At 36.5% G+C, this 60948-nt stretch overlaps 4 protein-coding genes across 14 annotated transcripts in view; all 4 read left to right on the forward strand.

The window, feature by feature from the left end:
• The window catches only part of LOC117419290 (uncharacterized), a 22522-nt gene extending 18630 nt beyond the window's left edge, over window positions 1–3892 (forward strand). For 4 of the 7 annotated variants that reach the window (XM_059009236.1, XM_059009238.1, XM_059009239.1 and 1 more), the window contains 5 exons: window positions 242–304; window positions 1676–1738; window positions 1979–2041; window positions 2461–2523; window positions 3480–3885. In XM_059009236.1, coding sequence (XP_058865219.1) covers window positions 242–304; window positions 1676–1738; window positions 1979–2041; window positions 2461–2523; window positions 3480–3490 — 263 coding nt within the window. In that variant the 3' untranslated portion in view covers window positions 3491–3885. Of the gene's footprint in view, window positions 1–241; window positions 305–1675; window positions 1739–1978; window positions 2042–2460; window positions 2524–3479 lie in introns of all 7 variants that reach the window. The other 3 variants (XM_059009234.1, XM_059009233.1, XM_059009235.1) reach the window with 3 other exon arrangements.
• A 4943-nt stretch (window positions 3893–8835) lies between these two features.
• Window positions 8836–28807, forward strand: LOC131707094 (uncharacterized). Of its 3 annotated transcripts, XM_059009229.1 has the most exons (19): window positions 8836–8970; window positions 12481–12765; window positions 13078–13368; window positions 14316–14387; window positions 14909–14965; window positions 16341–16397; window positions 18738–18794; window positions 19892–19981; window positions 20868–20924; window positions 21241–21303; window positions 22228–22290; window positions 22777–22836; window positions 23923–23985; window positions 24312–24368; window positions 24946–25008; window positions 26339–26401; window positions 26642–26704; window positions 27127–27189; window positions 28150–28802. In XM_059009229.1, exons 1-19 carry the CDS (start codon window positions 8895–8897, stop codon window positions 28158–28160), a joined length of 1611 nt encoding a protein of 536 aa, XP_058865212.1. In that variant the 5' UTR covers window positions 8836–8894; the 3' UTR covers window positions 28161–28802. The 3 variants fall into 3 exon arrangements, with proteins under 3 accessions (XP_058865212.1, XP_058865214.1, XP_058865213.1); XM_059009231.1 differs by lacking the exon at window positions 27127–27189 and having other exon boundaries at window positions 28150–28807; XM_059009230.1 differs by lacking the exon at window positions 24312–24368.
• A 4127-nt stretch (window positions 28808–32934) lies between these two features.
• Window positions 32935–46305, forward strand: LOC131707095 (uncharacterized). The gene is made up of 16 exons (XM_059009232.1): window positions 32935–33078; window positions 36684–36968; window positions 37269–37559; window positions 38177–38248; window positions 38666–38722; window positions 39738–39794; window positions 41106–41198; window positions 41999–42061; window positions 42587–42652; window positions 43916–43978; window positions 44105–44170; window positions 44926–44988; window positions 45167–45229; window positions 45366–45425; window positions 45645–45701; window positions 46005–46305. Exons 1-15 carry the CDS (start codon window positions 33003–33005, stop codon window positions 45662–45664), a joined length of 1395 nt encoding a protein of 464 aa, XP_058865215.1. The 5' UTR covers window positions 32935–33002; the 3' UTR covers window positions 45665–45701; window positions 46005–46305.
• Window positions 46306–47724: 1419 nt separating this feature from the next.
• On the forward strand, window positions 47725–60353 carry LOC117971182 (uncharacterized). Of its 3 annotated transcripts, none has more exons than XM_059009348.1 (12): window positions 47725–48123; window positions 50938–51222; window positions 52161–52442; window positions 54443–54748; window positions 54949–55204; window positions 55660–55715; window positions 56993–57046; window positions 57573–57650; window positions 58583–58684; window positions 59210–59248; window positions 59456–59487; window positions 59952–60353. In XM_059009348.1, the coding sequence occupies exons 1-12, from the start codon at window positions 48045–48047 to the stop codon at window positions 60087–60089; spliced, it is 1707 nt and encodes a 568-aa protein (XP_058865331.1). In that variant the 5' UTR covers window positions 47725–48044; the 3' UTR covers window positions 60090–60353. The 3 variants fall into 3 exon arrangements, with proteins under 3 accessions (XP_058865331.1, XP_058865332.1, XP_058865333.1); XM_059009349.1 differs by having other exon boundaries at window positions 57573–57623; XM_059009350.1 differs by lacking the exon at window positions 57573–57650 and having other exon boundaries at window positions 47726–48123.
• Window positions 60354–60948: the final 595 nt, after the last annotated feature.

Here is a 60948-nt window from a genome sequence, read left to right on the forward strand (position 1 = left end):
TACTTTTGGTGATTACTGAAGTGTGTAATCTCCCCTAATCTGACACTTGACCTGAGTCTGAGCTGGCTATTTCAAAGCAGTTACAGAGCCTTAGAGAGGCAACAGGAATTGCAGTTTAGTGCTGCACTAAACAATCCAATAACGTTATATAAATGCAGCCATGGGAGATTTCATTTGAATGTACAACACCCGAAACAGCATCTTTTCTAAGATGATCATTTTGTTTTTTTTACACTTCCAGAAACTCCGACTCCAAAGGACTCTGACTATTCCCTTATCCAGGAACTGGAAGTTTCTGAACAAAGTAAGCTGACTTAAAGACTGGCTGGCATTCCTTCACTGTTTCAATTCTTTAGACAGTGGACAGTTCTATTGACATGCATTTCAATTGGTGGCCAATATTATTAAGTATTATTGAAACATGTATATGGGCCATGTTCACAAAGCCCTTTCCACAGCCATATAAAAAAAAATGCTGATAAAGAACTTGCAAGAAACAACTAAGGCACGTGTGCAAGCTCTTAAATTAACTCCTGAGTAATTACATTTATAACATCTTTGTAACATCTGTTTTTATTATTTTGGAAAACAAATGGCATTAACTTTGCATGGTGGTAAATGCTTTGTGATATGGCACATTCACTATGCCCACATAACATCTAAGTATGTACAGTATGGCATACAATAATGTTAACATATTGTGAATGCATCATACAATTCTTATCAGATATATTTCTGTGTCTGTGTGATAATTATGTGTCGGTTGTAAACCGCGGTGCAGTCCTAAATCTGAAGGTACTGGAATTCCACTAAATTTTCTTAAACAAGAATTATTATACAAATAGGTGATTGTGAACGTGTGCGTGGCAGTGCGTTGGTGTAGGGGTGATGCAGGTGCTCCAAACAGGGACAAACAGAGTTCAAAGTTCAAGCTCTTTTATTTTTACTTGTTCTGGTCAGCTTGACCGGTTTAAATAATAATGCTGGCTCTACCCAACTGTGGGTATTGCCAGCGTCAAAACCAAGGGGTTGCAGTCCTGAAATAATAATAACGAACACAGACACAAGACACAAACACAGATACGTCTCCGGACAGTGCGTGCTGTCAGTGCAGGTGCGGTGCTGGAAACAGTGGTGCTGGTGTGTGTTCAGGTGCAGTGCAGTCTGGGTTTATTTCTGGCATAAATCGGCAGCTCCCAGATCCGTATTTAGCCTTCTGGAGAAGACAACCACACACAGTTAGAACACAAAGCAACACTTCACTCACGTTTGAACAGTCCTCGTTTCCTCCCATTAACCACAACAAAGGAACCGATTACGGCATCATGCCCCCCTAAAGTACCCTAAGCCCCGCCCTCTCTGATAGCTAGTTCAATCACGTCTCCTCCATCTTGTCAGAATGCTTACGTGACTGTGTGTGTTAGTGGCTTCGTCTGTGTTTGGGTCCACAGTCATAGTCAATGCACGGTTGCTGTCGTCTTTCTCAGCATTTTCAGTCTTCTTAAAGAGGTAGTTTGTAATAGAAGAAGTTCTTAATGCTCTTTTTATTGCATTTGGTGGACTACTGACTCAGACAGTTGTGCAGGAGATTTGTTATTTAGCTTGCCTGTTTTGCGAGTTCAGGCTTGACTACACCACTGGTTTTAATTTAATTTAACTTATTTTGAATTTTCAGAGTCAGAGGACAGCAAAGATTCCGACTATGCAGTTGTTCAGAAACCAAAAGTAGACAAGCAAAGTAAGTGTCTTTCTTTCTTCCGTTAGGTCTGTTCAACTTAACTTGCACATAATGTGAAGTCACAAAGCATGTCTGAGCTGGTCTATTTCAAAGCAGTTTGAGAGACAGCCTTCAAGAGGCAACTTTCATTTACTGGTGACCTGAAAACTGTAATAAACATGTATATGTACGATTTAATTAATATGCAATCCCCAGAAAGGCTCCATCTTTTCTAATAGTGTATAATTTTGTGTTTTTCAGAAGCTCTGGATAATAAGGACTCTGACTATTCCCTTGTGCAGGCACCAAAAGACGCTGAACAAAGTAAGTATTATTATTATTATTATTATTATTATTATTATTATTATTATTATTATTATTATTATTATTATTATTATTAATAATAATAATAATAATAATAATAATAATAATAATAATAATAATAATAATAATAATGGATATTAAATTCATTGAAATGTACCGTACCAGTCATAAGTCTGATCCCACCACTAAAAATAATTTTAAGTGCTCAATTGTAAAGAAATCCAATGTTTCTCATTGTACAACACTACAAACTACACATCTCCTGAAATAAATGCACCTTTAACGTCCTAGATTGTTATGCAAAACAGTCCTTTGGTATTAATAAAAAAGATACATTAAAACGACCATATTTACATAGCTATCTACCTTTTATTGGCTGTTCGTCTTTTAGTGTTTAACTTTGTATTTTACACTTCCAGAAGCTCCAGATCATAAAGACTCAGATTATTTCCTTGTGCAGGCACCGAAAGGCACAGAACAGAGTAAGCTGACTCTCTTCTACGTTTGCCATGTCCACATTACATCTAATCATGCTTGAAATACCTGTACAGTTCGTAAGAAGCCAAAAATACTGTAGGTCAACAAACTAAGATTGATAACACTTTACATTGTGTCTCTAATTGTTCTGTAGTTAGAGTAGTTACATAGTAAATACATGTGTACTTACATGTAATTGCAATGTTATTATGCATTGCTACAATGTACTTAACATGTACATCTTTTTACATGATATATGTAAGTACACAATTGTATCAGAAAAGAGTTAGGATTAGGTTTAGAGTTTGGGTTAGTGGGGTTAGGGTTAGGTTTAGAGTTCGGGTTCGAGTTAAGGTTAGGGTTAGGGATAGGATTAGGGTTATATCATGCAAAAAGTGTACACATTTTAACTATAACATTGTAATGGTGTAAGTACACATGTATTTACTAAGTAACTACTATGTAAATATACAGTAATTAGAGATATTTAATATAAAATGTTACTGTAAGCTTTTGGGTAACTTCCATGGTTTTCTGTTCCATGTAATTATATCAGGTGAAAAAAAGTTTTTTATTCACAAGGTGATTTCCATCTTATTGCACAGCAGTATGAGAATGAATCAATATAAGATGGGTATTCATGCCATAAGAAAACAATAACATGACAGGGTATTCAAATATGGTTGAAGAAAAGTACAGTTAAACAGCCCAGGCATGCAGAATTTGTACCACCTTTGAACAACCTGGAGTGTGTTATTGCACTTATAAAATGGCACCCAACGCCAGACCAATCCCTCCACTGGTTGTCAAGGGAACCAGATAAAGTGGTTCTGAAAGTTTCAAGCAGTGCTGGTATAGTGACATATTCACGCAGGTTGGAATGCTTGTTAGCCAATGAGATTGCTCCCTCTATTCTTGCCATTTTATAACCTAAAGTACTAACTTCTTTTCTGAATTCCAGAGGAAAACTGAATGAAGAATTGCACCAGGAAACGGAGTCCCTAGAAGACTGCCTATAACTAATTTCCGTTATTATTACTCACATATTTGAATGCAGATTTTAAGGATTGTGTTTCTTTCATTAATTATAATAAGTTTGCGTATCATAAAACCATTTTTCAGCTATTTTAAAATGGTTAAAGTGTTCTAATTTATTACAGTTTGACCTAAGAATCGTTTTTTAAAAAAAAAAAAAAAAAGTTATTGTAAATAGATCTTGTAATAAATATATTTTTGGAACATTGCTCAACACTTTTTTGTTTGATCCTCAAGGACAACCTTTGTATGCACATTTTGAATTTTGTGAGCTTTTGCAGTGTCAGTGCAGAAAACATGCTACATATTAAAAATATACAAACAAAGCGTGTCTTTCATTTCTTTTTAGATTTGTTTTTGGTGCTTGTGAATGAGCTGTTCATGCATTGAAGGGGCTATGGTAGTGGCTACAAACAGCCGTGTTGGTGTTGGTATAGTGCCGTATTGTACATGGGGTTATGCTGACTGCTGGAGCCTGTATCAGGGGTTTTGATGGTTATTAGTGCTGGTATGCAAACTACTTGTGTAGGGTTTTAAAAAGGGTATTTGGAGCTCAACCTCAGCATTGAGGAAGGCTGCTTGAGGTCAAAACACCATAATCAATGAAAATAAAAATAAAGAGATGAAGAAATTCTGACATTCATTTTTGTATGAGTGCGTCCATCCCAAACGCTAACAGTGTGTGTCTCAGTAAATAGTGAATGATAACACCACAGGCTTCGGCTCAATTTCAACAAAACTTTATTGACATTACTGAACAGACAAAAAGTAAACACCATAGTACATTCTGACTATTTTCCCCTCTTACACAAACCTCCACGGAATTCTCACGACTCCCTCAGACCACTCACAAACTCAAGTATGCATTTCCAATGTCTTTGTATAATAATACTATCATTTCAACAGAAATAAACAGCGCTTTTACCTTCCAGCTCTACCCATATTGACTCGCTTTTGTTAGTAGTCTGAGATAAATCAATGTTTTTTTTTTTTTACTTCTAGCTCATCCCTAACATATAGAGCTATACCTCCGCCTCTCCTATCTAGTCAATCTTTTCTGAATCGTTTATAACCCTGTATATGGAATTATTTTCCATCTTCAGGACTAAGCCAGGTTTCTGTAATCCTAACACTGTCACACTTTTCAGTTGACACGTGTGCTTAGTTTAAATCCTATCACAGCCATATTAGGTCAGAAGCTATGCATAGTTTTAATTTGTGGTTTAAACTACGATAAAGATACAGAAATAGCTGCTGCTTCTTAGAAAACCAGGTCACCCTTTGAACTGATTGCATTTTCTTCATCTTCAGCATAGATTACTGCAATAGCCCGTCAGCTGCGTACTGTACAAGGAAATGAGTAACACAATAGATTGCTGTATCATTCACCTCCAACAAGTGTTGAGACAGACACATACAGACATGCAGACGTGCAGACTAACTGGGGGTGGACCATTCCTCCCACTACTCAGACCCCTTGCTTCCTTGTTCAAGTATCCCTGAACAGATCTTTCTCCCATCTTCAGTTATAATTTGAAAGAACCAGCTGTCCATTGAGTGCAGTGATACTCCAAACCCTTCAACGTTGCATCAGTTTTGGCAGCCAGCATTGCAGAAACACATTTATTCTTTAAGGTAAAATAAACCTATTTCCCACCCAGTTTTCCTGCATTGGTTGAAAACAGGTCATATTTGGAGTGGCGCTGCACATGGGGCGGTATGCTTATAGACTTTTGTATGTGTTTGAAAATGATTGGGATGATTGTCTAAAGAGTGTTGTTTCGAATAAAACCACACAGGAACTGAAAAATAACACCATCTGCTTTACAGGAAACCTGTACTTTGTGTGGCTCTTCTGTTGGCCTATTTCACATTTTTGTGTAAAGGAATGTCCATGCCAGCTGAATCTATTTTTTTATACCAATGGAGAGACACCACTGTGTTGTTTTTTTTCCAACAACAAAACAACACCTATCTCCGTTTGGAGATCTGCCTTCACTCTTCCCCCTTTATCTATCTCATCCACTGGGTATCTAAGCTACCTACCAGTTTTAAACTTGTTACACCGTATCCTTTGACACCATCCAACTTCTCATTTTTCCACAAAGTCTAACCGCCACCACCATAAGCCTCCCCTAGATCGACCCTGAACAAAGGAAACAATTTCCTTTCATTGTCATCCAGTCCAGCCACTTACAAAACTAACACCTCTTAAACACTTGCAGCCGTGCTGGTTTACATTTCAATTAAACCCTACGCACTCCTGGACCTTGTAGTTTCTTTGGTGGCTGCCATTTTTGTAGACCGAATTAACTACAACTCCCGCATTGTCTCTTGGGAGGTGTAGTCTTTCCCTGCTCAATCTGGCACTTTCCAGTTCCATGGTCCTGTATACTGTAATATGCTATGACCCACATATTTGCCATTTGTGAACAGCCCACGTCTATAGTCACATTATGCAAAGTGTTACTGCTGTTTGTTTTTTTTTATGGCGGGGTGGTTCACATCAGTATTTAGGTCTTCATTGTTTAAAAGGTTTTTTTCTAATTTTATAACTAAGGAGCAGATTCAATCTAAAATTGTGTTGGAGCTCTGCTATATCGCCAAAATAATACTTAGGAGATAATTATTATAAAAGGTTATATGTATGTGTAAAATAGACAATTATATTGTGTTGTGTTTTACTATTGTCAGGACCAGGGTTTAATCTGTAAACAAAAAGGTACTGGATCTTATACACCTAATGTCCTGACCTTGGGGTACAACAAAAACACATTTTATTTTATTATTATTATTATTATTATTATTATTATTATTATTATTATTATTATTATTATTTCTTAGCAGACACCCTTATCCAGGGCGACTTACAATGGTTACAAGATATCACATTATTTTTACATACAATTACCCATTTATACAGTTGGGTTTTTACTGGAGCAATCTAGGTAAAGTACCTTGCTCAAGGATACAGCAGCAGTGTCCCCACTGGGGATTAAACCCACAACCCTCCGGTCAAGAGTCCAGAGCCCTAACCACTACTCCACACTGCTGCCCCAGCCCCAGTTCTTACTGATAGTCACATAAAGGTACCGGATCTGGGATCCAGTGGGATCCAACCAAATTAAACCCTGATCAGGAGAAAATAATGATTCCTAATAGATCAATCGAAGTTGCAAGCTGAGCTGGTATGGTGAAATATCATCATTTATGGAGCCCTTGATTGCTCCCTCTATTCTTGCTGTTGTATAATGTAAACTACGAAGCCACCTCTTTTGGTGTTAAAATATTGAATCCACCCTTCTTTTCTTTTTAGTGCAACTCAATATAAAGAGAAAGAATTATAAAGAGTTCAAATCTGAGTGAACCGAGCAAGTTGGCTGGCAACGTGAGGATTTATAATTCAGCCCCGGTTTGATAATGTAAAAACATAAACAATGCTGTTTCGTCTTTGTGTGGTGGTGTAGATGTCCTTGAAAAACAGAGGTTGTGCATGACTATCAGTTTCTAGATAAACCACAAAAAAGGGAAGTCTTTTTCTCCTAAATTATTTATCAACGTAGCGAGTTACAAAGTGAGAAAATGAGAAAGGGGAAGGTAATAGTGAGTGAACACATAACAGCTCTAAAATTAAATGGAAATGTACCAATAAGAGACATGCTGATGGTACTGGAAACAGCACACTCACTAATCCCAGAAGTCAGGCAGCAATCATTACTAATGTTGGTTATTTCTTTTAGGTGTCAAAGGCTATATTATCTCCACCACAAATATCTGTTTTGTTATAGAACAGGCATTTGTTTGTACTCATAGTCGTTTTATGCAATCAAAACAATAATTCTCACTAAAGCTGAATAATATACTAAAATCTGGTGATGAACCTCAACACCTGATAGAGATAATGTTCACAGTGATTCTGGGACAGATTATTATTATTACAATTATTTGTTTATTTAGCAGACGCCTTTATCCAAGGCGACTTACAGAGACTAGGGTGTGTGAACTATGCATCAGCTGCAGAGTCACTTACAATTACGTCTCACCCGAAAGACGGAGCACAAGGAGGTTAAGTGATTTGCTCAGGGTCACACAGTGAGTCAGTGGCTGAGGTGGGATTTGAACCGGGGACCTCCTGGTTACAAGCCCTGTTCTTTAACCACTGGACCAAACAGCCTCCTATGGTAAAATAATGAAAAATTCAGTCCATTTTTCATGTAATTTACCACCTGAAATTAATATTTTTAAAAGTCTGAGGCAGCGGTAAGACAAATGACAATACCTAGAGTTTCACACATCGGATTAACACAAACGTGGCACTAGGGCATTCGGCAAGAGCTATGTATTTATTTAATATGTCACAATGTGGGGCAGTATGATCATGTGACATCATCAGATGTCAAAGGTCACCTAGAGTCATGTTTTGAGCTGTTTTGGGACCTTTTGAGTTTAAATGTCTCAAACATGTGTGCAGAAGTGTTTTAAAAGGTGCATACTATGCCTCAGATTATGTGTCAGTTTTTTTACCAAATAGATTTGATCTGTATGTGTCCCTTTTTGACAGCGATGTGTATGGTTTATCGAACATTCTGTGAAAATGTCAACCCATGTGCCAGATTTAGCTCATGTGGAACATATCTTTGAACTATTTAAACTCAAAACTAACTATTTTTTTTTTTTGTACCACAGCTTTCTGCGTTGTCCAGACAAGTCATAACATGTGTGGCTATAAATACCCCGTCAACCGCCCCCATTTATTTTAATTGCGTAGTTATTCTCAGTTTGTTTGGAATGTCACCCTCTTCATTTTCAGGGTCTTCAAGAAGCTAATCAGTGTATCAAAACTAATAGTTTTGTTCTCAGCTAACAATTTGGATAACAAATTATCTTAAATGGACTGATAATGTTTTCTGTTTGTTGGGTAAATAAATACAGCAAAAATTCCTTAAATGTAATTTTCCATTAAAAACTGAAATAATGTACATCATATTCAATAGTACTTCATACCAGTCATGTAAAGTCTATTTCTGACATCACAATAAACAGAACCTTGCACAGTATATTCACACACATTGTACATATAGATTATATCATTAACCACAGTACTTGCTTTGCCTTTGCAAATGGTTCTTTTCTTTGCACTTCAAAAAAAACTGCCCGATGTATATTCTGTAGCGATAAATGTGCAACACCCTGGAGGTTGTTCCTCACGGTTTCTTTCTCAGTACAGCATTTTCACCACGCAGCTCTGGTGTGACTTTGGTTTATAGAGAGGGTGGGTGTTGTTATATGTGTCACTCATAAATGAGAAGTGATCAGATTAAGCAGAGCAGTTGAACCAAAAATGAAGCAACAGGCTTGGAACCCTGGAGCCCTTCTCGTTGTAATTCTGCTTGGGGCAGTGTCCTTCACATTGAGTGGTAAGAGCTTCTTTATCAGGCTTTGACAGAACTAGGGGACACCTGCATTTTTATTTATGTGTCCCAATTCATCTAACAGCATGAACTTTTCAACTCAAAGTTAGTGACTCATGTGCTACTAATTTGTCAATAAGATAAGATTATTTTTTATATAGATGTTACAGAAATTATTATTATTATTATTATTGTTGTTGTTGTTGTTGTTAATAATAATAATAATAATAATAATAATAATAATAATAATAATAATAATAATAATAATATACAGAAAACAAAGATACAGATAGCATACCTGCCAACTATATACCTTTAGGTCATAGACTATGGCATTACTACCACGGTCCTATGGCTTTTTCAGCTGGTCCCGTGGCATTTTCAGTTGTATGGTGTATGTCGGTACTAATTAATGTGTTGCCCAAGTAGGCTACCTTAGTAACGTTTAAGGAATCCTAGGTATCAAAATAAACATGTGTATGATTAATGCAAACAGTGTTATTTTGTTACTTGCCTTGTGTTAGAAAGCCATGTGTTTTGTTCAGAACAATAGATGAGCTTCATTTACACATTCAGCAACAATTTCCATTTACTTTTACAGAAAGTCAATGGTAGCTAACAAGCAATATGATATGATATATGTAATGTATTATAGTTTATTAGTTATTAGAGCTACGATTTGCGGTAAGTTTAACAGTTTCCTCAGTTTCTGTAATTGTCATCCTGTATAATCCACAGTGGAAATGTTTGTAATTTTTGGGATATTTCTTTTGTAACTCTTGCAGGAAGCTGATGAACCCAACATTTGTCTCTTTGAAGAATTGATTAATTGAACCAACAGGTTTTTTGTTTTTGTTTCTCATTTATTTGAATGACAGTCCTCATAAAACAATTGGTGCCGTGTGCATTATTGCGCTGGCGTGTCACCTTATCATTTTTTTTTTAAATAAACTTAATAAATACATGTTGACAAACAGACACTGGGTATAATTGCAACAGGTGCTGATGAAGTCATGGATGCTACTTTTTGCTATGTTTTTAATTTTTTTTTATATATATACTGGCTGGCAGTAATTTGCTTCATTATCTCGGCATCTTGCTAGTATCTTTTTAGGAGTCTAGCCAATGGAAAAAAACAGCAAACAGTAAAACCCTGTGCTGAATTTCATGAGGTTTCTAAACCTCAAGCCACTTGTATGCTCACTTCTTCTTATTTGGTTTAAGAATCTTTCCAGAGCTACTTCTTAATAGTCTGTGGCTGTTAAGCAAACATTGCTTATGTGCAAAGTTATGAAAAAAATAAAAAATAAAAATACAAAATATATTTACTGTACCCATTAGATAGTGGAGGCTGTCATATTCTCTTGACAAAGAGAGCATTTGCAATGGCATGAAGTTACTGTGTGACATACAGGCATACAGATGAACAGCCTCCATATATATAATATATTCAATCATTTGTGCTAAAATAGGACGTGATCAAGTTGCATCAGAATTAGACAAGCAGTTCTGTAGATGGATGCAAAATACAAAAGTGTGATTAAAGAAAGATGCAAACTTGTTCATTTTTTTAAATATACACAAATAACCATATATAAATAAATGTATTACTGGGTACTTTAATTGTAAATCTACCTGTTTGTTTTTACTATAATGTCAGTGCATGTTTAATGTATAGTAAATACAAATGCATTTTAACTGCTACGGGTTTTTGTAATATGAATGATATATTCCAAATATATTTCTCAATCTCTATTTATTATATGTATTTAGAATGCAGAGAAAGGGAGGACTTTAATATAACATATTATAATATAATATGACATCAATAACATGAATGTCCTTTTTAAACACAGATGTGGTAATCTGTCTATTTTGACCAGCAGCCTGTGGGTATGTATGTGTCTTTCAAAATGCAGACATGTGCTAGCTATGAGAAACCACAACTCATTTTACATAGGATGTTAGCAGTTTTAGGGTTTAACGGAAACTTTCAATGCACTAACTCACCTATTATCTACTTAGGTTTACTTGCAATGGCTAACATATAAAAGCAATATACTTTACTGTATATAACACTGTCTGAATATATATATATATATATATATATATATATATATATATATATATATATATATATATATATATATATATATATATATGCTATATATGGTCTAGTATATCAAGACATTTTCAATATTACAAAATATGTTACTTCTAAGAATTGATTGAAAATAAATTATTAAATGCATGGGCTAAGCAACGCATATTAACAATACATGAGTGAGTTTAGTGGTTATAAAAAGTTAGAATCAGTGGCTCTGGCTGCAGCTGTGTATGATGGCAGCACACAGGTGCCTCAATGTGTGGCAGGGTCTGTTTTGTGGCGTGGATTACAAAAATATCCACTGTCTAGAAGCTAGGTTAAAACCACTGATCATTTCACCCAGGCCTCCACTGGTGAAAGGCAGTGGGACTGGTGTATCAGCCCATTGTCTGTACGTCTGAGCCAACGAGTTTCCTAAATAGGAAACCAGCCCTCCAAAACGGTGAAAGACTGGCTCGCAAACTAACCCTAGTTCATAGGGTGTTCCCGTTTTAATGAAAAAGGGGAAGTAACTAATTTACTTATTTTCCACTGAGGATGGCAGTCTTCCAAACGCATCATCATATTAAAAAACTACCCATGTGCATTTTAGAAAGTCAATGATGAACAAGGGTAATGTGTGCATTTGGATTTGGTATTGCTGTAGTTTGGAACATCCATCCTTACTGGGGGGTAGGGTGACATATACATTTAATAGGACAGAATCTAGACTTTTTATTTTTAAAATGTTCCCAGTGTTTTAGATCCCACTACTTCATCTGGCAAGCTATTCCATGCACTTATAATTCTCTGTGTACCTTCCGTGCTAAACTTACTTTTACTCAGCTTCCATTTATGGTCCTCTTGTTCTTCTCTCTGTGCTAAATTTGAAGTCGTATCTTGGGGTACTTTATATATAGCCTTTATTATTTCAATCAAGTCCCCTCTTTCCCTTCTTTTTTCTGGGATAAAGATATTTAATTAGTTTAAACTTCCCTCGTAGCTCATGTCATTAAGTCCTGGATTAGCCTAGATGCCCTTCTCTGTACCTTCTCTAGTGCAATTATGTCTTTTTTTGTAGTGAGGTGACCAAAACTGGATAAAGTATTCTAAGTGAGGTCTAGTTAGGGCATTGCATAATCTAAGTATCCCTAGACCTGCATTACACACTTTTTGAGATATAGCCTAATATTCTATTTCCCTTTATAATTGCCTCACCTCATTGGCGAGATCATTTTAACTCCGAAATCTTTAAGTTTACTTAAGCATCGTGCGTCACTGCATATTTGTAAAATGTTCATATTATATCATTTCAGGTCAGTAATGAACCGGAAGTTGATTATTTGATGCCTTGCAGTACAAAAGCACTGAGTCATATCATATTGTGTTATTGTAATAATCTTCATCAAAGAGTATGTTTGTTTCCACAGATCCCTTCATATCAGAAGTGTCAAAGGGAGCGTCGGCTACCCTGTACTGTAATGAATCACTTCCTGTAGGATCACAGGCCCAGTGGACAAGGAGAGCGGTCAGTGGGGATAAACGTGTGATTGTGACCAGACAGGAGGATGGAAGAGTTGTTAAAGAAATAAAAGATCTACAGAATCGGTTTCAAATAGATGACCGCTTTAACATTCGTATTGAGAAAGTTCCGCCAGAAGACCTTGGAACCTATGAGTGTGGAGGACGTGAAACAAGTTTAATAGTACTGGCAGGTGAGTTGTGTGTCTGTTTATATTGCTTATTTTTCATTTTCCCTTGGTAAGAGAGCTGCCTCATAATTGTATATCCAGTTCCAGCTTCTCTATATAGCTCCATGGTAACAATGTAATTATCAATTAAAGAATAAAGAATAATTGATTAAACGTGATTATAGAATAAGAAAAATGAGCAACAAAAATATATAGATACTGTGTATAGCCTGAACAAAGTTTCTTTCTTTCTTTCTTTCTTTCTTTCTTTCAGAACCCTAAATGTGTCTTTAGTTGTTCATTTTAAAATCCCTATAACATATTTTGCTTCCACAGATCCCGCCAGTCACACAGTGTCAGAGGGAGAGTCAGTAACCCTGCACTGTGGTGACTCGGCAGTTCTAGCAGGGGCAGGGAGTGTCAGGTGGAAGCAGGTTAATGGAGGCACTGATCATCCTATTCTGTACAAAGATCCAGCAGGAAAAACTGTAACACAAGTAAATGATCCAGACCATCGATATGAACTTAGACCAGACTCATCCCTTTACATAAGGAAAGTAAAATCAGCAGACTCTGGGAGATATGAATGCAATGGGATCCATGTGGCTGATTTAAAGGTGCTGACTGGTGAGTGGTTTGTCTTTGTCCTCCTAAGTAGATTTACCATGATTTAAAACTGACAATAATATCTGAATGAATCTTTGCTGGTTGTATATAATAATAAATGTGTACCACAGTTTTTGAACTTCAGAATCATGCTGTTACAGCACTTTCTGGCATGATGCATTTGTATTTATTGTCAACCCTTTGTCCTGCAAACAGTAAAGTTAGAGAATTGAAACACAAACACAAACGTGGTGATCTTGTATGTTCTGCTTGCTTTTTCAGTTTCAAATAACCTATGATACCACTGCGAAGATTCATTGTGATACATTGGTCTGTGTCTAAGTAGTTTTCAAATATGGATATTTCCTTTCACTGAGTTTCATTGCTATGTCAGAACTTTGTGTTTTGCAGTGTGTCTAGCTGGGGTGTGTGTATGTGAGTGTCAGTGTGTGTGTGAGTAAGGCTGATCTATTTAGATCAGTGAGCTGAGGTATCTATTTTGTGGTCTGATGTTCAGGTGTACGTGACTTGAGTGGATTGAAGTTTATATCTTTATCCACATCTGATTTCGTTTCACTTTTCTATCTTTACCTTTCAAAACACAGACATAATGTTAGACTTGTAGTGCTACATTCAATATCATAACAGTCATGACATTAATAATAGTCATGACATTAGTAATATGTGTGTGTGTGTGTGTGTGTGTGTGTGTGTGTGTGTGTGTGTGTGTGTGTGTGTGTGTATTAAATATGTGATTGGCTGTGAGCACTGAGATCTGCTATTGAGCTCCAGTCCTCCTGAATCAGTGCATTGATTGGGCATTTCAAACTGGGAAGAAAACAGGGGCAAACATCTGATTGGGAAAATCCAGCGAGACCATGACCTTTTACATGTGGCCAACACGCTCTGTGCTAAACTCTCTTGAACAAATACATCTGACATTAAAGTTTAAAATCTTTACTTTACAGCTACTTCAACAACAACTGCAGCAAAAACAATAAAACTAACAGAAACTACACTGAGTAGTGAATCAACCACAAGTAAGTACAGATCTGATCACTCCATTGCCACTTCAAATCACTACTAATTTATACTAATAAAATCACAAGTACCAATTAACAAGCATTCCTGCTTTTTGTAGAGGGTGTGATTGAGAGAGATACAGTACACAGCCTGGCCTTTTTTTACCTGTCTACTCTGGCAGGCCAAATGAACGCTGTAGTTTACTCCACCCAGCAATGCTATACTTGTACCCTGATGACAGTGGCTACTTTCAAGACAATACAAATGGTTTGAGAAGCAAGAACTACAGGAATGTTCCATGACCACCACAGTCCATAGCTCTCAATCTAACTGAGCATGCTTGGGTTGAACTTGAACGACAAATACCATGTCATGTCAAGGCTGTGATCAGGGAAAATGGTGGAAAATAGTGGCACAACCAGATAGGTAAAGGTCCTAATAAAATGGCCAGGCAGTGTATGCTTTGCCTTTGTGCGCCAGTGTTTCTTTGCCTTTGCCCTTGCTTTCCTCATTCAAGTTTCAAACCTTTACTTTACAGCTACTTCCAAAGCAACAGCAGTCTCAACTACGCAATCAAACAAAATATCATCCACAGGTAAGTACAGATCAGACTATTGCATTGTCACTGTGCAGTCTGAATTAGTACACTGCAGCTTAAATGTTTGCCAACACTATTCCATATAAATCTATAGTAGTGTCTGTTTTGTTCAACAGAGGACTACACTGGAGGCTAAGAAAAATCCTAACATGTTTCTACAATTTTCAATAAATATGAATAGATTTCTGTAGGATTTAGTGAGGTATGGATTTCTATGAATGACTATACATGTTTTTAGTTTCTATAGATTTCTTTAGGTTTCTATATACACCCACCCCCCGTTAAGTCGCATTCAGATATATCGCGGTCATGGGGTTGGCTCCCCATTTTTACTGTCTAACTGCGCATGCCTTAGCTGCAATATACATAGGCACTTAGAATTACTGTTCGTTTTATTTCGTACTGCACATCACAAGCAACAATATTCAAAACAATTAAAAACAAAGCATTAATATCGTACTGTTATCATATACACATGTATTGCACAATAACACAAAGTAAATTAAATATCTACTTGCTGAAGCGATTTTTATTTTAGCCAACGAGGTGTTCACGTATGGCAGCAATGCACTAGCAAAAGTGACAAGGCAGTGACGTCAGCTCCCCAGCAAAAAGCCTCTTATGTTGGGAATGGATTCTTTCAATGCAGTGAGTTTGTGCATTCGAGAAAGGAGAGGAAGACTTGTGAAATTAATTGGATTTAAGTTGATGAGAAGCAATTACCCTCTGCTGTACGAATTATAACTGTGTGCTGCTTTTTATACAAAAAATGAGAACAAGCGGGTTGTGTAGAGGATTTATACTGGACCCTGACGCCCCTGATAAAACGAGGGAGTGGTTGTACAGTATTTGTTAGCCTATTTGTTTTTCTGTGGGTCTCTCGCTCTATCACGGCTCTTGATATATAGCGGATTTATATCGGACCCCGACACCCGCGATCTATCGAGTTTGTGGTGTATTTAAAAAATATATAAATATCTACTGATAAAATATATAAATATCAATACATTTCTATATATTTTTTGTATGCAATACATAACTTGCACTAAGCATGTTGTTTGTTTCTACCAAATTCTCAATAATAAACTTACATTCTACTGAAAAATAAACAGACTTAAGCTGCTAAATACGTATCTGTATAGTAATTTATGGGAAAAAAATGATTACACAGTGTGTTTGTGTAGGTGTTCTTATTTTAAAATCCCTTCAATAATAAGTCCAGGTGTGTTAAGCCCACAAAGACTTAAATCACTAAATCTGTATGCAAATCAGGTAAATGGAAACTTAGCACTAACAATCTTTATTGCAATTGAATGAGGAGTTCTCAATCTACATGCCAACCTTGCCAAACTTTCAGATATTTTCTTCACAGCTCCTTCAAAACAAACAACAGTCCTGACCATGCCTCCAAAGAAAGAAACAGCTACAAGTAAGTTGAGATCATATCGCACTTGTCAGTCTGAAAAGAGCACACTACCACTTAGACGTTTTGAACAATTCATTGATTAAATACTGTGTGTGTGGGGGTGGGGGTGGGGGGGGAATACAATGTAAAATATCACAACACCAATTGTCCAAACCACTGAAAACTTACAGATGATCCTGAAAGAACAATAGGCTTTGCCTTCAGTCTTTACTGCAGAGAGCTTCCTGGCTGAACATAAACATGAGAAGCATTCCATAAACTGGGGGAGAATCTGTGGAAAATTGAGGTGTGCAGGAAGGGGTGTTATGGTAGCACTCTCTGGTGTTAGTATAGCATAGAGACACTTTGAGACAGAGGTCCTGGATATTAAAGATTTCTCTCTCTTTCCATGAAGAGTAGGAGTGTTAATTTCTGGAGTCATGGATACATTCCATTACAGGTCAGTACAATACAATACTGGCCTGGCTAAGCTAAATTCCCAAAAGAAGACTTAAATGACCCCAACTCCTTTAAACAGGGGCAGGGCATCACTTTAATGGAGATGTTGCATGCCATTGCTTTCCTGCTGCTTCAATCATAATCTTACTTTGCAGTATCTGTGGCAGCAACATTGGTTATTAGAATTATTTGAAACTAACCGTTACATTGAGTATTGTGATAATAATCGTAGTTTTGATTACAAGTGACCCACATCATCCCCCCCCCCTCTCTTTACCTCCTCAGCACCCCCTAGTGTGCAAGGGTACAATTGCAACTGTGCATTGTTTCATGAAAATCTTCATTCCAAATAACCTTTTTGTTTTATGTTTTTGTAGAAGTTTTTCCTTTGTCAACTACCGCTTGCCTTCTTGCAAGAATATTGTTGTTGTTTTTTTATTGTCTCTCCAATGTAAATTGTAATTATTCATTTTGTTTACATTAAAATGCTGTTTTTTAGTAAGGCTGCATTACACCCATACATAAACACACCGTGATTGTGATGTGATTGTTCAGTAAATTCCGGTTTTTGAACTTCAGAACCATGTTGTTACAGCACTTTCTGGCATGATGCATTTGTATTTATTGTCAACCCTTTGTCCTACAAACAGTAAAGTTAAAGCAAGTGCGTCCTCCAGGAAATGGAATTGTGGAATTCAAACACAAACGTGGTGATCTCATATGGTTTGCTTGCTTTTTCAGTTTCAAATATGGTGATACCACTGCAAAGATTCATTGTGATACATTGGTCTCTGTTTAAGTAGTTTTCAAATATGGATATTTCCTTTCACTGAGTTTCATTGCTATGTCAGAACTTTGTGTTTTGCAGTGTGTGTAGCTGGGGTGTGTGTTTGTGTGTGTGTGTGTGTGTGTGTGTGCGTGTGTGTGTGCGTGTGTGTGTGTGTGTGTGTGTGTGTGTGTGAGTAAGGCTGATCTATTTAGATCAGTGAGCTGAGGTATCTATTTTGTGGTCTGGTATTCAGGTGTATGTGACTTGAGTGGACTGAAGTTTATATCTTTATCCACATCTAATTTCGTTTCACTTTTCTATCTTTACCTTTCAAAACACAGACATAATGTTAGACTTGTAGTGCTACATTCAATATCGTAACAGTCATGACATTAGTAATAGGTGTGTGTGTGTGTGTGTGTGTGTGTGTGTGTGTGTGTGTGTGTGTGTGTGTGTGTGTGTGTGTATTAAAGATGCGATTGGCTGTGAGCACTGAGATCTGCCATTGATCTCCAGTCCTCCTGAATCAGTGCATTGATTGGGAATTTCAAAACTGGGAAGAAAACAAGGGCAAACATCTGATTGGGAAAATCCAGCTAGACCATGACTTTTTACCTTTCACCACCATGCTCTGTGCTATACTCTCTTGAACAAACACATCTGACATTAAAGTTTAAAATCTTTACTTTACAGCTACTTCAACAACAACTACTGCACATCAAATCACTACTAATTTACACTAATAAAATCACAAGTAACAATTACCAAGCATTCCCTCTTACACGGGTGATAGATTTAGCTCTGCATCAGGGTTTGGTGCAGCTGTGTTCTTGATTAGGTTTATAATGCTATTATCCAAAGTTAATAACCAACAGCTGGTAAGTTTTAACATGGGATCATTCTTTACAGAATCATTTTGTATTGTACACCTTCTTTTAGAATGTATTCTCTTTTTGTTTCCCTATTGTTTTGAACACCACAGTGACCTCTGCCGTAAGTTAAAGACACTGTCACTTATTATAAGATATGTAAAGTACTGGCTCACATTTTAGGGCCCACCTACTTTTTGTCCCATAATTCTTGATGTGGCAATAATCATGGCTGTTGACCATAGTGATCGAATGTTTACTTTACAGCTACTTCAAGAACAACTGTAACAAAAACAACACATATATTGAATGAATCAACCACAGGTAAGTACAGCTCTGATCACTCCATTGCCACTTCAAATCACTACTAATTTATACTAATAAAATCACACGTAACAATTAACAAGCATTCCTGCTTACACGGGTGATAGACTTAGTCTCTGTTTGTGTTGGTGCTGCACTATTGAGATGCACCTGTGCTGGCCCTGCCCGCGAGCACAAAGGGAATAAACCAAACTAAAAAAAAAAAAAACACAAAAAATATTTGTAGCTACTTGATAAAGAAAAAAACCCCAACAGATTATGAATAACAAACGGAACGAAAGATCTGATCCCTCCATTGCAACTGTGCAGTCTTCAATGAGCACATTACCACTTGAAAGCTTGAGAAATTCAATTCATTCACATATAGGGTCGTATTTTTAAGCTGTACAGCACAAGTAATTTAAAGATTAATTTTTAAACGAATGAAACTTGGCTGTTTGTTAAATTAAACCAAACACCATACAGAAGTGAGAATTCTAATGTGTTACCTTGAAGAAACCCTAGCCTGCAACAAAACCATGCCATTGCACAAACAGCACATATTTGCATTTCTTGGAAGTAGGGCAGTGTATATTAAAAATATAATCCAATATATATATATATATATATATATATATATATATATATATATATATATATATATATATATATATATTCAAATACATTTACAGTATTTTCCCGTATTTCAGTATATTATATAATTTTTTCTTATGGGTTGAAATTTATCAATATGTTTGTCTTTAGACAAATTTTGCTTTGTTTACATGGAGGAGGAGAGAGTCCACTCCACAGGATAACATTTTTGAGAAGAAAAAAATTGGTTTAAAAAGTGTATCTGAAATTTGAAGGAATACGGTACCACTTAAACCGGCTTCCCAAACCTGGTTCTGGGACTCCACTCTCTTCTGGTTTTCATTCCAACTGAGCTCTCAATTAATTCACTACATCCTTAATGTAACTAATAATTTGCTTCATTTGACCATTTTTAAAATCATATGGGAAGTGTAATAACAACTCTGAATGAACAACTCTGTCCTTTTATGTGTGGTTTTATTTATTTTATTTTATTTTATTTTATTTTTTTTTTGCAATTTTAGTTATACACTATGTAATCTATCCAGTTGCATTTGCGGTTGTCTTCATTCTTGGACTACTTGTATGCCGGAGAATAAGATCTTGGAGGAAAGGTACGCTTTCTTGAACTGTGGTCTAAATACCAAGCCTCTAAGACTAATATGTAATGCATTTCAACACCAGAGGCCTGGGTACAGATCTGGGGGACCGGTGCTGCAAACGCAATGTGTTTTTATTTACTAGCCTCTGATGCTTTATCACCTGAGCAGGGTTCAAACCTGGATTCTCAGGTCACAATTAAAATGTGGTCATTGTCTTTACTCTGCACAGTAGAAAGTTGCATAATCCACATTATATATCAAATGCCACTATACAAGTTAGTAAAATAATTCAGACTCTTTTCTACAGAGAAGCCCAAGACTAAATGCAGGGCTGCAAATCGACATTTTTACTAAAAAAAGAAATGTGCTAAATGATCAAACCCTGCCCTAATCAAGCACCCCCCTCCCCCCTATTCAATTAGTTTTTGAGGATTATTATTTGTTTATTTATCAGACACCTTTATCCAAGGCGACTTACAAAGACTAGGGTGTGTGAACTATGCATCAGCTGCAGAGTCACTTACAATTACGTCTCACCCGAAAAACGGAGCACAAGGAGGTTAAGTGACTTGCTCAGGGTTATACAATGAGCCACTGGACAACACAGCCTCATATAATTGGTCTGGACTAGTCACATGACCCACCGTGGGTCATGTGACAAGTTCAGACCAATGATGGTTGCTAAAATAATAATGTAATGTGTCTACTGGTGCTACCCTGGCACGCCATAGCGTGAAATTGAAATGGCAGACAGGGTAAGGACTGAGGCAATCTCTTGCCTCTTCACTGCTGCCTGCCAGCTCTGTACCTGTCTGTAGCCAGCTCCATTGTCTCTCACATGTCATGGGCGTTGAATTTAAAAGCACACCTTTTTTATTTTTTACATGTTATTTCCCAGGTTTTGAAGGTGACACAGATTACGCATTGGTGCAGCTACCAAAACCAGCTGATAACGGTACAGTACTGAAAATCATTGTTTTCTTAATGCTTTTCATGTTTCTAAACGCAGATAGGGGTAATTATCACTAATACTAACATCAACGTTTGAGATTGATCTAATAACGAAGGGCACTTGCATTGAATATAAAGTAATTATTGTGTAGTTACTTAGTAAATACATGGGTACTTACACATCATTACAATGCATTATGCATAGTTACAATGTACTTAACATGTAAATCTTTTTGCACTGATATATGTAAGAACTGAATATTTTTAAAAAAGGATTCTTTTACCTGAATCAGATTTCTAAACACAGTTTCTTCTTGCAGATGCTGAGAACCAACAGGAACCTGACTATGCAGTTGTGATGGAACCAAAAATATCTGAAAATGGTCCATCTTGTCTTTTTATTTAGTGTGGGGGGGTGGGGGGGGGGGGTACAGCTATGGCCAAAAGTTTTGCATCACCCTATAGAACTAATTTTACTTCATAAAGTCGACTGAAACCTGCTGAATAATGTTACATTAACATATTTAATTACATACTGCTTTGTAGTTTTCCATGTACTTAACAAAAAAAAAAAAACTGACGACAAGTGAAAAATGTGACATTTTGAAACATCCAGTAGATTTTTGCAATATCATTTTGTAGTTTCTTTGATTACATGATCTTAAATAAAAAGATCTAAATTATGTTCATATAGTTTTTTTTTTAAAAGATATCTTAATCCTAAAATTCTAGGTGATGCAAAACTTTTGGCCATAGCTGTACAATTCTAATATACTTTACCTTAGTAAATCATTGCCAAAGGGAACCTGCAAATCGCTCACACAGAGTTCAAAATGATTCATCTTCATTCTTCAAGCGTGCACTAGCTGAAGCACATGAAACCATGAGGCAATAATTAAACAATCTGTAATTATAGGATCCTTTTACACCGCAGGCTTTAATTACATACAAAGAATGCACAAGATAGCACCTTAACAATAAGAGTTAGCCCTCTGACACATATAAAAATACATTTCAATCTCAGTTTTTGAATTTCAACTTTCAGCACATCCCATATCCCATATGAAAGATTAAAAAGCAAGCAAAGTTTTCTGAAATACAGTTGCGAGTGCAGTAAATAGATTTTAAAACATTCCTTTTACACCACAGACTGTCTATTTCAAAGCAGTTACAAAGCCTTAGCGAGACAACGGGAATTGCTGAACTAATAAAATAAACAGAAGGACTTTATATAAATGCAGCCATGTGAGATTTCGAGATCTCTGAAACAGCATCTAAGACGATCATTTTGTTTTTTACACTTCCAGAAAATCAGGAAAATAAGGACTCTGACTATGCCCTTATCCAGGAACCAAAAGTCGCTGAACAAAGTAAGTTGACTGACAAATTGAAAAATTTCAAAATCTAACATGAAATAATACTGTACTACTATTATGGCTTCCGGTAGACTTTTTTCGCGATATCATTTTGTAGTTCCTTTGACATGATGTTAAATAAAAGATCTAAATTACGTTAATATATTTTTAATTAATTCTCAATCCTAAAATTCTAGTTGATGCAAAACCTTTTGCCATAGCTGTAGATTTAACATCATACTTGATAGGAAATGTGGCTCTAATATCTGTGGTGCCTGATTATCGCTGAATACTCTTGTGTTGTGTCTAACCTGTAAGCAAAGAAAGTCAGGTCTGTCATACAAAGAGTCAAATGGTAATCACTCTAATATTTCAAGCTCTGCCAACATTATCCCTAGGGCACATTTAAAGCAGTGTGAACCAAGGTTGTAACGTTAATTTTCTTCCCTTGTATTAACAATTGCAACATTATCACAGCCCACCCTTCTGTTTTGTTTTCAGATTGCCCGGCTAATATAGACTCGGATTATGCAGTTGTGGACCTAAACACAGATGAAAAAAGTAAGTATTCTTTTCATTTTAAATAATTTGGTTTAATATACTCCAGAAAGTATCAAACTAGGTTCTTGCACAGCAACCAAAAGCAATGGTTTTGCTTTTTTTTTAATTCCAAGCTCAAGAATGTAGTTTCTGAACCATCTTTCAATTATAAAGAACTTTAGAAAATGTCACACTGGGAGGATTATAACTACAGTAAAACATGTACTGTCAACCACTATTCAATTACAAACGGTATGGCTAATGTCTTCACAGGATGTCTTTCCACATATGAAAACAGCATACAGTATTCATTAATTTTTCTAAGAAAAGGAGCATGTGACATTCTGTGGCCACAAGAGGGCGCTACAGCATTACATGCCGTGCAGTACCTTATATGATAGCATAAATACTGTATTGTATTTTGTCGTTTACCCTTAATTAATATCCCTGCTGTTGCTTATCACATTTCGAACCAAATATGACTGGTTACATTTTGGAATCCCTTGAGGTTATATGAATTACTGTTTGACTTCTTAAGTCTTTTAATAGAATCATCTGTTGTTCATTATAACGTGGACAGCATTCTTGTGCTGTTCATTTCAAGTGGAGATGTGATATTGCAGCCAACTATAGACAGCAGTGCACTGGAGGGTTGTGTGGTTTGTATATCCCAGTGCACACCTTGTCATGGCTTATTGCTTAAGCATGAAGGGTTCCTTATAGAGCCTAAATACAGCAAGGGTCAGAGAGGAGGACTGGCACAATCACATGGTTCTTTATAGAGAGCACTCTGGAAGAAGAACAGCTACAGACTCCTGCATAACATTGCAGTTTACACTTTCTCTAAGGTTTTACCTCTTCTTTAGCTTCAGTGGCATTCTCCCCACTTCTCTTATGATCTCAGCCTCATCGAATCTTAGTTAAAGCCTTATAAGGCTGAGTTATGTGTGCTGAAGCATTTCCTGGCTTGCTTTTGTGGGTGCACTCTTAACACGTTTTATTGTAAGGTGTTTCTCTTTTGTTAATGAATGGCTCTACAAGCTGAACCCACACTGTTATTTGAATGTAATTTGTTGGAATAAATAATGTTGTATGCCACACTTTCAGAAGCACCAGACAGTAAGGACTCTGACTATTCTCTTGCACAGGCACCAAAAGTTGCTGTCCAAGGTGAGTTGCTGTTTTTCATGTCTGACCATTAGGAAGAGGGCTTCCTGTAAAAACTAAATTCAATTTACATAACTGTTGTGCTAGCTGTGACCACAAGAGGGAGTTGAGACCTCCCTAAAGACGGAAAATGTCTACCGGAAGCCATAATAACAGTAGTTTTTAGATTTCAAAGAGTCAGTTTTTCTTTAAATATATGGAAAAACTACAAAGCGGTACTTAATTCAATATGATAACGTGACGTTAGTTAATTCTATAGGGTGATGCAAAACGTTTGGCCATGTGGCACATGCTCAGTCTCAGATCAATGAAATTGTTCTATTTTTCAGTATTTGACGGCAGTACCGACTACGCAGTTGTTCAGAAACCAAAAGCAAATGAAAAAAGTGAGTTTACTTTCTTACATTTTTTAGTTAATAAAATTAAACAAAACTGTGACAAAAGTTTAGACTATAAATGTCTTGGCTGTTTATATCCTTTCGTTTAATATTGCCTCCACCCGCAAATTGATGACAATCTCTGTGTGTATAGTATACTGTTTTATGCACATATTAGACAAACTTGCATAGGTCTGAATCTGTGAATTGTCACTAAGAATAGTTCATTATATAGGCATGGGAGGGTGTAGGATTAAGTTAAAGAAGGTGAGGTAAATAGGAGAATGAAATAAAGTAAACCGTGTCAATTGTATAGCTAAGAGAAAGGTTACATTTTAAGGTGTGTACTTTTGGTGATTACTGAAGTGTGTAATCTCCACTAATCTGACACTTGACCTGAGTCTGAGCTGGCTATTTCAAAGCAGTTACAGAGCCTTAGAGAGGCAACAGGAATTGCAGTTTAGTGCTGCACTAAACAATCCAATAACGTTATATAAATGCAGCCATGTGAGATTTCATTTGAATGTACAACACCCGAAACAGCATCTTTTCTAAGATGATCATTTTGTTTTTTTTACACTTCCAGAAACTCCGACTCCAAAGGACTCTGACTATTCCCTTATCCAGGAACTGGAAGTTTCTGAACAAAGTAAGCTGACTTAAAGACTGGCTGGCATTCCTTCACTGTTTCAATTCTTTAGACATCTGTGGACATTTCTATTGACATGCATTTCAATTGGTGGCCAATATTATTAAGTATTATTGAAACATGTATATGGGCCATGTTCACAAAGCCCTTTCCACAGCTATATATAAAAAAAAATGCTGATAAATAACTTGCAAGAAACAACTAAGGCACGTATGCAAGCTCTTAAATTAACTCCTGAGTAATTATATTTATAACATCTTTGTAACGTCTGTTTTTATTATTTTAGAAAACAAATGGCATTAACTTTGCATGGTGGTAAATGCTTTGTGATATGGCACATTCACTATGCCCACATAACATCTAAGTATGTACAGTATGGCATACAATAATGTTAACATATTGTGAATGCATCATACAATTCTTATCAGATATATTTCTGTGTCTGTGTGATAATTATGTGTCAGTTGTAAACCGCGGTGCAGTCCTAAATCTGAAGGTACTGGAATGCCACTAAATTTTCTTAAACAAGAATTTTTATACAAATAGGTGATTGTGAACGTGTGCGTGGCAGTGCGTTGGTGTAGGGGTGATGCGGGTTCTCCAAACGGACAAACACAGAGTTCAAAGTTCAAGCTCTTTTATTTTTACTTGTTCTGGTCAGCTTGACCGGTTTAAATAATAATGCTGGCTCTACCCAACTGTGGGTATTGCCAGCGTCAAAACCAAGGGGTTGCAGTCCTGAAATAATAATAACGAACACAGACACAAGACACAAACACAGATACGTCTCCGGACAGTGCGTGCTGTCAGTGCAGGTGCGGTGCTGGAAACAGTGGTGCTGGTGTGTGTTCAGGTGCAGTGCAGTCTGGGTTTATTTCTGGCATAAATCGGCAGCTCCCAGATCCGTATTTAGCCTTCTGGAGAAGACAAACACACACAGTTAGAACACAAAGCAACACTTCACTCACGTTTGAACAGTCCTCGCATCACGCCCCCCCCTAAGCCCCGGCCTCTCTGATAGCTAGTTCAATCACGTCTCCTCCATCTTGTCAGAATGCTTACGTGACTGTGTGTGTCAGTGGCTTCGTTTGTGTTTGGGTCCACAGTCATAGTCAATGCACGGTTGCTGTCGTCTTTCTCAGCATTTTCAGTCTTCTTAAAGAGGTAGTTTGTAATAGAAGAAGTTCTTAATGCTCTTTTTATTGCATTTGGTGGACTACTGACTCAGACAGTTGTGCAGGAGATTTGTTATTTAGCTTGCCTGTTTTGCGAGTTCAGGCTTGACTACACCACTGGTTTTAATTTAATTTAACTTATTTTGAATTTTCAGAGTCAGAGGACAGCAAAGATTCCGACTATGCAGTTGTTCAGAAACCAAAAGTAGACAAGCAAAGTAAGTGTCTTTCTTTCTTCCGTTAGGTCTGTTCAACTTAACTTGCACATAATGTGAAGTCACAAAGCATGTCTGAGCTGGTCTATTTCAAAGCAGTTTGAGAGACAGCCTTCAAGAGGCAACTTTCATTTACTGGTGACCTGAAAACTGTAATAAACATGTATATGTACGATTTAATTAATATGCAATCCCCAGAAAGGCTCCATCTTTTCTAATAGTGTATAATTTTGTGTTTTTCAGAAGCTCTGGATAATAAGGACTCTGACTATTCCCTTGTGCAGGCACCAAAAGACGCTGAACAAAGTAAGTATTATTATTATTATTATTATTATTATTATTATTATTATTATTATTATTATTATTATTAAATAATAATAATAATAATAATAATAATAATAATAATAATAATAATAATAATAATAATAATAATAATTTAACGGATATTAAATTCATTGAAATGTACCGTACCAGTCATAAGTCTGATCCCACCACCAAAAATAATTTTAACTGCTCAATTGTAAAGAAATCCAATGTTTCTCATTGTACAACACTACAAACTACACATCTCCTGAAATAAATGCACCTTTAACGTCCTAGATTGTTATGCAAAACAGTCCTTTGGTATTAATAAAAAAGATACATTAAAACGACCATATTTACATAGCTATCTACCTTTTATTGGCTGTTCATCTTTTAGTGTTTAACTTTGTATTTTACACTTCCAGAAGCTCCAGATCATAAAGACTCAGATTATTTCCTTGTGCAGGCACCGAAAGGCACAGAACAGAGTAAGCTGACTCTCTTCTACGTTTGCCATGTCCACGTTACATCTAATCATGCTTGAAATACCTGTACAGTTCGTAAGAAGCCAAAAATACTGTAGGTCAGCAAATTAAGATTGATAACACTTTACATTAAGTGTCTCTAATTGTTCTGTAGTTAGAGTAGTTACATAGCAAATACATGTGTACTTACATGTAATTGCAATGTTATTATGCATTGCTACAATGTACTTAACATGTACATCTTTTTACATGATATATGTAAGTACACAATTGTATCAGAAAAGAGTTAGGATTAGGTTTAGAGTTTGGGTTAGTGGGGTTAGGGTTAGGTTTAGAGTTCGGGTTCGAGTTAAGGTTAGGTTTAGGGATAGGATTAGGGTTATATCATGCAAAAAGTGTACACATTTTAACTATAACATTGTAATGGTGTAAGTACACATGTATTTACTAAGTAACTACTATGTAAATACACAGTAATTAGAGATATTTAATATAAAATGTTACTGTAAGCTTTTGGGTAACTTCCATGGTTTTCTGTTCCATGTAATTATATCAGGTGAAAAAAAAAGTTTTTTATTCACAAGGTGATTTCCATCTTATTGCACAGCAGTATGAGAATGATTCAATATAAGATGGGTATTCATGCTGTAAGAAAACAATAACATGACAGGGTATTCAAATATGGTTGAAGAAAAGTACAGTTAAACAGCCCAGGCTTGCAGAATTTGTACCACCTTTGAACAACCTGGAGTGTGTTATTGCACTTATAAAATGGCACCCAACGCCAGACCAATCCCTCCACTGGTTGTCAAGGGAACCAGATAAAGTGGTTCTGAAAGTTTCAAGCTGTGCTGGTATAGTGACATATTCACGCAGGTTGGAATGCTTGTTAGCCAATGAGATTGCTCCCTCTATTCTTGCCATTTTATAACCTAAAGTACTAACTTCTTTTCTGAATTCCAGAGGAAAACTGAATGAAGAATTGCACCAGGAAACGGAGTCCCTAGAAGACTGCCTATAACTAATTTCCGTTATTATTACTCACATATTTGAATGCAGATTTTAAGGATTGTGTTTCTTTCATTAATTATAATAAGTTTGCGTATCATAAAACCATTTTTCAGCTATTTTAAAATGGTTAAAGTGTTCTAATTTATTACAGTTTGACCTAAGAATCGTTTTTAAAAAAAAAAAAAAAAAAGTTATTGTAAATAGATCTTGTAATAAATATATTTTTGGAACATTGCTCAACACTTTTTTGTTTGATCCTCAAGGACAACCTTTGTATGCACATTTTGAATTTTGTGAGCTTTTGCAGTGTCAGTGCAGAAAACATGCTACATATTAAAAATATACAAACAAAGCGTGTCTTTCATTTCTTTTTAGATTTGTTTTTGGTGCTTGTGAATGAGCTGTTCATGCATTGAAGGGGCTATGGTAGTGGCTACAAACAGCCGTGTTGGTGTTGGTATAGTGCCGTATTGTACATGGGGTTATGCTGACTGCTGGAACCTGTATCAGGGGTTTTGATGGTTATTAGTGCTGGTATGCAAACTACTTGTGTAGGGTTTTAAAAAGGGTATTTGGAGCTCAACCTCAGCATTGAGGAAGGCTGCTTGAGGTCAAAACACCATAATCAATGAAAATAAAAATAAATAGATGAAGAAATTCTGACATTCATTTTTGTATGAGTGTGTCCATCCCAAACGCTAACAGAGTGTGTCTCAGTAAATAGTGAATGATAACACCACAGGCTTCGGCTCAATTTCAACAAAACTTTATTGACATTACTGAACAGACAACAAGTAAACACCATAGTACATTCTGACTATTTTCCCCTCTTACACAAACCTCCACGGAATTCTCACGACTCCCTCAGACCACTCACAAACTCAAGTATGCATGTATAATAATATACTATCATTTCTATACTCACCTGGGGGCCAGTAACATACAGAAATAAACAGCGCTTTTACCTTTCAGCTCCCATATTGACTCGCTTTTGTTAGTAGTCTGAGATAAATCAATGTTTTTTTTTACTTCTAGCTCATCCCTAACATATAGAGCTATACCTCCGCCTCGCCTATCTAGTCAATCTTTTCTGAATCGTTTATAACCCTGTATATGGAATTATTTTCCATCTTCAGGACTAAGCCAGGTTTCTGTAATCCTAACACTGTCACACTTTTCAGTTGACACGTGTGCTTAGTTTAAATCCTATCACAGCCATATTAGGTCAGAAGCTATGCATAGTTTTAATTTGTGGTTTAAACTACGATAAAGATACAGAAATAGCTGCTGCTTCTTAGAAAACCAGGTCACCCTTTGAACTGATTGCATTTTCTTCATCTTCAGCATAGATTACTGCAATAGCCCGTCAGCTGCGTACTGTACAAGGAAATGAGTAACACAATAGATTGCTGTATCATTCACCTCCAACAAGTGTTGAGACAGACACATACAGACATGCAGACATGCAGACTAACTGGGGGTGGACCATTCCTCCCACTACTCAGACCCCTTGCTTCCTTGTTCAAGTATTCCTGAACAGATCTTTCTCCCATCTTCAGTTATAATTTGAAAGAACCAGCTGTCCATTGAGTGCAGTGATACTCCAAACCCTTCAACGTTGCATCAGTTTTGGCAGCCAGCATTGCAGAAACACATTTATTCTTTAAGGTAAAATAAACCTATTTCCCACCCAGTTTTCCTGCATTGGTTGTAAACAGGTCATATTTGGAGTGGCGCTGCACATGGGGCAGTATGCTTATAGACTTTTGTATGTGTTTGAAAATGATTGGGATGATTGTCTAAATAGTGTTGTTTCGTATAAAACCACACAGGAACTGAAAAATAACACCATCTGCTTTACAGGAAACCTGTACTTTGTGTGGCTCTTCTGTTGGCCTATTTCACATTTTTGTGTAAAGGAATGTCCATGCCAGCTGAATCTATTTTTTTATACCAATGGAGAGACACCACTGTGTTGTTTTTTTTCCAACAACAAAACAACACCTATCTCCGTTTGGAGATCTGCCTTCACTCTTCCCCCTTTATCTATCTCATCTACTGGGTATCTAAGCTACCTACCAGTTTTTAACTTGTTACACCCTATCCTTTGACACCATCCAACTTCTCATTTTTCCTCAAAGTCTAACCGCCACCACCATAAGCCTCCCCCAGATCGACCCTGAACAAAGGAAACAGTTTCCTTTCATTGTCGTCCAGTCCAGCCACTTACAAAACTAACACCTCTTAAACACCTGTAGCCGTGCTGGTTTACATTTCAATTAAACCCTACGCACTCCTGGACCTTGTAGTTTCTTTGGTGGCTGCCATTTTTGTAGGCCGAATTAACTACAACTCCCGCATTGTCTCTTGGGAGGTGTAGTCTTTCCCTGCTCAATCTGGTACTGTATACTGTAATATGCTATGACCCACATATTTGCCATTTGTGAACAGCCCACGTCTATGGTCACATTATGCAACGTGTTACTGCTGTTTTTTTTATGGTGGGGTGGTTCACATCAGTATTTAGGTCTTCGTTGTTTAAAAGGTTTTTTTCTAATTTTATAACTAAGGAGCAGATTCAATCTAAAATTGTGTTGGAGCTCTGCTATATAGCCAAAATAATACTTAGGAGATAATTATTATAAAAGGTTATATGTATGTGTAAAATAGACAATTATATTGTGTTGTGTTTTACTGTTGTCAGGACCAGGGTTTAATCTGTAAACAAAAAGGTACTGGATCTTATACACCTAATGTCCTGACCTTGGGGTACAACAAAAACACATTTTATTTTATTATTATTATTATTATTATTATTATTATTATTATTATTATTATTATTATTATTTCTTAGCAGACACCCTTATCCAGGGCGACTTACAATTGTAAACAAATACAGTTCAAGTGTTACAATACAAGTATTACAATAAGAGCAAGAATACAAGTAATAAAATAAGATCAAGTGTAGCAGCTGTTAATATTACAATCTCCGTACACAATTATAAAGAGTTCAAATCTGAGTGAACCGAGCAAGTTCGCTGGAAACGTGAGGATTTATAATTCAGCCCCGGTTTGATAATGTAAAAACATAAACAATGCTGTTTCGTCTTTGTGTGGTCTTGTAGATGTCCTTGAAAAACAGAGGTTGTGCATGACTATTCAATTTTTAGATAAACCACAAAAAAGGGAAGTCTGTTTCTCCTAAATTATTTATCAGCGTAGCGAGTTACAAAGTGAGAAAATGAGAAAGGGGAAGGTAACAGTGAGTGAACACATAACAGCTATAAAATTACATGGAAATGTACCAATAAGAGACATGCCGATGATACTGGAAACAGCACACTCCTAATCCCAGAATTCAGGCAGCAATCATTACTAATGTTGGTTATTTCTTTTAGGTGTCAAAGGCTATATTATCTCCACCACAAATATCTGTTTTGTTATAGAACAGGCATTTGTTTGTACTCATAGTCCTTTTGTGCAATCAGAACAATAATTCTGACTAAAGCTGAATAATATACTAAAATCTGGTGATGAACCTCAACACCTGATAGAGATAATGTTCACAGTGTTTCTGGGACAGATTAGATCCTAATACATCCTTCTAGGGTGATTTCGTCATTGGGAATGTGGTAAAATAAAGAAAAATTCAGACAATTTTTCATGTAATTTACCACCTGAAATTAATATTTTTAAAAGTCTGAGGCGGCAGTAAGACAATACCTAGAGTTTCACACATCAGATTAATACAAAACTGGCACTAGGGCATGTGATATATTAAATATTTATTTCATATTAAATATTTATTTTATATGTTACAATGTGGGGCAGTATGATCATGTGACATCATCAGAGGTCAAAGGTCACCTAGAGTCATGTTTTGAGCTGTTTTGGGACCGTTTGAGTTTAAATGTCTCAAACATGTGTGCAGAAGTGTTTTTTAAAGTGTTTTAATACTATGCCTCAGATTATGTGACAGTTTTTTTACCAAATAGATTTGATCTGTATGTGTCCCTTTTTGACAGCAATGTGTATGGTTTATCGAACATTCTGTGAAAATGTCAACCCATGTGCCAGATTTAGCTCATGTGGAACATATCTTTGAACTATTTAAACTCAAAACTAACTATTTTTTTTTTTGTACCACAGCTTTCTGCGTTGTCCAGACAAGTCATAACATGTGTGGCTATAAATACCCCGTCAACCGCCCCCATTTATTTTAATTGCGTAGTTATTCTCAGTTTGTTTGGAATGTCACCCTCTTCATTTTCAGGGTCTTCAAGAAGCTAATCAGTGTATCAAAACTAATAGTTTTGTTCTCAGCTAACAATTTGGATAACAAATTATCTTAAATGGACTGATAATGTTTTCTGTTTGTTGGGTAAATAAATACAGCAACAATTCCTTAAATGTAATTTTCCATTAAAAACTGAAATAATGTACATCATATTCAATAGTACTTCATACCAGTCATGTAAAGTCTATTTCTGACATCACAATAAACAGAACCTTGCACAGTATATTCACACACATTGTACATATAGATTATATCATTAACCACAGTACTCGCTTTGTCTTTGCAAATGTGTCTTTTCTTTGCACTTAAAAAAAAAACTGCCCAATGTATATTCTGTTGCAATAAATGTGCAACGCCCTGGAGGTTGTTTCTCATGGTTTCTTTTTCAGTACAGCATTTTCACCACGCAGCTCTGGTGTGACTTTGTTTTATAGAGAGGGTGGGTGTTGTTATATGTGTCACTCATAAATGAGAAGTGATCAGATTTAGCAGAGCAGTTGAACCAAAAATGAAGCAACAGGCTTGGAACCCTGGAGCCCTTCTCGTTGTAATTCTGCTTGGGGCAGTGTCCTTCACATTGAGTGGTAAGCGTTTCTTTATCAGGCTTTGACAGAACTAGGGGACACCTGCATTGTCATTTTTATTTATGTGTCCCAATTCATCTAACAGCATGAACTTTTCAACTCAAAGTTAATGACTCATGTGCTACTAATTTGTAAATAAGATAAGATTATTTTTTATATAGATGTTACAGAAATTATTATTATTATTATTATTATTATTGTTGTTGTTGTTGTTGTTGTTGTTGTTGTTGTTGTTGTTGTTGTTGTTGTTGTTGTTGTTAATAATAATAATAATAATAATAATAATAATAATAATAATAATATACAGAAAACAAAGATACAGATAGCATACCTGCCAACTATATACCTTTAGGTCGTAGACTATGGCATTACTACCACGGTCCTATGGCTTTTTCAGCTGGTCCCGTGGCATTTTCAGTTGTATGGTGTATGTCGGTACTAATTAATGTGTTGCCCAAGTAGGCTACCTTAGTAACTTTTAAGGAATCCTAGGTATCAAAATAAACATGTGTATGATTAATGCAACAGTGTTATTTTGTTACTTGCCTTGTGTTAGAAAGCCATGTGTTTTGTTCAGAACAATAGGTGAGCTTCATTTACACATTCAGCAAAAATTTCCATTTACTTTTACAGAAAGGCAATGGTAGCTAACAAGCAATATGATATGATATATGTAATGTATTATAGTTTATTAGTTATTAGAGCTACGATTTGCTGTAGGTTTAACAGTTTCCTCAGTTTCTGTAATTGTCATCCTGTATAATCCACAGTGGAAATGTTTGTAATTTTTGGGATATTCCTTTTGTAACTCTTGCAGGAAGCTGATGAACCCAACATTTGTCTCTTTGAAGAATTGATTAATTGAACCAACAGGTTTTTTGTTTTTGTTTCTCATTTATTTGAATGACAGTCCTCATAAAACAATTGGTGCCGTGTGCATTATTGCGCTGGCGTGTCACCTTATAAAAAAAAAAATTAAAAAACTTAATAAATACATGTTGACATACAAACACTGGGTATAATTGCAACAGGCGCTGATGAAGTCATGGATGCTACTTTTTGCTATGTTTTTAATTTTTTTTTTTTATATACTGGCTGGCACTAATTTGTTTCATTATCTCGGCATCTTGCTAGTATCTTTTTAGGAGTCTAGCCAATGGAAAAAAACAGCAAACAGTAAAACCCTGTGCTGAATTTCATGAGGTTTGTAAACCTCAAGCCACTTGTATGCTCACTTCTTCTTATTTGGTTTAAGAATCTTTCCAGAGCTACTTCTTAATAGTCTGTGGCTGTTAAGCAAACATTGTTTATGTGTAAAGTTATGCAAAAAATAAAAATACAAAATATATTTACTGTACCCATTAGATAGTGGGGGCTGTCATATTCTCTTGACAAAGAGAGCATTTGCAATGACATGAAGTTACTGTGTGACATACAGGCAGACAGATGAACAGCCTTCATATATATAATATATTCAATCATTTGTGCTAAAATAGGTCGTGATCAAGTTGCATCAGAATTAGACAAGCAGTTCTGTAGATGGATGCAAAATACTAAAGTGTGATTAAAGAAAGATGCAAACTTGTTCATTTTTTTAAATATATACAAATAACCATATATAAATAAATGTATTACTGGGTACTTTAATTGTAAATCTACCTGTTTGTTTTTACTATAATGTCAGTGCATGTTTAATGTATAGTAAATACAAATGCATTTTAACTGCTACAGGTTTTTGTAATATGAATGATATATTCCAAATATATTTCTCAATCTCTATTTATTATATGTATTTAGAATGCAGAGAAAGGGAGGACTTTAATATAACATATTATAATATAATATGACATCTATAACATGAACGTCCTTTTTAAACACGGATGTGAGAATCGGTCTATTTTGACCAGCAGCCTGTGGGTATGTATGTGTCTTGCAAAATGCAGACATGTGCTAGCTATGAGAAACCACAACTCATTTTACATAGGATGTTAGCAGTTTTAGGGTTTAACGGAAACTTTCAATGCACTAACTCATCTATTATCTACTTAGGTTTACTTGCAATGGCTAACATATAAAAGCAATATACTTTACTGTATATAACACTGTCTGAATAATTTTGGTGTCCCTGTATATAAACGGATGGACTGATTTAAACTATATGATATATATATATATATATATATATGTATATATATATGTATATATATATATATATATATATATATATATATATATATATATATATATATATATCATATAATATTACAAAATATATTACTTCTAACAATTGATTGAAAATAAATTATTAAATGCATGGGCTAAGCAACGCATATTAACAATACATGAGTGAGTTTAGTGGTTATAAAAAGTTAGAATCAGTGGCTCTGGCTGCAGCTGTGTATGATGGCAGCACACAGGTGCATCAATGTGTGGCAGGGTCTGTTTTGTGGCGTGGATTACAAAAATATCCACTGTCTAGAAGCTAGGTTAAAACCACTGATCATTTCACCCAGGCCTCCACTGGAGAAAGGCAGTGGGACTGGTGTATCAGCCCATTGTCTGTACGTCTGAGCCAACGAGTTTCCTAAATAGGAAACCTGCCCTCCAAAACGGTGAATGACTGGCTCGCAAACTAACCCTAGTTCATAGGGAGTTCCCATTTTAATGAAAAAGGGGAAGTAACTAATTTACTTATTTTCCACTGAGGATGTCAGTCTTCCAAACGAATCATCATATTTAAATACTACCCATGTGTATTTTAGAAAGTCAATGATGCACAAGGGTAATGTATGCACTGTATTAGTACTGCTCTACCCGATTGGATTTGGTATTGCTGTAGTTTGGAACATCCATCCTTACTGGGGGGGAGGGTGACATATACATTTAATAGGACAGAATCTAGACTTTTTTATTTTTAAAATGTTCCCAGTGTTTTAGATCCCACTACTTCATCTGGCAAGCTATTCCATGCACTTATAATTCTCTGTGTACCTTCCGTGCTAAACTTACTTTTACTCAGCTTCCATTTATGGTCCTCTTGTTCTTCTCTCTGTGCTAAATTTGAAGTCGTATCTTGGGGTAACTTTACATATACCCTTTATTATTTCAATCAAGTCCCCTCTTTCCCTTCTTTTTTCTGGGATAAAGAGATTTAATTAGTTTAAACTTCCCTTGTAGCTCATGTCATTAAGTCCTGGATTAGCCTAGATGCCCTTCTCTGTACCTTCTCTAGTGCAATTATGTCTTTTTTTGTAGTGAGGTGACCAAAACTGGATAAAGTATTCTAAGTGGGGTCTAGTTAGGGCATTGTATAATCTAAGCATCCCTAGACTTGCATTATACACTTTTTGAGATATAGCCTAATATTCTATTTGCCTTTTTAATTGCCTCCCCACATTGGAGAGATCATTTAAACTCCGAGATCTTTAAGTTTACGTAAGCATCGTGCGTCACTGCATATTTGTAAAATGTTCATATTATATCATTTTCAGGTCAGTAATGAACCGGAAGTTGATTATTTGATGCTCTGCAGTACAAAAGCACTGAAGCATATCATGTTGTGTTATTGTAATAATCTTCATAAAAGTGTATGTTTGTTTCCACAGATCCCTTCATATCAATAGTGTCAAAGGGAGAATCGGCTACCCTGTACTGTAATGCATCACTTCAAGCAGGATCACAGGCCCAGTGGACAAGGAGAGGGGTCAGTGGGGATAAATGTGTGATTGTGACCAGACAGGAGGATGGAAGAGTTGTTAAAGAAATAAAAGATCTACAGAATCGGTTTCAAATAGATGACCGCTTTAGCATTCATTTTGAGAGAGTTGATCCAGGAGACCTTGGAACCTATGAGTGTGGAGGACGTGAAACAAGTTTAATAGTACTGGCAGGTGAGTTGTGTGTCTGTTTATATAGCCTCATAATTGTATATCCAGTTCCAGCTTCTCTATATAGCTCCATGGTAACAATGTCATTTTCATTTAAAGAATAAAGAATAATTGATTAAACATGATTATAGAATAAGAAAAATGAGCAACAAAAATAGATAGATAGATACTGTGTGAAGCCTGAACAAAGCTTTCTTTCTTTCTTTCTTTCTTTCTTTCTTTCTTTCTTTCTTTCTTTCAGAACCCTAAATGCGTTTTTAGTTGTTCATTTTAAAATCCCTATAACATCTTTTGCTTCCACAGATCCCGCCAGTCACACAGTATCAGAGGGAGAGTCAGTAACCCTGCACTGTGGTGACTCGGCAGATCTAGCAGGGGCAGGGAGTGTCAGATGGAAGCAGGTTAATGGAGGCACTGGTCATTCTATTCTGTACAAAGATCCAGCAGGAAAAACTGTAACACAAGTAAATGATCCAGACCATCGATATGAACTTAGACTCAACTCATCCCTTTACATAAGGAAAGTAAAATCAGCAGACTCTGGGAGATATGAATGTAATGGGATCCATGTGGCTGATTTAAAGGTGCTGACTGGTGAGTGGTCTGTCTATGTCTTCCTAAGTAGATTTGCCATGATTTAAAACTGACAATAATATCTGAATAAATCATTGCTGGTTGTATATAATAATAAATGTGTACCACAGTTTTTGAACTTCAGAATCATGCTGTTACAGCACTTTCTGGCATGATGCATTTGTATTTATTGTCAACCCTTTGTCCTGCAAACAGTAAAGTTAGAGAATTGAAACACAAACACAAACGTGGTGATCTTGTATGTTTTGCTTGCTTTTTCAGTTTCAAATATTGTGATACAACTACAAAGATTCTTTGTGATACATTGGTCTGTGTTTAAGTAGTTTTCAAATATGGATATTTGTGTGTGTGTGTGTGTGTGTGTGTGTGTGAGTGTGTGTGTGTGTATGTGTATTAAATATGTGATTGGCTATCAATGTGAGGACTGCCATTGATCTCCAGTCCTCCTGAATCAGTGCATTGATTGGGTATTTCAAACTGGGAAGAAAACAGGGGCAAACATCTGATTGGGAAAATCCAGCGAGACCATCACCTTTTACATGTGGCCAACACGCTCTGTGCTAAACTCTCTTGAACAAATACATCTGACATTAAAGTTTAAAATCTTTACTTTACAGCTACTTCAACAACAACTACTGCAAAAACAACAAAACTAACAGAAAGTACACCGAGTAGTGAATCAACCACAAGTAAGTACAGATCTGATCACTCCATTGCCACTTCAAATCACTACTAATTTATACTAATAAAATCACAAGTACCAATTAACAAGCATTACTGCTTTTTGTAGAAGGTGTGATTGAGAGAGATACAGTACACAACCTGGCCCTTTCTTTTTTACCTATCTACTCTGTCAGGCCAAATGAATGCTGTAGTTTACTCCACCCAGCAATGCTATACTTGTACCCTGATGACAGTGGCTACTTTCAAGACAATACAAATGTCAAGGCTGTGATCAGGGAAAATGGTGGAAAATACTGGCACAACCAGATAGGTAAAGGTCCTAATAAAATGGCCAGGCAGTGTATGCTTTGCCTTTGCGTGCCAGTGTTTCTTTGCCTTTGCCCTTGCTTTCCTCATTCAAGTTTCAAACCTTTACTTTACAGCTACTTCCAAAGCAACAGCTGTCTCAACTACGGAATCAAACAAAATATCATCCACAGGTAAGTACAGATCAGACTATTGCATTGCCACTGAGCAGTCTGGAATTAATACACTGCAGGTTAAATGTCAACAATATACAAAACAATTAAAAACAAAGCATTAATATCGTACTGTTCTCATATACACACGAATTGCACAACAACACAAAGCAAATTAAATATCTAGTTGCTGAAGCGGTTTTTATTTTAGCCAACAAGGTTTTCACTTGTGGCAGCAATGCACTAGCAAAAGCCACAGGGCAGTGACATCAGCTCCCTAGCAACAAGCCTCCTATGTTGTTGTTGGGAATGGATTATTTCAATGCAGCGGGTTTGTGCATTTGAGAAAGGAGAGGAAGAGACTGAAGTTGATGAGTAGCAATTACCCTCTGCTGTACGAATTAAAATGGTGTGCAGCTTTTTATACGAAAGATGAGAAAATGCGGGTTGCGTAGAGGATTTATACTGGACCATGACACCCCTGATAAAACGAGGGAGTGGTTGTACAGTATTTGTTAGCCTATTTGTTTTTCTGTGGGTCTCTCGCTGTATCGCGGCCCTTGATATATAGCGGATTTATATCGGACCCCGACACCCGCGATCTATCGAGTGGGTGGTGTATTTAAAAATAAATGAATACCTATTGATAAAATATATAAATATCAATACATTTCTATATATATTTTTTGTATGCAATACATAACTTGCACCAAGTATGTTGTTTGTTTCTACCAAATTCTCAATAATAAACTTACATTCTACTGAAAAATAAATAGGCTTAAGCTGCTTAATACGTATCTGTATAGTATTTTATGGAAGAAAAATGATTATACAGTGTGTTTGTGGAGGTGTTCTTATTTTAAAATCCCTTCAATAATAAGTCCAGGTGTGTTAAGCCCACAAAGACTTAAATCACTAAATCTGTATGCAAATCAGGTAAATGGGAACTTTGCACTAACAATCTTTATTGCAATTGAATGAGGTGTTCTCAATCTACATGCCAACCTTGCCAAACTTTCAGATATTTTCTTCACAGCTCCTTCAAAACAAACAACAGTCCTGACCACACCTCCAAAGAAAGAAACCGCTACAAGTAAGTTGAGCACACTACCACTTAGACGTTTTGAACAATTCATTAATATCACAACACCAATTGTCCAAACCAGTGGAAACTTACAGATGATCCTGAAAGAACAATAGGCTTTGCCTTCAGTCTTTACTGCAGAGAGCTTCCTGACTGAACATAAACATGAGAAGCATTCCATAAACTGGGGGAGAATCTGTGGAAAAAACTTTCAGATATTTTCTTCACAGCTGCTTCAAAACCAACAACAGTCCTGACCACACCTGAAAGAACAAGTTACAAGTACATTGAAATCATATCACACTATTGTCATTATGAAAAGAGGACATGACCAGTTAGACGTTTGAACAATACATTGATTTACGATTCCAAAGATTGCAGAACGCTGTGTTACAGGCTCACTTTCTGGTATTAGTACAGCACAGAGACACTTTGAGACAGAGATCTTGAAGATTAAAGATTTCTTTCCATGAAGTGTAAGAGTGTTCAATTTCTGGAGTGATGAATAAATTCCATTACAGGTCAATGCAATACTGGCCTGGCTAAACTAGATTCTCAAAACCAAACAAGACTTCAATTACCCCCAACTAAACAGTGGCAGAACTTCACGGTAATGGAGATGTTGCATGCCATTGCTTTCCTGATGCTTCATTTCAATGACTTTGCTGTATCTGTGGCAGCAACATTAGTTATTAGAATTGGAACGTTACTTTGAGAATTGTAATAATAGCTGTAGTTTTGATTTACATGTAACTCACATAAATGTTTAGATTACGTGGGAATTAATTCATTTTGTTTGCCTCTACCTCCTCGGCACCCCCTTGTGTGCCAGGGTAGAACTGCAACTTGACATTGTTTTATTTGAATCTATATTCAAACCAAATAACAGTTTTGTTTGATAGTTTTTCCTTTCTCAAGTTTTACTACCACTTGCCTTCTTGCAACAGTATTTTTAGATTTCTTGTATGGTTGTTTCTCAAAGCAGAATGTAAATTCTTATTAATTATTCATTTTAGTTTATTTTTTTTGTCCCCAGTATTTTAGTACGTTAGATGTTTTATGGGCAAATTTGTTGTTGACCTTGGATTAGGGGTTTTCCACATATATTGAAAACTGTAAAGTGTGACACATGACTGCCTTCAATATAAATAGATTTGTATTGAACATTACTGTAATTGGTTTCTTTGTGCCACTAGTGCGTGGATGCTACATAGTAATTGCCAGAATTAAACTGGGCTTGCTGAGGCTGTGTGACACCCAAACAGACAGCGATTGTGACGTGATTGTTCAGTAATTTCCTATGGCTTTTTTTCTTATCAGATGTTGCCCTATTCACTGCTGTGGGTATTATCATACCAATTCTGGCAGCTGCAATATTCATCTTCTTTTGGAAAAGAAGATCAATGACAAAAGGTACTTTAGTTACATACTAATAAGCAGTCAGTATATATGGAATAGAGGTTCTTATGCGTGTCCACATTTGTACTGCCAGTGCAGTAATGTTTATTAAGACCTACTCATAGTTTTATGCTCCAACACATATTTAAGACACACACATACAGCTATGTAAAACATTGGTTATTAAGTTTTGAAATAGTTTGTCATTTTCCTATTTCATATACAGTACCAACACAAATGATTTACAGCAAGACTATGGGTGGGGATTATATTACCCATTTTTCCTCACTCAGACCCTTTACTTACTAAATATCTTGGTATCCCTATATAGTTAATTAAAAAATATGGTAAATATGTTTATGAAAAAGACATCTCACAAGTAAAATGGTACTCCAAAATGTTCTCCTTTTTCTAGGAAAGCAGTACAACTGGGGATGGGGAGTTTGTTGCTGGATAACGTCACTATTTCTCACTAAATACACTATCTTGGTATTCCTGAATAGATCATTGGATTCTAATGAGCAATCTGTTCAGTGGTACCCTGAATATGATTCATTTACATTTGTTGTTTCCATAATTGGTGTTGGTACTGTATATTGGCTATTTATAAAATAACTGAGCTTGCTTTGACTATTTATTAAGTAACGTATACATGAGTAATTCCATATTAAATACTTATTTAGGCCATGTAAAATAATGAGTTACAAAAATGGGTATTGTATTGCATTGGATTGGATACTCAAAGGGTAAACTTTATCAGCCAACTAACATGTTACTTTTATATTGTTCCATATTGTTATATTTTACATTTCTAGAAAGTCAAGACAACACAGGTCATGTTTATGAAACCGTGAAGGAGCCAACAACAGCCAAAAACAGTAATATATTGTATTGCTTATTTCCTCATGGGGGGGGGGGGGAATATATATATATATATATATATATATATATATATATATATATATATATATATATATATATATATATATATATATATATATATATATATATAATATATACTGACCAAACTCTCCCACTTTTTGTTTTTATAAAATATTATTTTTTAAATTTAATTTATGCAGAATGTAAATTAATTACTTCATGATATTATACACAAATCATTGCTAGAACTCACCTTTTATGGTTTGTATTTGAGTGTATATAACATAGCTGCTGCCATACACTGGTGTAACAATCATTAAATAAGGAGGAAGATCTCAGCAGGAGGGGGATCTGGGTTCTAAGAGGGAATTGAGGACATTAATTGAACCGAAGGTTGATAAACCAAATTAAATGGATGGAGAGGAAAGAGTGTATACTGCTGAACTTTCCATTCTTCTTCTTCTTCTTCTTCTTCTTCTTCTTCTTCTTCTTCTTCTTCTTCTTCTTCTTCTTCTTCTCAGACTTCCAGGACTGCAAAGAACATGCATATTACTCAGTTATCCAGGAACCAAACGCTCTCCAAAACAGTACATTTCTTCTCATTTATTTTCCTGCTTTGATTTCCATTACATGAGAGTAGATGTTAAAACTTCATGCTGATTTAAAAGCCAGTGGAGAAATGGTGCATCCTGCCGTTATTCCAACGTCTGGGCATTGCCATGTATTGCTAAATTCTGAAGTTGAAAAACTAAATTGCAAATCTCCAAAATAGGCTTTCACTAAATGTGTTATTGTCATCGGTACTCTGAAAAAATCAAATGCTGCCCAAAGAAGTTCATGTGGCACTGAACCATATACATTAGCCAAATCCAGGAATGTCACATGGAGCTCCTTCCTCTCCTTTTTAGCCGATTGAATTTGTTGCCAGACCACGTTGATGTGTTCTAAGCATCCTAGGAAACCTGCAATGCCTGCTTTTAAGTGTCAATGAAGCAGTTCTGTTATATTTATAATACTGAATAACCCAAATATTATTCATGCAGAGTGACTAGGTGAGATATTTCTGCATTTAACCCTCCAAAAATATCTCTTCTGTAATGCTGCCTGCTAAGCAAAAAAACCCTTTTTGTACTTAAAATGACACTAATTTTACCCAACAGTGTCAGTCTGTATCTAAATCTGCCCCTGATTTAGGACAAAAACATTCACTGCACACTACGTTATAAATATACAGTGGCATCTAAAATAGTCACTGAAGTTTCAGTACAGAGTTGTATACAAAACATCCTTGTGTGGTTCCATTATGTAAAATACAAAGTTTACAATCTCAAGCTGTGGCTGTTCTAGTGCATTAAAGTGATTGTAGAAATCACTACACAGTAATTCCCTAGGTTGTACCTGTTCTGCACTTCCATTGGCTGCCTAGTTCTAACATGTGCAGTTTTGAAAGAAACACACATTATAGCACACATATACATGTGTGTTCATTTCAAAACATGACATCTGATACTTCAATAGTTTTGTTCTCAGGAAATCCATTTAAATTTCACTTCCTGGCTCATTTCACCTCAGCTGTGTCTTTTGGGTTAAAGCATGTTACATGTCAGCTAACAGGGAAATCAGCTGGTTGGTTCATCAGACTCCCTTGACTTAGTGTTGTACCAGATACCATGTTTTAAAAATAAATAGCCCATCTGAGACCTTGATGGGAGTACACAACATAAAGATTTTGTTAGCTACAAACAAAGGGTGATGCTTATTGTCTTGCTATATACCACAATGATATTGCTCATTAATGTCTGAATAATAATCATAGATTTCTCTGACATTATTCTGCTTCACATCCTCAGATCCTCAGACCTCTAAAGAATCTCAGTATGCACTGGTGCAGCTGTCAAATGTTGACAAAAACAGTAAGTTTTCATTAACGCATTATTGTTTGAGGAAAGAGTTTATATTGCCGCACTTACCATTCGGAATTCTTCTTCATGAATAAATACTTTTAATTGTAAAACTATTGTTCCATTTTACATTTCCAGACTACCAGGACTGCAAAGAACATGTATATTACTCTGTTATCCAGGAACCAAACACTCTTCAAAACAGTACGTTTCTTCATTTATTTTCCGGTTATATTTTTAAGACTGAATAACCCAAACATTATTCATGCAGAGTGACTAGGTGAGATATTTTTTCTTGATTTTACACATGCATTTTCATTTTAAAACATGACATCTGATACTTCAAAGTTTTGTTCTCAGGAAATCTCTTTAAATTTCTCTTCCTGGCTCATTTCACCTTGGCGGTGTCTTCTGGGTCAAAGCACATTGCTGGCTGAAAGCATGTCCAGCTGGTTGGTTCATCTATCTGAAAGTATGGCTTATAAACAAGGAGACTCCCTTGACTATTGTACCAGATACCATGATAAAAATAAATAGCCCACCTGAGACCTACATAGTGATGGAGGTACACAACAGAAAGAGTTGAGAAATAGTTTTTAGTTACAAACAAAAGGTGATGCATAGTGTCTTCTTGCCACACTATACCATATCCATAGGAGGATGTGTGGTCTAGTGGTTAAAGAAAAGGGCTTGTAACCAGGAAGTCTCCAATTCAAATCCCAGCTGACTCATTGTGTGTGACCCTGAGCAAGTCACTTAACCTCCTTGTGCTCTGTCTTTCGGGTGAGACGTTATTGTAGGTGACTCTACAGCTGATGCATAGTTTACACTAGTCTCTAAGTCTCCTTGGATAAAGGTGTCTGCTAAATAAACAAATAATAAAACCACAATGATATTCCTCATTAATGTTTGAATAATATCATAGATTTCTCTGACATTATTCTGCTTCACATCCTCAGATCCTCACACCTCTAAAGAATCTCAGTATGCACTGGTGCAGCTGTCAAAAGTTGAGGAAAACAGTAAGTTTTCATTAACGCATTATTGTTTGATATAACATTTGATATAACACTTGAAATGTATTTGCTTACGATTGTAAGTCGCCCTGGATAAGGACGTCTCCTAAGAAATAAATAATAATAATAATAATATTGAAGTTATAATGATGAGATCTCTTTATAATGCAATGATATTCCATAGGTGACCAGGATAAAAAGGAAACGGAATACTCACTTTTGCATGCCCCCAAAGCAACAGACTGCAGTAAGACATCCTTTTTATAAGACATTTTAGATATGCATTTATAAGTCTCACTATAATAGGCCCTCAAACTAAAGTGTTAGAATAATTTGAACAGTGAAGGGGTTCTCTAATGTTAAATTGCTCTTTGATTTTTAAGAATCTCAAAACAGTAAGGAACCCGAGTATGAACTTGTGAAAGCACCAAAGGAAAAACTCGGTTAGTATTCTTTCTTCCTTTCTTGTAATAAAAAGAGTATTTTATCTTTATAGTGCTGTGTTTATTCTCATACACTCATTTAAATAGTCTACATGTCCTTATTGTATTTTTCACTTCTGTAAAGAAATATAATATTAATAATAAATAGGCAGATGTATAGTATTCTAGCAGTGATGGGCTACACTAATAAGGTCATATTGTTCTGTGTATTATTTTCAGAATCTCAAGACATTAAATAATTTGAATATGCCTTTGTGCAAGCACCAAAGGATGTCAGTAAGTATTTGAGTCTGTTTTTATCTTTTTTATATATAGAATGAACAGTAATCCTTCTGATAAACATATCGGAGCTTTAAAGATGACACTTGGGAAAAAAAAAAAACAGTATGCAGTTTTAGAACTGTGGTATTAAGACCCTGCTTCCCATCTCTTCTCCATGTACTACTTGACTTTCATTAATAGTCCTTTTAAACCCCCTAATTATTAGTATCTTTGTTAAAAATGATTGCTTGTATTCCTCTGTTGTGGGTATATTATAATCTTTATTAACTCTTACTATTTATTCTTTTCTCAATTTAGAATGAGAGTGAAGAGGATCCCATATCTAGTTCTAATAGACTCTGAACAGAGAAAACAAAGTTGCCTATTGTCTATTGATTCAAACCCAGCTACAAGAGAGAGAGAAGATGATACAATACCCTTTAAACTGCAAATATCACCTCATCTTTATCCTCATTTGCGTTTATTTATTTAAAGATTATGAATGTGATAGCTTATGATTTCTTATTGTAATGCACTGCTATATACAGTGAAGTCATTTTGTAAATTAAGTACACCATGTAAATGTTTAAATGTGATTAAATGTCATAGCTTATTACAATTTTGGTGTCATTTGGTGTTTTGGTTTGAAAAATATGGTAAGAAAAACAAACTGCGATCAAGCATCACAGTGGTTTGCCGTGTTATAAACATGGCGTTCACGGTGAGTCATATAATCAGGAGCTTTCTGGTTTTGAATCCTGTTCTCCCCAAGTTGGTTGGTAGGCCCACAGGGAGTGCTTCAATGGTTTGTGTGCTCCTGCAGGTTAAAGAGGAAAACTGACTGGGAGAAAAGTGCATGTACATGACAAAGCAAGATGGATACTAGCCAGACTGGGTCCACCGGGTCTCCAGAGTTCTGTTGCTTAGCATGTGAAAGGAGTGACTTGACAGTGAGGTGTCTTTTCAGAACCAGAAGAACAGAAGAAAGCCTAATCCGAAGTTGCAGATCACTAGATGGTGCCGGCTCCTTCTTCTATAAAGACTTGTTCTGATGTAGCTTATGTTACATGTATCTGTGAGAAAAGGGTTAGAATTAGACTTAGAGTTAGGGATAGGGTTAGGGTTAGCTTAACTCAAGAGGGCTCATATTTAAATGTATTGTATTCACATGTCCTTCACACATTATTGCGTGCAGGACATGAAACCCAGATTATTGCTTGTTGTAGTTGAATTCTTACAACATAGGTTTGTGAAATATGGAAATGACTAATACATGCACTGTCAGTGTATTACATGTGTGGAGAAACAGTTCAAAATGTTACAGTATCAACATGCATTACTAATGTATTTGTATTTGCTTGCGATTGTAAGTCTCCCTGGATAAGGGCGTCTGCTAAGAAATAAATAATAATAATAATAATGTATTCCTAAAACAAAGTGTTAACTGAAATGGTCCCCCACTACACCCCAACCCACAAAAAGAATGTGGTATCAATCAAAGATTCTTTATGAACCAACATTTAAGTCGGACATATGTTATATGGATGGACAAGATGCCACCATATATCCTGAGATTACTACAGTACTCTTCTTCACCAGGTATCATGCCAATCTGATAAGCAGTTATAGATCTATGTAAAACTCAATTCCATAATAAATACAGTGTTATTTCCTACTTCTAGGACAACATTCATTCAAACTTTCTTGAGTTTCTGACATGAATTAGTCATTTTAGCAGTTTTTTTTATATATATATATATAAAAAAATCAACCACTGCCACAGAGTCACTTACAGGACCACGGTTTTAGGTCTCATCTGAAGAACAAGGCACAAGGAGATTAAGTGACTTGCTGAAGGTCACACATGGTGAGTTAGTGGCTGAGCCTGGAATTTGAACCAGGAACCTCCTGGTATCAAGCCCTTTTCTTTAACCACTGGACCACCAATCCCACTCAATTACTTTTTAAAGAAACAGTACCCATTATTTGCAGATAAGTCCAGCTCCTACACGCTAGACAAACCAACAAGTTGATTTTTTGTAATGCAGTGGTGTGTTCAGGGTGTGTCTTCCTGTGCCTGTATGCTTCAGTGAATAGACACATAAAATGGTACAAAAGCAGCGCTGTACTACTCTAAGTGTGACGTACAGTCGGTATTTTTTTGTGTACATTTCCATTAATACTTTCACTCTTTCGTTAGAGATATGAAGGTGGTTTGGAAACACATTCTATTCGCTATGACGTTGTGACACACTTCTGCTGATCTGATCTACAGGAAGCAAGAAGGGCATGTAGTGTGTATAGTTTTCTACAGGAAGAACAGTGAAGCTTTCTTTCAGTTCCTGTACACTTCTCAAAATGAAGAGACAGGCTTGTCACTCTGATGCACTGTTTTTTGGATCATTATTGCTGTGGGCTGTTGGCTGTGTGAAGAGCGGTAAGTCACATTATTGATTGATTGATTGATTGATTGATTGATTGATGCATTGAAACAGGCTCTGTTATGTGGATACTGTATGTTTATTTCAAGAGAAGAACAATAATTGAGTTACGGTTTCAGAGTGCATAGTAAGTACTGTAATTATTATTAGTTATTTCATAAATAGAATGTAATTATTCCATGAACCACAATGGAGTTGTTCAGCAATTTCACAGCTACGCGTTTGACCCAAAATGACCGACTTCGGTTACCACCTACCGTCGTGTCAGCCCTTCTAAGGGAAAGCATACAGCCCCCCCTTACACACGCCCTTTTTGGTCAGGGGGGAGATTTACAGTGCAGATTCCTTCTCTCTCCATCACAGGGCTTCCTTGTGTTGTGACTGAAATATCGACAATGGTAATGGTTGTAAGACAGTCCCTGTGTGGCTACCAACAATGGTATTATTCCCCACAGTTCTTTTAGTACGCACAGGTGCTGAGAAATGACATTCCAAACCAAAGGTGAAATCCCCTTTTCAAAGTGAAAGTAGTATATCTCTGAAAAGAGATATACTACTGAGCAAGCGTTCTGTCTGCCTGAGATTCTGAGCAAGCGTTCTGTCTGTCTGACCTCCTCACTCATTCAACATAGAATGATGCTTAGTCCACTGTTTCAGAGACTGGGTGCGTTCACGACACTTTTTTGTCTGCTAGATTGCAGATGGGAGTCTGCGCGTAACGTCACGGTCTGTGCAGACGGAGCATGGACAGCTTTGGTAGATGAACAACAGTTCTGAGCAGAACCAAAATGGAGGTGGTGTTGAGAGAAATTCTAATCGCAGAAGAAGTGGATGCAATTGAAGTTCCCTTTGTGCTCCACCAGCTTCATAATTTGCAGCATGATCAGAAAATGTATAGTAGAAACAGTCCCTGCTATAAAGAGATAATATAAATGTATGTTTTGTGATGTGAGACAAATTAATGAGTATTATAACGGGCAGGATTCCCCCTGCCCTCTCACAAAGGGATGGTTAGACAGTACTGTATTTTGATCTGGGACAAAAATAGATCAAATACTTGCACATATGGTCACATATCCCACTTCAACTACCTGTTATTAAAACTGATTTATTCTCCTTAATTCCCTGTCCCTGATAGGCTTTCATCAATAACCAATTACACCTGCTGAAAATAACGGAGCGGTTTTAGGTTCATTTCAACCGTTTAGCATTATTTTATTTTTTTACATGTTTAAACATTTAGAATAAATATCTAAATATTTGAAAAGTATAATAACTGTGTGGAAAAATCATTTTAATTTGTATTACAAATCATTCATAAGATAATTAATGACATGACTCGAAGGCGATTCACACCCCCTGACTAGGTGGCAGTAGCACATGGAGTGAGGATTGTATCTGGTTGCCTACACACTTCTTTGTCAGCCAACGCTCGTCTATTGTTTTGAGCCGCGGCTGCTGACTGTGCAGACTTTTAAGCCCGTGGATGCGTGAATGAATTTGGACAGGTTTTCCGCAGAATCTGTGCAGAACCTGTGCAGACTTAGCAAAGTCTGCGTATCGTGAACGCAGCCACTATGTCACACCGGTCCCTCCTCCTTCCCCCTGGATTGGCTCTTTTTTTCTCTAGACTTGAGATTGACAGTCATCATTGCCCTATTGGAGCCAGGAGCTGATTTATTGCATTTTTTTTTCCCTCAGCAAATAACGAGTAACAGCAAAATTACTTATGTATTACTTGTACTCTGAAAAAAATGTCCATATGCGTTAGGAATACTCGCCTGTACTCGTGCTTGAGCATACTCCTAAACTGTTTTCGTTCCTTCAACCTGTCTTCATAATGAATTCCTTTTAACCTTTGGTTGTCCTCTTGTGAAGGGCACTGGAGAAGTTAAACTCTGTGGTAAAAGAATAAGGAACTAAGAAGATAGAAACTTTTCAGTTTATTTCTTAACCAGTATATGTAAGATTGCGTAATGCTAATTCTTCCATAACTGTAAACACTCTGTTATAATACAGTACAAGTTTATTATTTAAAAATGTTAATGTGTGTGGCTTTAAACAAATGTGAGGGATAATGAGCCCTATTCAGTAAGGTTATAAACTGATGCGATGTTCCCATATTGTAAATAAAGGCAAAGTTGGAAACCCAGCCCAATGACACGGGCTCCAGGCAGGGGGATGTTGGGTTGGCAGGGAGGGGGCTGCATTTCTCCCTGTCAAAACACATGGGAATGATTAATGATTAATTAGGCTCCAGCCACAGGTGTATAAAAAGGGTGATCACAGGTTATAATTTAGAATTAACGTTGGTGATAGAGGTGGAGGTCTGTAGTGTGTTGCCGTCCTTTGTTTGCGTCTGTGAGTTTTTGTAGAACCTCTTTGTTTTTGCTGTTTTGTTTTGTTAAATGTGTTTAGCTTTTTGTTTTCTGTCCTGTCTTTCTATTTGTAAATAAAGTGTGTGTTTGCATTTTAAACAGCAAGCTTTCTAAGTCTGAGTCTCTCTCCCTGCCAATAACATCCGGGCCGTGATGCTACCCTGTAACAGATCCTGACCTGAATGATCATATCCATGCAGAGCTATCATAATTTAACATGTAAATGACCTCTCAAATGACTCAAATGACCTCAGGACTTTTGAAACCCGCTTTCAACAGCAACATGCATTTGAAGCAGCAGAAAAAGATCCAGACCAAAATATAACCCAAAAAATTCATATTCATCCTAACTGTAATATATGAATGAAAACTTTGCAATCTGAAACTGACGTGTGTGTGGTGCCACTGTTTTTCTTTTTATTATTTTCACAGGTCCACTTGAATACTCTGTCTCTGTCGGGGGATCAATAATCCTGAATTGTGTGGACTCCGCTGGTTTACGTAGAGGGGATGTCCAGTGGTCACATGTCATAAACGGTCTCAGTCAAACTTTGATTACCAAATATAGCAATGGTAGTATAAAAGGAATTAATGATGCTGAGAACCGGTTTGATCTTCTTACAAACTCCCTTCTCATAATGAGAATAAAGACAGACGATGCTGGAAGCTATGAATGTAACCACCAGCGTGTTGCAAATCTGAAGGTGCTGGTGGCTGGTGAGTGATATGAATTAGTCATTTAGCAGACACTTTTATCCAAAGTAACCTACAAAGACTAGGGGGTGAACTATGCATCAACAACGGCTGCAGAGTCACTTATAATAGGACCTCGGTTTTACGTCTCCTCCGAAGGATGGAGCACAAGGAGGTGAAGTGATTTACTCAGGGTCACACACAATGAGTGAGTGAGTGGTTGAGCAGGGATTTGAATCAGGGACCTCCTGGTATCCTTTTCTTTAACCACTGGACCACCAAGCTTCCTAATATGTACCATTCCAACTAGAACTATCTGGAAAGAATGCAGTAGCTCCAGGGGTTAATTTGTAAACCAAAATGCACTGTATTGTATAATTAAGGAAGAAGGAGAGCATTTTTGTTTTAGACCTAATGTATTGACCTTGATTTACAGTAGCTTCCACATGTGCTTCAGTTCTCATCTGCTTGTGGGTTTCATGCCTTATTGTTGGTGTTGATAACTGCAAGCCCACCTTTGCCTAACTGTGTCTGACGACGAAAGGGAGCGACAACTCTAGCTTGGCGTTGCGCTGTTTGAAAATAGCAATGTTCTTATTTGTAGATGTTGCATGGTTGCAGTAGACTTCTGTCATTCAATTCATGGAACAGGAACGCATTTGTTTATTGCACATGTTATGCATATAAAGTTCTTTTTTTTGCAACAAAATAAGTGCTGATTCAGGGTCACAAGATATTTAAGGAAGGAAGCAAGGATCTGAATTGGTAAAATGATAAGCAAACAAATGTCTGGTTTCCTTGTCTGACCCAATACTTTTTGGACACAAAAAGTCGTATCATTTCACAGCAGTGTTTTCTCTCTACACTAAACTGAAAGGCAAGGTGGGGTCATAAGGAAGGAAGTGAAAATGTAGTACGGTGTTGTGATTGGATCCTCACAATCTTCATTTCTACACCCACAGACACAACTAAGTACACAGTGTCAGAAGGGGGTTCAGTGATCCTGCGCTGTGGAGTTTCACACACTGACAAGAGCAAGTTTGTCACGTGGGAGCACACAGGGATTGAAGATACTGCTACAAAGACTATTGTGACAAGATATGAGAATGGTGCAACTGATATAGCAGATGAGCAATTTCAACTGCATAAAGACTCCACTCTTCAGATCAAAAAAGTGAAGAGAGCAGATGCTGGGAGTTACAAATGCAATGAAGAGGTTGTTGCAGAATTACAGGTCCTGCCTGGTAAGTTTACCTGCTGTATGCATGCCTTTGCCCAGGCCTCAAACCCAATAATGACATACCAAAGCATGAACTGATGAGATATTTGAAATATGCTATTATGAGTTGAAAAAATGTTCAAATCCTAAAACTTTCAACATTGTTTTATTTATTTTTTTCATTTATACACATAAAAAAGGTTTACATAGCTTATGATTAAGGCTGTATTTTTTTTTTCAAGGTTATCATGGATGTAACAATTTTTGGTGAAATGTACTCATTGTCGTGTAATATGTAGCTTCATGTGAAAATCCAGTTTCTGTAAGAAAAGTGTAAATATACATATATTTTATCACTTAAAAATAAAAATTATATTATTTATTTCTTAGGAGATGCCCCTATCCAGGCTGACTTATAATTGTTGCAAGATATCATGTTATTTTTACATATAATTACATTATTTTTGTACATACAATAAATCATTTATACAGGTTTTTACTAGAGCAATCTAGGTAAAGTATCTTGCTCAAGGGTACAGCAGCAGTATCCCCCACCTGGGATTGAACCCCCAACCCTCCGGTCAAGAGTCCAGAGCTCTACCCACTACTCCACACTGCTGCCCTTAATATTACAAACGTTTGCCTTATTGATTCACTACCTGTTACACTGCATTTAGGAACCTGGCAGCCAGTTTAGTTTGCATCCAGTAAATGATTGAACACACTGCATAAAGCTGCACAATTTCTTTAAAATATCTTCAACAAAACACACCAGCTGCATCAAAGAGCAGAAATATTTCTGCTAAAGATCATTCTGTCCAGTACAAAAGGGGACCATTCTCATATCTGTGTTTATTTTTACTTTTTTCAGATAAGCATATAAATATTTAGGAATGTGTTGCAAATCTAGAGAAAGTATCAATTTTGAATGTGACCACGCTTTTCTTCTTTAATAAATATTCTGTTTCATAGTAAAATACAGGACCTATTTTTAGACTGAAATGCTGTGAAATAAGCCATTTATTACCATGTAGAACATACAGCCCTAATTATGAGTTAAAACTGTGGCTCATCATTGATTTCTCTGCCAAACATCTTATTAGCATCAGCAATATGTTCACTCGCCTCCAATTCTTTCATTTAACATCTTTTAGTGCTTTGGTACTTGCATTTTATACTTCAATTTGGTATACAAATATATTGAACAGATAAAACTATAGATAAAAAAGAATGCTGCTGCTTCCTGCACTCACTCTAATAATCTAGCAGCAATCAGATCATATCAAAGCTAACAGGATGCAGCAGTCATTATGTCTCTAATTACTGTGCATTTACATAGAAATTACTTAGTAAACACTTGGGTACTTACACACAATTACAATGTTATTATGCATGGTTACAATGTACTTCATGTGTAAGTCTTTTTCCATGATATAACCCTAACCTTAACCCTAACTCTATCCCTAACTCTAAACCGAATACCAACCCTTTCCCTAACCTTACCAACCCTAAGCCTAACCCTTTTTGATACAATTGTGTACCTGCCTATATCGTGCAAAAAGATTTACACGTTAAGTACATTGCAACTCTGCGTAATAACATTGTAATTTTGCAGAGTTGTAAACTATGTTAATGCACAGTAATTAGAGACACTTCATGTAAAGAGTGTCCACAAATTCTCTGCACTATAAAAGCAGACAAGTAATTAAGATTCATAATAATAATGTTAAAGTAATGTCTAGCTCTCCTTTAATCATTAACATCAGTACATTTTTAAAAGCACCCATGTGGATACAGCAGAGTTCTCAAAGATGTCATATTTTTAGTACAGATGGTCCCCAGAGTGTAAGTATTAACCTGTCCCTCTGCCACGCTCTGCCCCCTGTAAATACCACATCTCTTCTGAGGGGCATTTCTTACTGATCTATTTCTTACATCCACAAGGGACAGTATTTTGCAGGTGGACAGGCTATTGGTTAAAAGCTGGTATACCAGCTTATTAGTGTTGAATTCTTGTCCCCACAGGTCCAAGCTCAGGCTCCCGCAGGCCCCAATTCTATGTCTCAGAGAATGAGACTGTCAGCCTGCGTTGCTTGGGAGCTGAGACACAAGCACAGACAGTGGCCTGGACCAAGCTGGACGTTGCAGAAAGAGCAACTATCCTTTCATCCAGAGAGCCGAACGGGAAGTTCAAATATGGACACAAAGGGCAAGATATGCGAATGCAAGTTCTTGAGGACAACTCCCTGACTATAGTGGGGGTACAAACACAAGATACCGGCACTTATCAGTGTAATAGAAATGATGTTGCAGATCTAATGGTGTTGTCTGGTGAGTAGTGCTGTCTCTCTTTAATTTGCTATTCTGCGCAGTAATTATGGTGTATGCAGAGTACACAGAGGGTACATTTCTGTAGGAAGAAGGCAAGCAAGAGGGAAGAACCCTTCTTAATGCAAACAAAAGTTTATATATATATACATAAAGCTATATGCGGTATATTGTGCTTCAGTGCTGCTGCTCTCTTTTTTCAGTGGTCTTGAACAAATCTAGTTCTGTCGTGGAGGGAGATCAAGTTGTTGTCACATGTAAAATCCACGACCGATTGAATAACCATTCCCATACCTTGAAGATGTCAGCTGATCAAGAGACACCCCAGACTTCTCAAGGGACAGCAATAACAGAGACGCTGTCTGCTATGAGCGAGACTGATATGAAGAAAACATTCCAGTGCAGAGTGGAGGTGGGGGGGACTGTGAGAGCAAAGACATCATTGACTCTTCAGATACAAGGAAAGTTTGGTATTTTAATCAGGAGTTTTAAAAAAAAGGTACCGGATTTTATAATTAAGGAAGAGGGATAGTATTTCTGTTTCTAGACCTACTATACTGACCTTGATTTGCAGTAGCTTCCGCATCAGCTACAGGTTTTCACTTGCTTGTTGGTTTTGTGCCTCATTGTTGGTGTCGGTAGCTGCATGCTGGCCTTTGCTTGGCTGTGTTTTAATATAATAATCCAGTCTGAACAATACCAGCAGCGGGCCGACTGATCACACAATCCATGATAACTGTGAAAAACATACAGCCTTACCTATAATCTTTGGTTACACTTCAATAATGCATCTCTAAATGCTTTTTAAGGACTGTAATAAACAGTGTGATACAGTAAAGCAGATCTATACCTTGTCATTGTTGTAAGGTTTCCTGACACTTTCCTAAATAAATAAATATTTAAATTCATATTCCAGGTACCAGCAGAAAGGAGGATGGAAATGAAAGATTCACAACACCAGGGAACACGGGTAAGACAACAAACTACCAAAACTCTTTCTTGGTTTAAAGTGAATTATTCAATTAGTCTTGTGTGATTGCCCTTGTTGATTTGGTCACACTGGGCCTCATTAACGAAAGGGCACTAAACATTACGGTGCACCATAATTGCAATTAGTGTGCGTGCTCACGATTTCTGTATTTACTATTGCAATTACTGCACGAGATAGCAGGCATATTATGGTGCACACTGATTTTATTGAGCCACACTCTGTTAATCAGAATGAATATGTGATTTGTATGGTAATGCATGATAATGTATTTAAATTAGGCACCCAACTCTGAATAATGAGATGAGCTTTATTCACACCATATTTAATAAAGGACGATTATCGTAGTGTGCACCTTAAAGTGAGCGATAATTGGTTTGCTTGGAAACCAGGTTTTAAACACTAATCGGCGCTCTATTTAAACCTATTTTTCTGGGCTGAAATCTATCTGGCATCACGGAGGTTTTACTTGCATTAAAGTTTTCATATAGAGCAGTGAAAATGACAGGTTATATTGAGCATGAATAAACGTGAATGAATGTTATAATTTCTTAGATTTTATTTTATAGTTAATTACATTGGTACAAATAATAGAGTGGTTAAACAAAACACTGGACCAAACAAGGTATTATAATTTAAAACAACCCCCTCCACTGGATTTTCTAACTCCTCTGTGTACAGTTTTAGTTTGCATTCTCTGCCTGTCCCCTGCGGAGGGCTGCGTCTGTTGATCACTCATTTTCGGTCAATGTAAGCCACTTCCACCTTTCACAATAAGCCATTGACCAAAAGATACGCCTGGACTGATGGGGCTTTTTATATCACGGTGGTCATGGGTAAGTCTTGGACATCATCGTGCACGTTAAATTATCGCTCATAATACATGTAGTGTGCACACTATGGTTTGTAAATTAGCCAAATAGTGTGCACATAAATCTTGGACATTATCGTGCACGTTAAATTATTGCTCACAACTACATGTAGTGCCCTTTTGTAAATGAGGACCACTGTACTCCAAAAACGATATACTATACTTTCGTTCTGTTTTTTTTCTTTTGGAACTTTGTGGTCCAATGGTTAGAGAAAGGGGCTTGTTCCCAGGAGGTTCCTGGTTCAGTCCCAGTCACTGACTCACTGTGTGACCCTGAGCAAGCCACAACATTGTGCTCTGTCCTTCAGATAAAAGTGTCTGCTAAATAAGAGTTTTGTGTGATTTCCTGACACTTTCCTAAATAAGAAATATTTCAATAAAATCCCAGGTACCAGTAGTAAGGAGGATGAAAATGAAAGAGGAACCACACCAGGGACCATGGGTAAGGCAACAAAATACCACAAATCTTTCTTGGTTTAAACAGCATTATTTAATTCGTTTTGTGTGGTCATTTTGTTGATCAAAATAGTCACTGTGATTGCCCTTATTGATTTGGGCACCCTGTACTTTTAAAAACGATATACTATACTTTCACTCTGTTTTTATCTGTTGGAAAGTTGTGGTCTGTAATAGCTTCCCCCACATCTCTTCCACATTTCCTGCTGTTAATAGTACCACACATTTTTGTTATCTTTTACTTCTCTGTACCGGAACATTATTGCTTTCTCACTAACAGCTGTTTAGTGGCGTGAACACTGGGAGGGAAATTTCACAGATGTGAATTTAAGTGAGATAAACTCCCTCAAGTGAGATAAACTCCCTCATTCCAGGCATTACATGAGATGTAAAACCTATTGTAAGCAATTCTGCAGCAGGTGAAGCATAGTTGACCCCCTGGTCTCTGTAAGGCGCTTTGGATAAAAGAGTCTGCTAAATGACTAATTATTAATAACATGTTAATATTTCAGGTACCGCTACTGGAACAAATGGCGATGTACAGAAGGACAATAATGAAGACAGTAAGAAAGAAGAGAAAGTTCCTTTCAGTAACCCTGTCATTTACTTCAATATAATCAACTGGCCTGCAAGGGTAGCTTAGCCAGAGGTAGATGTTGGGGGTAACTCAGATGAGAAGAAATCAGCAAGAACAGTTATTTTATATTCTTTTCTTGGCACCCGAAAATGCAAAAGAAAACCATTTAAAATAATCCATCTTAAAGCTTCTGTTCTTTAAAACCAAAACAGTCTTTGAGAAGTCATAGGTGGTGTTTATGTGTGTAGTTCTTCATCCCAACGTTGTTGAAGCTGACATCCTGGGATCCTTCAAGAAGCTGCTTGATGAGATTCTGGGATCAATAAGCTACTAACAACCAAACGAGCAAGATGGGCTGAATGGCCTCCTCTCGTTTGTAAACTTTCTTATGTTCTTATGTTCTTATTCCAAACAGTACAATACAATGCAGCATATACAGGGGTGCAAATTGTTTTGAAAATTGGTGCTAAACTGTTTTGAAAGTTTAGCACCAGAGAGTCTACTGGTGCTAAATTTTAAAACCCCGCCCTAATCACCCCCCCCCCCCCCACTAATTCCTACATGACACGAGCCACGAGTGTGGGTAATGCCATGTGAGCAGTCCAGACCCAATGAGAAACTATCATCATCTATGCTTGCTAAATAATTAATAATTAAACATGTTTCCTGGCACCAGAATTTAATGTTGCTGGTGCTTCACGAGATACCCTGGTGTAGAATCTAGTGTCATAGTGTCAAATTTGCACCCCTCCTATATGTGCATGTTGGGGCTTTTAAGTGGGTGCATCAGTAATACACAAGTGCAAAGCATGAACGGAATCGTCTGTGTAGAGCATAAAAACCCTGTCTGACCATTAATACAAATGCAGAGGTTTTTATTTCAGTGGGAAAAAATATGTTCTATGTTATTCCAAACCTAATTATGAATTTTGACTATTTTCTCAGGCCCAACAATCACCATTGTCATCATCCTGATTGTAGTCTTGCTTGCAGTTTTGGCTCTGGTCGCTGCAGTTGTGTGGAAGAAAAAAAGAAACAAACAGAAAGGTATTCTTCTTTGCTGTGTTTTTCATTTTCTAAACTGCAGAAGCAGGCCACGTGTCTCACTGTCTTGCAAAGATGCAGAGTGAATCACGTTGAGAACAGAAAAATACAAATATTAACAGCAATTTAATTAATCTCAAGGGGGTGGTCCCTGTTTGGGCGCCACTTATAAGAAACTGCTGGGCAGATACATCATCATACTTAACACAATGCAGGCAGTGGTGTGGTCCTAAATCTGAAGGCACTGTAATGCTACTAAAATATAGATTTTCTTAAACAAGTATTATTATATGAATTTGCATTTTATTTGTATACTGAATTTCTAGTCACACATGAAATAGGTAATGAATTTATCTCATTTCTATATTTCCAGAAAGTGTTTTTCTCCATCTTGTCAGAATGCTTTACTTTACGTGTCTGTGTGTCCCGAGTTAAAATTTTGTGAAAAGACCCTATGTGACTGAACTCAGAGAGTTGCAAGAGTTCATTACAAGTTATTATAACCTTTTAACTGGTCTTCATTCCTAGGCAACCAGTATAACAATATGCAGACCCAAGCTGCAGACAGTAAGTTCCCTCCCTCTTCTCAAACTGTGCAACACAATCTTCCCTAAATGGTTGTTTAATACAGAGACAGTCTCTTTCTCTCTCTCTCTCTCTCTCTCTCTCTCTCTCTCTCTCTCTCTCTCTCTCTCTCTCTCTCTCTCTCTCTCTCTCTCTCTCTCTCAATATATTCACACACACACTAGTCTAACACCAATGCTTATTTTACAGTGCATGCATCTGGGAGTGGTGGAGAAGCTAAGGTATGTGTTACTTTATTTACTGATTTGTACTTCACTTTCTATGTCTCAGGATATTCCTAGTTAAAAATTCCTAGTTTCTAATTCATCTGACTAGCAAAGGAATCTTTCTAAATCGACCTACCTATCTATGATGGAAGACTTTTATTCTTAACATTGTTCTAGAATCTTCATATTAGTGAAATTCTTATCTCTTATACTTTACATCACCCTGAATAAGGCTTCTTCTAAACTATTGAAGTATTATTATTATTATTATTATTATTATTATTATTATTATTATTATTATTATTATTATTATTAGTAGTAGTAGTAGTAGTAGTAGTAGTAGTAGTAGTAGTTGTAGTAGTAGTAGTATTATTAAATGATGCTCATTTTGTCTGATTAACTCCACTCTGTTGAAGTATCTCCATTAATACTTAGGCCTTTTATAGTATTTATGGCAGCTGTTATTTTCTGAATTCCAGGTGGAGAAAGGGAATGGAGATGGTGAAATCCTCTATTCAACTCCTCAGATCCTTAACAAGAAAGGAGGACCAACCCAGAACCATCAGTCCGAGCCCTGTGTCATCTATTCAGCAGTTGTAACTCAAAAAGGCAAATAGAGAAGCGCCTCAGACACGTTTGTACAGCTAAAAAAAAAGCATTCATATATTCAGTGTACAGCTATGGCCAAAAGCTTTGCATCAGCGGTATATGGGGACAGGAAGAAATGTCCCTGGTCTGTTGTTTTGAGTGAAGTTGCAGTTCTGAGTGATTTTGCCATATCATTTACTGTAAGACTCGAGTAGAAACATTTTAATGCTGTGTCCTGTAGTTGTTAATACAACTACTACTACTACTAATAATAAACTAGTTCAGCCAGTGTGCATGTTCTTTCTGTGTGAGAATTTATTTGATAAGAATTTACCATGGTACATTTGCTCATTATTCTTTTTTTTCATGAAATATGTTACACTCTTTAGATAATCAATTTCCTCCTGTGCTTGTTTCGGTCATTATACTCTTTTGAAGTACCAATATATATCTCTGTGTTCCTCGTACAGACCAAATGTATGATGGATTTCTCGTTCCACTGTCTGTCTGCCATGTGATTTCACAAGGCTATTATTGGCTGCAGGCCAGGCGGCAGGTTGCCTGGTAACCTACACGAGGCGAGATACTTGTGTAAAGGAAGTGTTGTTTTTTGGATGAACAAAACCCTGGTTGCTCCCTGGGTCCCACTATACATCCATCACTTAAAATACAAAGTCAATTAAATAAATAACCAGATGAATTTAAAAACCCGGAGCACATTTTAATAAAAGACCAACACTGAACAGATGAATGGGTTAAACCATTTTATTTGTATTCATTGCAACACTCCAAGCAGTTACAGCAAGCATTTTTGTCATAGAAAACATTTATAAAATACTGCAATGTGTATATATATTTCAGCCTTATACATTTGATAATCGTAGCTAT

The sequence above is a fragment of the Acipenser ruthenus genome, chromosome 38 (assembly GCF_902713425.1).
Source record: "Acipenser ruthenus chromosome 38, fAciRut3.2 maternal haplotype, whole genome shotgun sequence".
NCBI lineage: Eukaryota > Metazoa > Chordata > Actinopteri > Acipenseriformes > Acipenseridae > Acipenser > Acipenser ruthenus.

Bases quoted from the DNA above. Each gene is read 5' to 3' on its own strand.
- LOC131707094 (XM_059009229.1), top strand. From the start codon at position 8,895: ATGAAGCAACAGGCTTGGAACCCTGGAGCCCTTCTCGTTGTAATTCTG. The intron at 21,304-22,227 runs GTCCATCTTGTC...TTACACTTCCAG, and splicing joins ACCAAAAATATCTGAAAATG to AAAATCAGGAAAATAAGGAC. The intron at 25,009-26,338 runs GTAAGCTGACTT...TTGAATTTTCAG, and splicing joins ACTGGAAGTTTCTGAACAAA to AGTCAGAGGACAGCAAAGAT.
- LOC131707095 (XM_059009232.1), top strand. From the start codon at position 33,003: ATGAAGCAACAGGCTTGGAACCCTGGAGCCCTTCTCGTTGTAATTCTG. The intron at 33,079-36,683 runs GTAAGCGTTTCT...TTGTTTCCACAG, and splicing joins AGTGTCCTTCACATTGAGTG to ATCCCTTCATATCAATAGTG. The intron at 42,062-42,586 runs GTAATATATTGT...TCTTCTTCTCAG, and splicing joins GCCAACAACAGCCAAAAACA to ACTTCCAGGACTGCAAAGAA.
- LOC117971182 (XM_059009348.1), top strand. From the start codon at position 48,045: ATGAAGAGACAGGCTTGTCACTCTGATGCACTGTTTTTTGGATCATTA. The intron at 51,223-52,160 runs GTGAGTGATATG...CTACACCCACAG, and splicing joins TCTGAAGGTGCTGGTGGCTG to ACACAACTAAGTACACAGTG. The intron at 59,249-59,455 runs GTAAGTTCCCTC...CTTATTTTACAG, and splicing joins GCAGACCCAAGCTGCAGACA to TGCATGCATCTGGGAGTGGT.